General features: G+C 33.6%; 2 protein-coding genes and 1 non-coding gene across 3 annotated transcripts; 2 read left to right on the top strand and 1 right to left on the bottom strand.

Moving 5' to 3' along the window:
• Positions 1-28,296: 28,296 nt before the first annotated feature.
• Positions 28,297-29,235, bottom strand: LOC126022141 (olfactory receptor 6C2-like). The gene has a single exon (XM_049782989.1). The coding sequence runs from the start codon at positions 29,233-29,235 to the stop codon at positions 28,297-28,299; it is 939 nt and encodes a 312-aa protein (XP_049638946.1).
• Positions 29,236-43,560: 14,325 nt separating this feature from the next.
• LOC126023351 (small nucleolar RNA U3) lies at positions 43,561-43,770 on the top strand. The gene has a single exon (XR_007500498.1). It is a non-coding gene; the product is annotated as a small nucleolar RNA U3 (small nucleolar RNA).
• A 16,027-nt stretch (positions 43,771-59,797) lies between these two features.
• Positions 59,798-60,733, top strand: LOC126023008 (olfactory receptor 6C2-like). Its single transcript, XM_049784051.1, has one exon. The coding sequence runs from the start codon at positions 59,798-59,800 to the stop codon at positions 60,731-60,733; it is 936 nt and encodes a 311-aa protein (XP_049640008.1).
• The last annotated feature ends 11,356 nt before the right edge of the window (positions 60,734-72,089 follow it).

The following is a 72,089-nucleotide window of genomic DNA, read 5'->3' as shown; positions in this document are numbered from 1 at the left end:
GAGCAAGATGATTCAAGTTCTGTCGTTCTGTTGAGAAAAAAAAGAGTGCTGTGAGGAGTCTGTCTAGGAGCTATCAATATCAATTTAAATGAAGAAATGGAAAAGGAAAGATAAAAAGACACAAACAACGACAAAAAGCAGAACATCAAGGGCTGGAGTGTGGTGCAGTGGTAGGGCATTTACCTTCCATGCGTCTGACCTGGCATGATTCATATACTCTGTTATAAGTAAACTTTAGTTGATAGAAAAAAGTGAATTCTATTTTTTGTGCTTTCAGTGAGCAGATGGTGAATGCATCTACTGATATAATCTTCTTAACTTGAATAGTTCTTGACCATTACTCAATTTTTACCAAACAAGTACACATTTTCCTGCTAGACATACTCTTCCCAAATTCAGAGGTACTACTTATACCAATCCTCTCTCTCTGTCATGAACACATATACATTCTTACAAGCTTTGATTCAGGTAATTAAGGGGTTTTCTTTTATTAATATTTTATTTAAGCACCTTGAATACAAACATGATTGTGGTTGGGATTCAGTCATGTAAGAGGACACCCCCCCATCACCAGTGCACACCTATATTCATCGCAGTACTATTTACCATAGCAAGACTCTGGAAATAACCAAGATGCTCTTCAATGGAAGAATGGCTAAAGAAACTGTGGTACATATACACAATGGAGTATTATGCAGCCGTCAGGAGAAATGAAGTCATGAAATTTTCCTATACATGGATGAACATGGAATCTATTATACTGAGTGAAATAAGTCAGAGGGAGAGAGATAAATGCAGAATGGCCTCACTCATCTATGGGTTTTAAGAAAAGTGAAAGACATTCTTGCAAGAGTTATAGCATATGGTCCTGTCACCTGTTGCAATACTGTAGAAGAACCTAGGAATACAGCCAGAAGTAAATGCAATTTCTAAGAAGGAAATCTTTGCAGAAAATAATACATTGCAGTTTGAAGGTGGGAATCAATGATTGTCAGAATGATGATGGCAAGGTTTCCTACAATACTCAACATGTAGGTGATAAATAGAAATATAAAAATAAGAAATAAAAAAAGATTAGTTTGTGCTGTTTTTCTTTTCCTGCATAGGCATAGTAAATATTGGGGACATTAGAGAGGAAAGTCCCTTGGCCTAAGAGCTACAGGGTTTCTCCACCTTTGAAGTATACTGTCATGGGAATAACTATCGACTCCTTCCTGCATTGCTCTTTAATTGTGACTTGAAATTAGATGCTGCTCTGCACCATCCTGACTTCAATGTAGGATACAGAGATTCCAGGACCTTCAGTACAGAAACATGATACCAACAACAGAGACTGTGGAAAATATAACTGTATGGGCACTATAGACAATGACCGGGGTTGGACAAACTAGTTTGCCTGGAGCCTAGAAATGCTCTTTTGTCAGGAAACTTCAGGGGTAGGGTCTCCTTGTACTGAGGCCAGAGTTTTTCCTTTCCATGACCCCCATACTTTGGTGGACCCATGCAAATGATAATTGCCACTCTAACATTGTTTTTACAGTCCTCCTTTGATTCTAAAACTTTAAGAAACCACTAGTAAAAATATCTGGAACTGCAAAAAAATGGTTTACATTGGTGTTAACATATATGCTTTTAGTTACACTAGTATTCTGGGGGATAAAGGAGGGTAATAAGGGATATATGCTTGGGAACAGGGAGAAAGGGAGGACAACACTGGTGGTGGAAAGGCCCTCATTTATTGTCACTGTGTACCTTAAATATCACCGTGTAAGATTTGTAATTTACTTTGGCCACAATAAAAATAAAAAAAGAATATTTATTTTTGGATCATCTGTCAATCCTAAGAGGATAAATACAGTTACTGGTGTATGATTTCTCATTCCTGGCTTGTAACTTATTGATGTCTGTGTAAAATGGTTAGAGATTAGAGTAGGGAAAAGAATATTATTTTTCTTTGAATTTTACTTAGAAATGTCAATTAATATGCATATTCTTTGACTTGAAGACTACTTTTGAATATTAGAATAATTTAATGATTTGAGTGGGTTTATTTTTAAATTATGTATAAACAATTGAGAGATATTAACTTGAGAATCAGATATATGCATGTGTTTAAATATGTATAAAATGTACAAATTTGCATATCTGGTCAAGAATTATTTTGTTTTAGTTAACCAATAAATTAACCTATAAAAACAAATGAAGTAATTAAGTGCTTTGTATTTATCTTTCATTGGCCAACTGAAGGCTTTCCCTCGGTACTTCATATAGTCCATTGGGCCATGCCAATAGTGATAAACTAAGTTTATTTGACCACCCTATTGAATTTACTTTAGATAGTTTATAATTTTGTTGATGTTTTGCTATAAACTTTTATATACTTTACACATAACTTACACATTTGAAAAATGTTTCTAATATAATTCATCTCTATAACATTATTGCTTTATTATGCATAATAATCTCTTTAGATATTTACTTTGTTTTTTTTTTCTGTGTAGATTCAATGGTGCTGAGAGGGGATTCCTGGCTATGATCTCAGATATCTCTCCTAGCAGGCTTATGAGAACAGGTGGGTAACCATGGATCTAGCCAAGGGTGACTCATGCAAGACACTTGCCCTACCTGCTGTGCTATAACTTTGACACCCTCTTTAGATATTTTTCTATGGTTCACTTGAATTATTATACTCATTCTATTTTCACAAAATGATCATTGTGTTTGTTTTGTGAAAAACTTAAATTATTTAATATATGATACACACAGAAAATATAAACTTATGTGGCAGCTGAATATATTATGCTCACTTCAATAAAATATTCTCCTTTGGCCTGTGTAAAGTATATTCAGTCATTTTCGTAATTAAATCATTGTCATTTTAGGGGCCGGATCTATAGTACAGTGACAGAGTATTTGCCTTGCATGCAGCTGACCTGGTACGAACCTGGGTTTCATCCCCAGGATCCCATATGATCTCCCGAGCTTTCGAGGAGCGATTTCTGAGTGAAAAGCCAGGAGTAACCCCTGAGCACCCTTGGGTATGATGCCCCCCCATATCAAAACAAACCAAACCAAAAATAATAAAATTATATTAAGTTAAAGTAAAATGAAGCTTATATTACTTTAAAATATAAATATATACAAATATATTAAGTTATCTCATTACTGAAATGATATTTAGTACAATTTATTTCTAATGTATTTCATGTTTTAATACCTCTACATTTTACTGCCTTTAAATTCCATATGATAGGAGCAGTAAAGATAACTCAGCGGTAGGTCATTTATCTTGCATATGTCCAACCAAGGATTGACCCCAATTCATCGTGACATCCCTGTCTTCTGAGCATGCCAGGAGTGATTCCTGGGCACAGAAACAGGAGTAACCCCTTAGCACTGCAGGGTTTGACCCAACAATCAAACAAACAAAAATTTCATGTGATAATTATCTCTTTTTCTAATTTGTATTTACCATTGATTCATTGTACCATTGCACCATTTACATTACACTAAAGAATTTGATCACTAGCTTCATAATTGCTATAGTCATTGAACTTGTTTATATTTTTTGGAGTTATACCCAGCTGTGCTTACTCCTGATAGGATCGAGAGGTGCTGGGGTAAAAACTGAGTCAGTAATATAAAATAAGGGATCAACAACTAAAGTATATCTCAGGTCAAAAATTAATTTTCTTTATCACCAAAATTAGAATTGCCATAGTTCCATATATAACTAAAATTTATACTATACCTTTCTTTTTTCTTTGTAATTTGCCATCTCACCTTTATTTTTCCCTTTAATTTGATAATTTTTTACATTTTATCATCTCAGTTATTACAAATATGCCTGATATCTAGGTTATTAGCTTTTATTTTTTATATCTTAGTTATTTTCATAAATAATATGACTTAAGTAGATCAAAAGTACCAAAATATATATTGGAAGAAACACTTCGCAATATTCTAACTACCACATTCAGGTATGCCATATTATCTAAAGAAGTCTTAAAGATTTGTTTAAATCTCTGATTTATTTGCTACTCAATGTATTTTTTATTTCATCTAACTTCTAAATGTGTAATCAGAATCATTTTCTAGTATTCAATTATGAATGATGCTCTCATGTTTATAGAGAGAAATGAAAGGCTAAAGTACACATACTTGATTATTTCTTCGTATAAGATACATATAATATTGTTTCCTCTAATTTTGGGATAAGTTAAATTTCAGGTATCAAGGGATATAAAATTTTGAGGATAAATAATTTCATTAGCATTGACAAGAGGCTAAGCCAAGGGTTGGGATTAATACAATGTTTTTAATAATTCCACATTATGTTTTACTTTACTGACAACTGATGATAAACATTGCACTTTATGAGATATTAGAAATGTTATTAGGCAGAGAATAATTGGTTTAGGAAACATATAATGACTTGTGGATCTAAAGAATGGTACTATTATGGGAGTCTTGGGTCAAATTTCAACACTGCAAAAAATAGGATCTGAGTTTTCTTTGCCTTGAGTATATGAATTGGAATAAAAATATGTCTGGGGAACATTCTCTGAGTATTCAAGCATATTCCACTGATCTGAGGGCCTGTCCTTATTCCAATACCATGCTGTTTTGATAACTATTGCTTTGTTGTAAAGTTTAAAGTTGGGGAAAGTAATTCCTCCCATATTCCTTTTCCCAATGATTGCTTTAGCTATTCGAGGGTGTTTATTGTTCCAAATAAATTTCAAAAGTACCTGATCCACTTCTTTGAAGAATGTCATGGGTATCTTTAGGGGGATCGCATTAAATCTGCACAGTGCTTTGGGGAGTATTGCCATTTTAATGATGTTAATCCTGCCAATCCATGACCACGGTATGTGCTTCCATTTCTGCGTGTCCTCTCTTATTTCTTGGAGCAGAGTTTTAAAGTTTTCTTTGTATCGGTCCTTTACATTTTTAGTCAAGTTGATTCCAAGATATTTGAGTTTGTGTGGCACTATAGTGAATGGGGTTGTTTTCTTAATGTTCATTTCTTCCTTATTAGTATTGGTGTATAGAAAGGCCATTGATTTTTGTGTGTTAATATTGTAGCCTGCCACCTTGCTAAATGAGTCTATTGTTTCTAGAAGCTTTTTGGTAGAGTCTTTGGGGTTTTCTAAGTAGAGTATCATGTCATCTGCAAACAGTGAGAGCTTGACTTCTTCCTTTCCTATCTGGATTCCCTTGATATCTTTTTCTTGCCTAATTGCTATAGCAAGTACTTCCAGTGCTATGTTGAATAGGAGTGGTGAGAGAGGACAGCCTTGCCTTGTGCCAGAATTTAGAGGAAAGGCTTTCAGTTTTTCTCCATTGAGGACAATATTTGCCTCTGGCTTGTGGTAGATGGCCTTAACTATATTGAGAAAGGTTCCTTCCATTCCCATCTTGCTGAGAGTTTTGATCAAGAATGGGTGTTGGACCTTGTCAAATGCTTTCTCTGCATCGATTGATATGATCATGTGATTTTTATTTTTCTTGCTGTTGATGTTGTGTATTATGTTGATAGATTTACAGATGTTAAACCAGCCTTTCATTCCTGGGATGAAACCTACTTGATCATAGTGGATGATCTTCTTAATGAGGCATTGAATCCTATTTGCCAGGATTTTGTTGAGGATCTTTGCATCTGCATTCATCAGCGATATTGGTCTGTAATTTTCTTTTTTTGTAGCATCTCTGTCTGGTTTAGGTATCAAGGTGATGTTGGCTTCATAAAAGCTATTTGGAAGTTTTCCTGTTTTTTCAATTTCATGAAAGAGTCTTGCCAGGATTGGTAGTAGTTTGAAAAGAATTCATTAGTAAATCCATCTGGGCCTGGGCTTTTGTTTTTGGGTAGACATTTGATTACTGTCTTAATTTCCTCAATAGTAATGGGTGTGTTTAGATATGCTACATCCTCTTCATTCAATCGTGGAAGATTATAAGATTCCAAGAATTTATCCATTTCTTCCAGGTTTTCATTTTTAGTGGCATAGAGTTTCTCAAAGTAGTACCAGTTGTGCCAACTGGTACAAAGGGTACCAGTTTGAATCTTTGAATCTCTACCATATCAAAGGAGCAAAAAATCCTAAATGGAACAAAGAAAGCCTCTTCAACAAGTGGTGTTGGCACAACTGGGTAGCCACTTGCAAAAAATTCAACTTAGACCCCCAGCTAACATCATGTAATAAGGTAAAATCCAAATGGATTAAAGACCTCGATATCAGACCCAAAACCATAAGATATATAGAACAACACGTAAGTAAAACACTCCAGGACATTGAGACTAAAGGCATCTTCAAGGAAGAAACTGCACTCTCCAAGCAAGTGAAAGCAGAGATTAACAGGTGGGAATATATTAAGCTGAGAAGCTTCTGCACCTCCAAGGAAATAGTGCCCAGGATACAAAAGCCACCCACTGAGTGGGAGAAACTATTCACCCAATACCCATCAGATAAGGGGCTAATCTCCAAAATATACAAGGCACTGACAGAACTTTACAAGAAAAAAAAAACATCTAATCCCATCAAAAAATGGGGAGAAGAAATGAACAGACACTTTGACAAAGAAGAAATACAAATGGCCAAAAGACACATGAAAAAATGCTCCACATCACTAATCATCAGGGAGATGCAAATCAAAACAATGATGAGATACCACCTCACACCACAGAGAATGGCGCACATCAAAAAGAATGAAAATAAACACTGTTGGCGGGGATATGGAGAGAAAGGAACTCTTATCCACTGCTGGTGGGATTGCCGTCTAGTGCAACCTTTATGGAAAGCGATATGGAGATTCCTCCAAAAACTGGAAATTGAGCTCCAATAAGATCCAGCTATACCACTCCTAGGAATATACCCTAGGAACACAAAAAATACAATACAAAAACCCCTTCCTTACACCTATATTCATTGCAGCACTATTTACCATAGCAAGACTCTGGAAACAACCAAGATGCCCTTCAACAGATGAATGGCTAAAGCAACTGTGGTACATATACACAATGGAATATTATGCAGCTGTCAGGAGACATGAAGTCATGAAATTTTCCTATACATGGATGTACACGGAATCTATTATGCTGAGTGAAATAAGTCAGAGAGAGAGAGCAAAACGCAGAATGGTCTCACTCATCTATGGGTTCTAAGAAAAATGAAAGACATTCTTGCAATAATAATTTTCAGACACAAAAGAGAAAAGAGCTGGAAGTTCCAGCTCACCTCAGGAAGCTCACCACAAAAAATGATGAGTTTAGTTAGAGAAATAACTACATTTTGAACTGTCCCAATAATGAGAATGTATGAGGGAAATGTAGAGCCTGTTTAGAGTACAGGCGGGGTTCGGGTGGGGAGGAGGGAGACTTGGGACATTGGTGATGGGAATGTTGCACTGGTGATGGGTGGTGTTCTTTACATGACTGAAACCCAAACACAATCATGTATGTAATCAAGGTGTTTAAATAAAAAAATAAGCAAAATTTGCATCCTAATTTTATAAAAAAAAAACTATAGGCTTCTAATTGAATTTTCCTACTCTCAAAATTAGCATGAAATAATAAATTACTTATCAACCTATAGATTTTATCCAAATGAACTACAAAGAATTTTCTGAGGGAAATTTCCTTTAGTAGACTATGATGCCTAAATGATAAATCCTCTTAGATTGTTTTCCTGCAATGATTTCTTTTTAAAGAGTTTCTTGTTTCTGTGCTTATTTTGGCAATGTAAACCGTGTGCCTGTTTTACTACAAGCTCTGCTTTCAGGCATTACTCCTAGTAGGTATGGGAGGTCAAGTAAAGTGGCTGAGATTGAAGTCCAGTAATGTAATAACACTTGTATGGAAAGTGCTTTGTCCTCTATAATATTGCCTTGCCCACACACTTTCATATTTTTAATTTCATTTAGGTCATATTGTGGTAATTAGGAGAGATTACTGGCTCCATGCTCAGTGATGACACCTTGGAGGATCCTGTGGGATAATAAACAGTGTCCCTTGACTTTGATATTGTTTCACTTGATATGATTTTTCTCAGTATTAAATTGGTGACTTTATTTCAGCTCTATAATTTTCAAACACTTATTTTTAAAACTGGTACAAATCTCATTACTAAACTTAAAACTCTATTACAGAGTAATAGTGATAAAAAAAAAACATGGCATTGGAACAAAGACAGACTTTCAGAACAAGGGGTCCTAATAGAATATCCAGTGACAAACTCCCAAGTATATGCTCATTTAGTATTTAACAAAGAGTCAAAGAACTTAAAATGAAATAAGGATAGTCTCTTCAACAAATGGTGTTGTAAAATTGGATAACCACATGTAAGAAATTAAAGATCAATTCATATATCACACCTTACAAAAGAAGTCAATTCGAAGTCCACTAAAACCTTGGGAATCTTCCAAAATTCATAAAGTTCATTAAGAAAACAAAAGCAGACATTCCAATTTAGACTACACACAAAAAAAACCTTTCAATAGGATGCCAATGACAAGGATTTTGCATCAAATCTAAATAAATGGGACTACATCAAACCAAAAAGGTTTTGTTTGGGAAAAAAAAAACAGGGGCTATGATTATCAAACAGAAATTGAAAGAGAGAAAAACTTTACACTCTAAATCAGATAGAGGTTTGATATCTAGGATATGAAAAGAATTCACAAATGTTAACTCCATAAAACCTAAAAGCTCTATCCAGAAATGTGGAGAAGAAATGAATAGACATTTCACTGGGGAAAACCAACAGATGGCAAACAAGCACATGAAAAAATGCTCATCAACTCTTATCTTTAAGGAAATCCAAATCAAGATGACAATGAGATATAATCTTACACTAGTAATGATGGCACATATCAAAATAATGGGAACAATCTCTGTTGGTGGGATTGTAGTGAGAAAGGAACGCTCATCCACTGCTGGTGAGAATGCTTCCTGGTACAATTCCTATAGAAAATAATATGGAGGGTTCTCTGTAAACTCAAAATTGAACTGCCATCTAACTCAGAAATCCCTCTTTGGGGTATCTATCCTCAGGACAGAAAAAAATTTCATCCAAAAGTTATATTCAAAACACTATTCATTGCAGCACTCAGTATAATAGCTAAGACTTGGAATGATAATTGATGTTGAATAACAGATGAGTAGATTATTAAGATGTGGCAAATATATACAATGGAATACTCCATAACTACTAGGAGTGATTCAATAATGAAATTTGCAGCAACATGTATGAAACTGGAAATAGCTATGTTAAATTAAGTAAACCAGAATAAGAATGAATACAGAAATATATCACTTATATTTGGTATTTAGAATAATGGCTTGAAGAACTTCAATGGTCCAAATGGGAATTATATAGTAAGGAGAAATAAAGAGTGGTGAAGAAACACAAATATAAAATTATTGAATTCAGGAGACAAGTGGTCTCAGGTGCATTAGTGGAATTAAAAAAATAGACATAATAAATATCCAAGCCAAAGTCAACATCAATGAAATAAAGAGATCCAAACAATAACAACCTAAATTTTAAATGTACCTTTTATATTGACAGAGTGGGGAGTAAATGGAGGGGTTGATGCACACTGAGATGATTGAAAATGATCAACACTGTTGATAGGATTGTTCCTGACTCATTGTATGTTACAATGTACGTTGTGTATGAAACACAACTATGAGGGACTTTGTAAATCAAAATGACTTCAATTAAATAAAAACAATATAAAAATTATGATTGAACACTTTTTTCAACAGCAATTTTATACTCAATAAAATATTTATTGTTTCTAAAAATTTCTGGAAATATTAAACATATATAACAAATTCTATATCGAGCACAATATTTTCCTTATACAACTGCCTTTAGTGACACCTGTAAATAATTTTCTATTTGATTCTAAAATAGGGGCCAGGCGGTGGAGCTAGAGGTAAGATGTCTGCCTTGCCTGAGCTAGACTTGGATGGACCTAGGTTCGATCCCCCGTCCCATATGGTCTCCCAAGCCAGGAGCAACTTCTGAGCTCATAGCCAAGAGTAAGCCCTGAGTGTCACCGGGTGTGGCCCCCCAAAAAGTATTATTCTAAAATATTACTGTAATTAGAAACTTGCTTTAGACATTTGTTTATTTGTTTGTTTGTTTGTTTTTGGTTCACATTGGAAGCACTCAGTTTACTCCTGTCTCTAAGCTCAGAAATCGCTCCTGGCATGCACGAGGGACCATATGGGATGCTGGGATTTGAACCACCATTCATCCTGGATTGGCTGCATGGCAGGCAAATGCCCTCTAGCTGTGCTATCTCTCCAGCTCCTAGACATTTTATATATGTGATCTCAAATATAAAATATGCTTTAATAAAAATGAAAGTCTTAACCAAGTACTAATCTGCAGTTTTCTGTAATTGCCTATTCATTTTGGTCAGTTTCACCAGTAAAATAAAAGCCTGTTATTAAAAATTATGAGTATTTACTGCAGTAATATACACAGAATGTCTTGGCATAAAGAAAATGTTAATACCTTGATTCCTAATTTTTCTTTCTCGTTTGTCATACTCTTTAATCATTAATTTCTATATGTTTATTATAAAATTTATGCTACATTTGAACATTAAGTAGAATTGTGACCAGTGCATTTCATTTTCTATATTATCTATAAAGCAGCTAAACTTTAGAGACTATATATATTTAAGTTGTTTGTTAGTAATTAAAGACAAAGTCTCTGCAATATTATTGTGAGGAGTTAGTTTCACATTTCTTCTCAAACATCACTATGGAATAGATGATATGAAAAATACATATAGTAGTTAAAAATTCAAATATATCAATTTTTCATGCTACTCTTGAAAGCAGCATGTTGAGATTAAACTTGATGATAACATAAGCTAACACTACTATGATTCTGGGCACTTAAATAAATCTGTATACTATCTTTTTAGTGTTTTATCATTAATCTTACATTGGATTAACTCAGAAAATTGGAGAAGTGATATTGTAGACATTTTATAAGTTTATTAGGTGCTACAAGTTCAAACAAATTATTTAAACATTACATTACATTTTATTATTGTTTGTGGGCCACACCCAGTGGTGCTAAAAAATAACTCTTAGCTTTGTTCAGAGTTCATTCCAAACTGTTCTCAGGGGACATTATGAGATGCCAGACAGTGATCCGAGTTCAGCCACTTGGTGGGCAAATGCCCTAACCTCCATGCTATCACTCTGGCACTATATTATATTATGAAGCAAGTACCATCTAAATATTCAAAAAGCAATATATTCTACTTATTAACTTAATTTAAAAACATGTTTGATAACTATGTATGATCATACTAATGTTATTTACAAAGAAAAAATAAACAGAATATATTATTTTAACTTTAAAATTGCATGTAATCAAAATTTATATTTTAACAGATCAGTTTATATATCAAAACTCCAGAACAGGGACCGGAGTGATAACACAGTGGCATTTGCCTTGCAAGCAGCCTATCCAGGACCTAAGGTGGTTGGTTTGAATTCTGGCATCCCATATGTTTCCCCATGCCTGCCAGAAGCTATTTCTGAGCAGATAGACAGGAGTAACCCCTGAGCACTGCCAGGTGTGGCCCAAAATATCAAAAAACATATAACATCATTGAATTATGTTTTTGTGTACACAGAATGTCCAATTTGTACTCTGCCCTTTCTCATACCCTTACAAAAGATCATTTTTCTCTTAACACTCTCACTCCCTATCATCATTACTTCACATTTACCCTTTTTAACATAAGTACTGTAGAATCCTAAATCACAGACCATAGTGGTGCCCTGGAGTTAACACCCCCCCCAACTATTCCAAAAGGCATAGAATGTGCACGTATGTCTTTTCAACACTTTATGTGTGTTTTCTTTGACGGCTATAACTCTTGCTGAATATTTTCTTATACACTTTTTTTTTTTATCTTTTCTTCTCTTTGTGAACTGTTAATAGAGAATTTGGTGAAAGAGTCCCTCAGTTTAATGCTTATGTTTGAACCAAGTCATGGGTATTGTTGGACGTGTTCTTACGCCCCCATATACTCTGATAACACCATGTGGCTTTATTTCTTGTTTGCTTAGGCATATTAAAATGGGAAAATACTATACATACAAATAAGTTCTTTATATCTAATAGAGATGGGAACACACAAATCTTGTAGTGCAATGGGACCTTACAACCTGAACATTGACATAATGACTTAGCACAGGCCTCAGAAGAATGGGCATTCTCCATTCACCCCTGATCTAAGGAAGACATCTACGAAACATCCAAGGTTGCCTATAACATCACCTGAAGGCAATTCTCTACCAGGGAAAACCCTACCACTGCTCTGACATTGACCTACTAAAAAGAGACTTCCCTTAACACTGAGAAGACTTAACAACAACAATGACCTGCTTACTGGACAGGGCTTTCTGTATTGACCCTTAATTGTGAGGTGAAACTAGAGGATACTCCACACCAGCCTGACTTCAATGTAGGATGTGCAGATTCCAGGATCTTTAATACAGAAACCTGATGTCAACAATAGAGACTGCATGAAAAATAAAACTGTATTGGCACTACAGACAATGACTTGGATTGAACAAACTAGTTTGCCTGGAATCTAGAGTTGGTCTTATGCCAGGAAACTTCAGGGGTAGAGTCTCCTTGTATTTACACCAAGGCTTTTCCTTTCCATGTCCCCCATATTTTGGTGGGCCTATGAAAACAATATTTGCCACCTAACACCGTTTTTACTGTGCTCCTTTGACTCTAACCCTTAAACTTTTGATGTTAACTTAAACCAATTTGCATGTGCATGAAAATATAAAAAAATACTATGCCTTCAATGTTTAAGGAGTCACATAAATTTCATGGATTTAGATTGCTTTGTGTACTGCTAAGAAATGTTATAATGTACTACAATCTGGGGACTTGTGGACAAAGTAGTTGTACATGGGTTCTGCCTTATTTTTCTTAATGTTCTTTGACTGTAAGTTCAATATTTAGGCGTCATCAAGGGGATTTCTTCTGAGAACTCTGTTTATGGGCAATCGTCCTTCCACTGTAACTTTACCTTGTCCTTTTTGCATCATTGTTCTCATAATTAAAAATTAAAAAATTAAAAAAATAAAACAACAACAAAAAAACTTCAGAGCAAAATAATGGCAACAATGAACTGTATTGAAAATTTCTGAGTTGTTATTACTATTTTAATATAAAATAATATTAAATTAAATAACATTAAATAATCATTTAATTCAGACCAGTGGACTAGAAAGTAAAATAAATATATACACCAGTAGTACAAAATTTAAGTATATTTACACAAAGAATGGATGATAATATTATTTTTAGTTATGTATATAACCCTGAGAGTTCCAATATATTCGTGTGTTCCAAGTTATTACAGCATTTTTAGGAGATTGATGTGCTCTCAGAATTTTTAATTATTGCAATGAGCAGTTACTGTTGGAAAGTATATTGAAACTAAATAAACATTTATAACTCACCATGTAAGTGAAAATATTTCTTTAAAAATTTAAAGATATAAGGCAACCGGAGCTCCGAGCAACCAGGCCCCAGACCCTGGTGGTGCCCAGACATCAGGTGCTGGGGGGAGGAGAGCAAGCAACCGGAGCTTGGAGTGACCAATCTCTGGAACCCAGTGGCGCCCAGCACTCAGGTGCTGGGGGGAGGGGAAACAGGCAAACTGCTCTCAGAGCAATCAGGTCTTGGAACCCAGCATTGCTGGCTGTCAGGTACCAGGGTGAAGGGTGAGCGATCTATATACACAGCTTGGCCCTCCACCATTGTGGCCAGGAGCGGAACTGCACCGATGGCTGATCAAGCTTGACTAGAGGATATGGGAAGGGCCAAACCTCAGGGACCTCAGTCAGCATACACACCTAGAGCCACACTCCAGAGAAAGACCCAGCCCCACGCCATAGGTAGCAAAAGTGGGCTGAAATCTGAATAAACTACACTCCAACCAAAACAATAAATGCAAAGCAATATGGGTAAACTAAGGAAGACTCTAACATCTGGGGACATGGAGAGAAATTCAAACAAATTTCTAAGTCCACCAAACTGCGCAGACCCAATCAGGAAGATCTAAAAGCAGCCATGAGAAAAGAAATGCAAGCCATGGTAAGAGAAATGAAAGAATCACTAAAGGAAATAAAAAACACTGTAAAAAGCAATACAAGCAGAATCACACAGTTGGAGAAGCACATAGAAAAACTCGAAGATAAATTGCAAACAAAAAATGACCAAGAAGCCAACAAGGAAATTAAAGGAAAAGCACTGGAAGAAATATTTAATATTTAATGAACAAAGACAAAAGAAATAATATGTAGGTAGATCAGAGGGGAAGAAAACAGGGAAAAAGGAAGAACAAATGGTCAGGGAACTAATAGCAGAAAACTTTCCCACCCTCTAGAAAGAGAATTCAGTGCAAATCCAGGAGGTGAGAAGAGTTCCTTACATACCAAAACCAAGGCATACAGTAATACAAATAGCAAAAAAAAAAAAAAAAAATATAACAGAGAAAGATGAACTCCTTAAAGCAATAAGGGAGAAAAAATCCTCAAATACAAAGGAAGGCACATAAGAATCAAGACAGATCACCCATTTGAAATAATTCAAGCAAGAAGACAGTGGAATGATATTTAAATGACTGAATAAAAGAAATTTCCAACTTAGAGTCTAATACCCAGCAAAATTCTCATTCATATGTGAGGGAAGACTAAAATCATTCTCAAACTAAAATAAACATATTATTTGTGAAAAAAAAACTGGTTTTAAATGACCTACTTAGAGATGAATTACACAATCAAAACCTCGATTGTAATAACAATCACTCTACAAAACACAACTGCACGACAGCCCTTTCTGTCAATAATCTCACTAAGTGTTAATAGACTAAACTTTCCCATTAAAAGACACATAATAGAGAACTGGATTAGAAAACATAAACCAGACTTCTGCTGCCTACAAGAAACACACATATAAGTACAGGATAGGCACAGGCTTAGAATAAAAGGATGGAAATCAATTATTCAGGCCAATGGAAAACAAAAAGAGCAGGGATGGCCATTCTTATATTAGATCAAATTGCATCCAACCTCAAGAAAGTGATCAGAGACAAAGAGGAATCAGGGGAACACTAGGTCAAGAAGTACTAACCCTGGTCAATATTTATGCACCTAATGTAGAGTCAGCAAAATATGTGAGGCAATTGCTCACAAACCTGGAGAAATATATGAAGGGAAAGGTGATAATAGTAGAAGATCTCAATACTCCACTATCACCACTGGACAGATTCACAAGACAGAAAAATAGCAAAGAAATAATAGCCCTAAATAAAAAATTAGAAGATCTAGGACTAATAGACTTATATAGGGCCTTTCACCCCCAGAAAGCAGAATACACATTCTTCTCAGGCCCACATAAAACCTTTTCCAGAATAGACCATGCCTTAGGATATAAGCTAGCTTGATATAATCACAAATGTAAGGATCATTAGAAGCACCCTATCAGATCACTATGCAACAGAGGTCGAACTTGAGTGTAAGCAGAAACAATGAAGAAAATCTAACACCTGGAGATTAGTAACATGCTGCTCAACAACAGCTGGATCAAAGATCAAATCAAGGAAGAAATAAAAAGATTCCTTGAGACAAATAAAAATGAAGAGACAATTTGTCAAAACTTTTGGTGCACAGCAAAAGCACTAGTTAGGGGGAAACTCATAGCAATACAAGCCTATGTCAGGAAAGAGGAAAATGACAAAATCAACAGTTTAAACTCAGGGTCACCTTAAGGAGCTGGAACAACAGCAGCAAAGAAATCCAACCACAACCAGAGACAAGAAGTAAAACCAGAGCAGAAATAAACAACATAAAAACTAAGAAAACAAGACAAAAAATCAATGAGACCAGGAGTTGGTTTTTCAAAAGAATAAACAAGATAGACAAACCACTGGCAAGATACACCAAAAAAAGAGAAAAAACACCCAAATTAGTAGGATCACAAATGAAAGGGGGAGAGTTTACAGCAGAACTCCGAGAAATATAACTTATTATAAGGTCATATTATGAACAACTATACTCTGTTAGCCTAGAGAATCCAGTAGAAATCAACAGATTCCTGGAAAAATATCTTCCAAGACTGGAAAAGGAGTATATAGAAAGCCTAAACAGGCCAATCACTTCAGAATAAATTGAAGCAGTAATTAAGAAACTCCCTAAGAACAAAAGTCTAGGTCCAGATGGCTTTTCAGATGAATTCTATTAAACATACCAAGAAGACTTACTACCATTGATCTTCCAAATCATTGAAAAGACAGGAATCCTCCCCAACTCCTTTTATGAGGCTAATATCACACTCATTCCCAAAGATGGTAAAGACAATGCCAAGAAAGAAAACTACAGACCAATCTCTCTAGTGAACATAGATGCAAAAATATTAAACAAAATCTTAGCAAACTGAATCCAGCACTACATCAAAAAGATTATATACCATGACCAAGTGAGTTTCATCCCAGGGATTCAAGTTTGGTTCAGCATATGCAAAGCAATCAACATCATACACCATATCAACACAAGAAAGACAAAAAACACATGATCATATCAATTGATGCTGAGAAGGAGTTAGAATTAACCAATACAGCAAAGTTGGCTATAAAGTCAATACACAAAAGAAAGTAGCATTCCTCTATACAAATAACAAAGTAGAGGAGAGAGTAAGAACACAAACCCATTTAAAATAGTATCAAAAATATTAAGTACCTAGGAATCAATCTAACAAGGGAAATGACAAAACTATACCAGGGAAACTTCAAAACACTTCAGCAAGATATTGAAGAGGTTCTAAGGAGATGCTCTTGTGTAGGTAGAACCAACATAGTTAAAGTGACTATCCTACCTAAACTCCTATATAGTTTTAATGCAATCCCTATCCAAATTCAGACATCATTTTTAAAGACTTAGAACAATCAATCATAAAATTCACCTGGAATCTCAAAAGAACCAGGATAGCCAAATACATACTGAAAAACAAGAGACTGGGTGGCATCTTTTTACCTAACTTGAAGCTATACTATATATACATAGTAATCAAAACAGCATGGTACTGGAAGAAAGACAGAGCATCCGATTAGTGGGTTAGAAGAGAATTTCCAGACATAAAACCCCAGTATACAGTCAACTAATATTTGACAAAAGAGCCAAGAACTTGAAATGGAACAAAGAAAGTCTCTTCAACAAAAGCTGTTGGTACAACTGAATAACAACCAGTAAGAGACTGAAAATTGACCCATACCTCACTCCTTACACAAAAGTCAATTCACAGTATATAAAATACCTTTAAATCAGACCAAAATCTATAAAGTTTTGTGAGAAAAAATAGGCAGAACACTCGAAGTCCTATATATCAAAAAGGTCTTCCATGATGGAGCACCAATGGCAAGAATATTAGCATGAAACATAAACAAATGGGACTACATCAAACTAAAAAGCTTCTGCATGGTGAAAGAAACCCTATTTAATACAAGAAGACAGTAACTGAATGGAAAAAAATCTTTGCACTTAACATGTCAGATAAAGGAATGATATCTAGAATATACAAAGCACTCAAAAAGCTGAGTCCCCCAAAATCTAATAAAGTCATAGAAAAATGGGGCGATGAAAACAAGGAAATGGGAACAACTTGATCTAAGAGCAGGTTGTCTTACCTCACCATCTAACAATAAGACAAAATTAGAAAACTAGTCAAAGAGTGCAAAAGCCAAGATCGCTATCTACAGATGACTGACTGTGACAACCATGACTGGGCAGAACCTATCCTGGACCAATAAAAAAAGCCCTAATCTAGGGTTCGGTCTATGATCTGTACAACAACCAAGTTCTCTAATTGCAGAGGTCTGACTGACAATTGCAACCGAACGATTCTTCTGAAAATGTAACGAAAGAGTCTATTCCAGGCTCCATACAGGATCATCGCAATGAGATGATCGCAAGACCGTCAAGTAGAGAAGATGGATTAAAACGACAGTGAAGGAACAGAACTTCTAGAAACACAAAGAAAGACTTCATCATAAGCTCCATCCCTTAACATGTGCAGATACCAAGATCTCTAGATACAGAGGTCTGATTTTATCACTCATGATGGAGCAGAAGTCTTCCATAAACCACAAAGGCACCGAGGGGAGAGTAAATCAACATGCAAGGAGTCTAGTTATTCCCATGACAGTATGCTTCAAAAGTGGAGAAACCCTGTATCTCTTAGACCAAGCGAATTCCCTTTCTAATGTCCCCAATATTTACTGTGCCTATGCAGGAAAAAAACGACATAAAATAATCTTATTTATTTATCTTTTTTGATTTCTTTGTTTTGGTTTGGATATTGGAGTTGTTGTTGTCTCCATTTTTTTTTCTTTTTTCTTTTTTCTGCTCTATTATGGTTTTATTTCAGGATCATGGTTATTAAGTGGTGCTTGTCTTTATTGCTGTAGTGCTCACTGGATTTTTTATTTGATATTTACTTTTGTATCATTGTTTTTCTTTTCTTCAAACAAAGCCACATAACTTGAACTATCTAGTCTTGCCTTTCAAATAGAGGTGGAAATAATGGAGGGTACCAAAACCAAACAGTTGTATGATCACTAAGTAGCAAGCTAGACAGAGAGGGGACCACTTCTACTGGTGGCCTGGTGGGTGAGGAGGGATATGGGGTGCAGGATAAAATCACTTTTAAAAGGAACAAAAATAGAAGCAATATGACAGCTCTATTTCAATAGTCTTTTTTATTTATTTAGGAGATGGCACACCTTGTGGTTTCAGTGAGTTATCTTTGCTCTGCCCTCAGGAGTCACTCATTCTAGGCTGGAGATCCAACCTTGTAAGTTGCATGCAAGGCACATGTTCATTCTGTTGTATCTGATAAGCACAAGGATAAAATCAAAAGAAAGAATTAAGAAATTAACATAAATGCTTTACTACCAGAGTTTCTTTTTTTTTTTTTTCTTTTGTATTTTTGGGCCACACCCAGTGATGCTCAGGGTTTACTCCTTGCTCCTATTCCACTGCTCTGAGGGTGCTATGTGCTCAGAAATCGCTCCTGGCTTGGGGGACCATATGGGAAATATGGTACTGAGTCTACCCCATGGAGTGTTATATATCACGTCTCAATCATCCTAGCTCCTTATCTGAAAGTAAATAATATAAGCATTATGATATAATAGTAAATTATATTGAATTAAATATAACATTGCAAAAATAAACTTAATGAATGGGTTCTCTAACAAAATTCCATAGTATGCAGTTGTCAATTTCATTGGTCTCTTTGGACATAAGTATTAGATTATAATAGCTGGTGTAATAAAATGAAAATAGATTGATTAGCTTATTTTTGTCAAGACATTTCCATATTGAACATTGCAGTTGGAGATAATATGTTAGAATTGAAATGCAAAATTAGGGTAACCAACCTATATCAACATAAATCACTGTAGATAAAAAAAATTTAAAGAGTTGTTTTAGACAAAATAAAATCAAGATACTAAAACATTCTAATAGTAAGCACTGTAGTGGCAGTCCCTGGATTACATCTGTTTATGTGTATAAAAGTGTTAAGACATTATTTACAGACCTCTATCATGATGAGTTGATTGAACTCCTGTTCAATCCAGCTGTTCTTGTTGCTGCAAGTCTTTGAGTATAAAATAGAAAAAAGGCTTTTATATTTCTCTTTAATTTGCTTCCTTCTCCTCATTATACCTTGGTGCCTAGTGTTAAAAATATCTAGACATTTATTTATATTTATATTTAGAACATCATGTTTGTTCATGTAGTTATTCTAAATACCACATATAAGTGATATCATTCTGTATTTATCCTTATTCTGGCTTAATTAATTTAATATAATATCTTTTAGTTCCATCCACATTGCTGCAGATTGCATGATTGTATTATTTCTTGCTGATATGTAGTATATTCCACTGTGTATATGTACTACATCTTCATGATCTACTCCTATGTTGTTGGACATCAAAGTTGATTCTGAGTCTAGGTGCTGTACTGAGTGCTACAATGAATGACACTGTGCATACATACTTTTATCTAAGTGTTTTTTCTGCCCTGGGGATTAATATCTAAAAGAGGGGTTTCTGGATCATATGGCAGCTCAATTTTGAGTTTAGTGAAAACCCTCCAATATGTTTCTATAGGGGTTGGACCAGACATCATTTCCACCTCTAGTGAGTGGAAGTTCTTTTCTCAGCACACCCAGCCAACACAAAATTTTACCAGTATTTTTGATATGTGCCATCCTTACTGGTGTATGATGATATCTAATAGTTGTCTTGATTTGAATTTCTTTAAAGATAACTGATGATGAACATGTTTTCATACATCTGTTGGTCATCAGATGGTCTTCCTCAGAGAAGCGTCTGTTTATTTTATCTCTTCATTATTTTTAATTTGATTTTATGTTTAATAGAGCTAATTTTTGTGAGTACTTTGTATATCCTACATATCAAACCCTTATATGATGTGTTGAGTGCAAAAAAGATTTCCCAATATGTCTTCTCTTTTTAGCCTGTGTTTCTTTTACCATACAGAAACATTTTAGATTGATATAGTCCCATTTATTTAGATTTGATATGTAGTTCTTACCATTGGATTCCTTACCATATGATATCCTATTTTCATCCTTACCATATGGCATCCTCTTACCTACGGCATCCTATCAAAGACATTTTCCATATTTAAGTCTTAAAGTGTTCTTCCTGTGTTTTCATCAATAAACTTTAAGGCTTTGGATATAACCTCAAGGTCTTCAATCCAATTTTAATTGACTTTTGTGTAAGGTTTAAGGTCTGATCAATCTTTGATTTCTTACTATTATTTATTCAATTATTCCAAAAATATATATAATAATAAGCAGAGTTTTGCTGTTATTTATAATTTGTATTTGTCTATATTTTCTATATTATTTAAGTCACTGTTTTATTAGCTCTTCTTTAGTAATGTTAGCTTCTGCTTTAACTTCAAATTATTGATAATTTTTGTGATGCTGTATTCTGTTCTTTGAATACTAATCATTTTTCTCTTTCAATTCCATTTTGATAAAAAATTTAATATAAGTAATATATACTTATATATAATATAAGTAATATATAAAATGTAATATAAGTTTCTGAGATGATTCTATTTTTCTTCATAGATAATTTATTTCTTCTATCATCCTGAAGAATATTTCATTTAAATAACATTAACATTCTTTTTTTGTTTATTTGTTTTTTGGGCCACACCTGGCGGTGCTCAGGGGTTACTCCTGGCTGTCTGCTCAGAAATATCTCCTGGCAGGCACTGGGGACCATATGGGACACTGGGATTCAAACCAACCACCTTTGGTCCTGGATCGGCTGCTTGCAAGGCAAACGCCACTGTGCTATCTCTCCAGGCCCCAACATTAACATTCTTGATGAGATGGAAGATTTTTCTAGATTTTTATTCCCTCATGCTTTTGAATCACTAGAAAGCTAGGGTGAGTTGAGCCTGCTACAATGGTAAACACTGAAGGAGTGCTATATTCCTTGAATGTAGCCAATTGTGTTTAATCCTGTAATGGTGTATGGTCTCAACCACACTGAGGAGTGGTCTCTGAACACAAGACCTGGAGTAAGCCCTGGAAACAGTTAGGTATGGGTCAAATACAAAGAGAAATAAATAAATTAAATTAAATTTTATTAAAAGAAAGACTAGGGTTTAGGGCTGAAGTTGAAAGTTCATATAATCTTTGTTTTTGGGTTTGACTAAGGACACTCAGTATTTCATTTGACATGATGTAGTGCTTTCCTTTAATGGAATTCTTGTTTTGATTTTGTGACTCCCAGTGGAGGCTACTGAAGTTGAAAACTTAGTGTTGAATTAATTACATATCCTATTAAGAACTTAACAGGCTTTGCCTTTAACGTGTAGTATAACAGAGGTTTTTCTGCCACAGGGATTGCTTTATGAAAAGTACCTGTGTTATGCATGAGACCATTAATAAAGTGATACTCACCACTGGTACTTTCTCCTCTATTCAGAGCCTAAAGCACAGAATGTCGCTTAGAGGAGAAGTAGTTTTGAATGCGAACACCTATCTCTAGGTTTTAGACTCATCTTCAATGTATCTGCCTGTGTCTATTATTGCAATGCAACATATTCAGTCTAAATCCATTGCAAGTGATTGGAGCTCTTCAGCAACTGTAAACAAAGGTGTGGTGGAATTTTTGTGCTCCTTTACCTTTTGTAATCTCAAGTTACTTCTTTCCTATGCCACTATCATGCTACTTCCACTGCACGGGAGGTCTCACTGGAGATTTATGTTTCTTTTTTTTACTTTTCTTTTCTTTTCTTTTCTTTTTTTTTTTTTTTTTTTTTTTGGTAACACTGGCAGTGCTCAGGTACTACTCCTGGCTCTATGCTCAGAAATCACCCGCAGGCCTGGGGGAGCATATGGGATGCTGGAATTCAAACCACTGTCCTTCTGCATGCAAGGCAAACACCCTATTGCTGTGCTATCTCTCCAGCCTCAGATTTATGTGTCTTGAAGTATATCTTTTGGCCTCGTGAGTACTCTCACACTTGTGAAAGTATGCCTGAGAGCATTGTTTTTGACATTTGTGAGTGTGCCAACAGTTAGTTCTATTGGGCATTTCACTTACCTCCTTTATTTGGATTTTTCATATTTAAATTTATTTAAAATTTATAACTGACTTTCCTTAAAGTCTCCTCCATATTTCATGTATTGTATTAATATTACTTACAAAGTTAAGGATTTAAATGTAGCTGAAGGGCCGGGCGGTGGCGCTGAAGGTAAGGTGCCTGCCTTGCCTGCGCTAGCCTTGGACGGACCGCGGTTCGATCCCCCGGTGTCCCATATGGTCCCCCAAGCCAGGAGCAACTTCTGAGCACATAGCCAGGAGTAACCCCTGAGCGTTACCGGGTGTGGCCCAAACCCCCCCCAAAATAAATAAATAAATAAATAAATAAATAAATAAATAAATAAATAAATAAATAAATAAATGTAGCTGAAGCCCTTCAATGACAGAATGGACCCCACTGAGATTGCAGTGTAGTAGGGCAGACTCTCATGACTGCCTAGCAAAGCCCCTGAGAGAGGCCATCTATAGGCCAAGGCAGTCCCACTCCGGCTGGGGGACAGGGAGATGAGCACCTGTTAGAGAAAACATCTGGCATGCCTTAATAGAGCACAACCTCTATGCTTCCCCACGGTCACATTGATCATATGTTCCCTAGCCATAAAGGTCACATTCCCCCTGACATATAGGTCGCAAGTCCCTTGCCCTAATAAACATGTTCTCCCAGCGACATAGGTCATGTCCATAGACATGATATGCTGCACATACACATGCCTCTTTAGTTTGTTAAATTTTTCTTTGTGAAGGTAAATCTCATTTTCTTATTGGTTGTATAACTGTTTAAATACCCCTGCCCCTCCTGTAATAAAGTGTTCTTTCATTGCAGTCACTCCTGGAGGTTTTATTCCATAGATTGTTCTCAATTTTCTTAACTCACCTTAATCCAATCTGAATGAAGTCGCAAAATCAACTGGGACCAGACATCACAGTCATCATTAACATTTTAAGAAATATAAAGAAAAAAATGCTCAAATAAATGTTAAGAATGATTATCTTTTCAATAGTGTTTACTTAATTTCCAAAATATCTTAGTAACTTATGAATATAACTTTTTAAGTATAAGTTTCTTATATCATTTTATATCAAATAAATACAACTATTTAATAGTAATTGGTCATATGTTCTATTTCATAGCATAACATTTAATTTTGATCTACTCCTTTAATGTGCTCAGTGGGTCTACTTTATCTATTGAGACAATTTGCTACCACATAATTTAGAACATCTCTTTGCATGTAATAAAATATTTACATTTTCCAGTCTCTTTAATGTTCTGCTAAATAAAATATATATTATTATTATTTTGATAGCATATTCTACTATTAAACTAAGATTTAATTTTGTGCTAATAAAAATTATAATTTATAGTTGACATTTGCCCTTAATGAAAATTAGCTTTGAACTGTATTCTTGAAAATTTAGTAGTTCACACCTAGCAATACTTATGTGCCATGCATTGCTGAATATACAAATCAAATTTTTGAAATGTGAAAGTCATAAATGGCCCCTAATTAAGCTAAATACATTACCCTACATCAATTTTATTATCGTTGTTGTTGAGTCATACCCAGTATACTCAGAGTAAAAGATTTAATTTTTCTCTTTCTGCTCAAGGATCACTTTTGGCAGGAATTAGAGGACAATATAGGGTTTTTATGTTGATTGTTTTTCCTAACAATTATATCTTTTAGTTATAGAATAAAATAAATGAAAAAGTAATACTTTATTAAAATATATAATTATCAATTGCATTTTTCATTGTCCTTTGAAAAACATGTTAAAATTTTAGTATGACATATTTTTTATTTTGTATTATTTTTCTCAATTTTATAAATGTTAAAACATTACTTTTATGGGGCTGGAGAGATAGCATGGAGGTAAGGCGTTTGCCTTTCATGCAAGAAGTCATCGGTTCGAATCCCAGCGTCCCATATGGTCCCCGTGCCTGCCAGGAGCAATTTCTGAGCATGGAGCCAGGAGTAACCCCTGAGCACTGCCGGGTGTGACCCAAAAACCACAAAAAAAAAAAAAAAAACATTACTTTTATAATTTATAACATGTAAAAATATTAGAAATTTATTATTTTTGTCATAGAAACTCAGTAACTAGTTTTTAATACATAATCTTAAATAACAAAAATTCCAAATTGCATGCAGGGATGCAGCTAACATATTAGAGAATTTTCAGAAACCAGGAATAGATACATCATATTTTTACAATTGTCACCTTAAATACTATTTTTGCTACCTTGCAAGCGCTAGCGTAGGACGGACCACGGTTCAATCCCCCAGCGTCCCATATGGTCCCCCCAAGCCAGGGGCGATTTCTGAGTGCATAGCCAGAAGTAACCCCTGAGCGTCAAACGGGTGTGGCCCAAAAACAAAAAAACAAAACAAACAAACAAAAATACTATTTTTGATTTTTATTCAAATAAAATGCAAAACTGTACTGAGTTTACTTAATATCACTCTAATACCTTTTTCTTATTTTATACATAATGAAAGAAAATAGAAAAACGTCATTCTATCCATAAATGTTTTGTAATTTCACTCTCTTCCTAAAGGTTAAATATAGCAACTGTTGAGAGAGTTAAACTCAGTTCTTTGGACTATATATTTTTTAATTTTGTACTATACTCAGTAATGCTCAGGGATTTCTTCTGACTCTGTGCTCAGGAACCAGACCTGTTAAAAATGGTGCTGGATATTGAACTGGGAGTGACAGTGTGTAAGGGATGTGCATTATTTTCCTGCATTATCTCTCCACCCTAACTATTTTATTTTTACCTTATGATTACTCATTATTGTAGGGAAAGAGTTCAGCAGAAAACCACTGTGGTTGGAAAAACCACCAGTCAGGAGAATAGAAGTCCAGGTCCTTGTCACTTTCTTGATTTATGAATACCAGCAAATGAGCTTTCTCTGTAAATAACTGGAATTTTAACTTTTTTTTTTTTTTTTGGTTTTTGGTTTTTGGGCCACACCCGGCGGTGCTCATGAGTTACTCCTGGCTGTCTGCTCAGAAATAGCTCCTGGCAGGCACGGGGGACCATAGGGGACATCGGGATTCGAACCAACCACCTTTGGTCCTGGATCGGCTGCTTGCAAGGCAAACGCCGCTGTGCTATCTCTCCGGGCCCGAATTTTATCTTTTTTATAATATTGAATATATATGCTTGCTTACACATGCGTTTAATCCCCAGTGCCTGGAAGAAACTCATCAATAAATCAGGTTCCATTTTTGTGTTCGATCAAAAATTTCTTGCTCGTGTATCCTATTTCCTTCATCACAGGTGTGGGGGGTTGAATTGGCCATCACAAGTGGAATGGAAATCTAGGATTGTGCTGAATTGATCCTTGATTGTAAAAGCAAAGTAAACTCCTGAGAGTCGTGCATATTAAGGGAAATCTTAGCTACTGGAGTTACCAACCATGAATTTAGGAAACTAAATAGGGAATTCCTCTAGGAATTATCATCATGGTGACTTATTACATAGTGTACACAAACAAGAGGGTAGACCAATGACAATGGAGGACTTAAAGAGTGTGTAAGTCATATTTTGAAGTACAATCCCTGGTACCCAAAGAAGGGTATGATAGAATTGATACACAATTTTTCAAAAATCCAGGAAGCTCATGGGAGAGAAAATCTGTTACCTAGGAGGCCTTTCAGTTTACTGGCAGTCCTATCTCATGTTTTGTAGCCATTTAAGGACCCTGATAATGAAGAGGATTCTTTTGTGATACAGAGATTGGAACCTCTGGAGACCAGAACTACCTTATTCCTTCACTTTCAAGTCCATATCCTCTTCAGCCCCATCCGCAGTCTCTTTGGGACATGAAACACCATATAAATTAAACACATTTGGTTCTTGACCTTACCAGCATTTGTAGTTTAAATATCTTGCATACAACCACATATAAGGCAGGTTCTCTCTCTGAAAATGGCTCTGGCTCAAGCAAACCTGTCTCCAGAAGAGCAGCTTTGTTCTTTCTGCTTCACGTGCAGTGAGAGGGGACAGTGGTTAATGCTATCACAAGGGAATGGGAGCACTGTAGCAAGGAATGCCCAGCCCAACTTTGATTATCCAAGGATGGTCTCCTTTAGGGTTAGATTTAAAAGATTGTTTCACATTCCCTATGTTCCATCACAAAGAAAAAGACACCTCCAAAGCTAGACTCAGAGGTGACCACTCATACTAGCAGCCCGGGGGGGAAGGGGCAAAGAAGGGGGATAGGGATGCATGCTGGCAACAGGGGTGGAGGGAAGACAACATTGGTGGTGGAAATGCCCCTGATTTAATGTCAATATGTACCTAAAATACTACTGTGAAAAAATTTTAATTCACTTTGATCAATATAAAAAATACTATTAAAAGGAAAAAAGAAAGAAAAAATATATTTTCCTTAACACTGTTAGCTAATGTTGCATCAACAGACACATGTAGCACCACCCATAATCACATGAGAGATACTGTAAACAGCATGTTAGAAAGCTACGGAAATCTGTGGGGGGTAAAAAGGATGGACCCTCATGGGAAGGAGTCATGTTTGAGCTGGTTATTTTTAACTATTACCTTTGTGATTTATGACTCTGGGATCCTTTCAACTAAAAATCTATGGACTGAAGGAATAAACCAGAATATTTATTTAAAGCTAGCCAAGATTGTTAATGTTTTTCATTTGTGGTTATCTAAAGAGTTTATGATGAAGGAATTACTGTAATCTGCCTCAAAATGTTTTGCAAGGCTCCTGAAACGCTAAGAATATGATACCATTTTTATCTACTTATAACATTGCTGTTAATTATGCTAGATTGTATAATTGGGGAAAATCTACTAGGGTATATACAAGGTTTCTTATTCATGTTCATTATCCCCTTTTTAAAAGGGACTGGGTAGTGATATGACCTTCACACATAAAAGAGAAAAATCACTAAACAGTTCTTAGAAAATGCATCCAAAAAAGAAATATACAAAACAAATTCATTCTATGTGAATGTTAATAATACTTCTATATATAAAAATTAATATAAATTCTATATATACTGCTTATTTCTAAATATTTTGATAGTTAAAATTGTTATATATTATTGGAAATATTTGTTTGTTACCTTTTACATATTTATTATTTATATATGTACATAGGAATTAGATTACAGATATAGAACACATATATGTAATAATTTGCATAGAAATATTTGACATTCAGCATATGAAAAATTTATAACTGGTTCTTCAAATAATTTACATGCAATTTTTTTTATTTTCAAAATTGGAGGAGCTAATATTTATGGAAAAGATTGAATTAATCACAATTGGAATCAAATGTAGTTAGATAATAAAGGAAAATCTTATGAAAGGTAGGAGCCTAAGCTTATTGCATGTTTAACTGAGCATATTATTAAGTTGATAGCAGTAGTTATTTGGGGAGTTATTTTTCTGGCGGAAGCAAACACATATATTCCCAGGGCTTTTGTGGTCTCTCCTCAGGATTCATTTCCAGCTGTGCTCCTCCAGACTATGTTCATTATTAAGGACTGAAACCTGTTCAGTTACATGCAAGTAAAACATTACCTATGTGGCTTCAAGATGACGAGCTTTTTCACCAATTCATCCACAGCATTTTTTACTTGTTTGTTCCTTAGAGTATAAATAAATGGGTTTAACATGGGTGAGATTGAAGTAGCCAATATTGATACTCCCTTGTTAGTGGCCATTTCATTTTTTGCAGAAGGCTTAATATAGATAAATATACAGCTCCCATAAGTTACGGAAACCACAATAAAGTGGGAGGAACAGGTAGAAAATGCCTTTTTCTTTTGTTGAGCAGAGGGGAACCTAAGAATCGTGCGAATGATGCTTCCATAAGACCAAACCACAAAAGTGAGAGTCACTAGTAAGATAAATACAGAGCAGAAAAGAACCAGTTTCTCTAAGAACTCTGTATCAGAACATGAAATCTTCAGAAGAGGATTAACATCACAGGCAAAGTGGTCAATTTCAGAGTCACAGAATTCAAGTGTCACATCAAATCCAATTGGTGGAAGCATGAGCAACAGTGTAATTATCCAACAGCCAGAGATAAGTCTTTTGCAGAAATTGTGGTTCATGATAGTTGTGTAATGAAGCGGTTTGCATATGGCTACATAACGATCATAGGACATAGTTGCCAGAAGAAAAAATTCCACGATTCCAAATAGGTCTGCAAAAAACATTTGGCATATGCAAGAGTTATAGGATATGGTCTTGTCACCTGTTGCAATACTGTACAAGAACCTAGGAATACAGGAAGAAGTGAATGCAATTTCTAAGAAGGAGAAGTTTTGCAGAAAATAGTACATTGCAGTTTGAAGATGGGAATCAACAATAGTGACAATGATGATGGTCAGGTTTCCTACAATACTCAACATGTAGGTGATAAGTAGAAATGTAAAAATAAGAATATTCAGTTTTGGATCATCTGTCAATCCTAAGAGGATAAATGAGGTTACTGGTGTATGATTTCTCATTTCTGGTTTGTAACTTCTTGATATCTATGTAAAATGAAGAGAGATGAGAGTAGAGAAAAGAACATTACTTTGACTTGAATTTTGCTTAGAAATGTCAACTAATATGCATATTCTTTGACTCGACTTCTTTTTAATATTGCATACTTGGAGATAGTTTCATGGCATTCAATAGGCTTAATTTCAAAATTATGTAAAAACTAATATAGAAATTTTGGAATCAGATACATGCATGTGTTTAAATATGTATATCTGGTCAAGAAATATTTTGGTTATCTTAATCAATCAATTAACCAATTCACAAAAAACAAATTAAGCATTGAGGTGCCTTGTGCTTTACTTTTATTGGCCAACTGAATTTCTTCCCTCAGCACTACATATAGTCCATTGGGCCATGTCAGTAGAGATAAACTGAGTTTTCTTGATCTCCCTAAATAATTATTTTAGATGATTTATGATGATGTTTTGCTATGAAATATTTTTATTTTCACATAATTTACACATTTGAATAATATTTCCAATATAATTCAAATCTATAACATTATATCTTTATACAGCATAATATCTTTATTTTATTTTGTTTTGTGCCACATCTAGTGGTTCTGAGGGGTGATTCCTTGCTCTGATCTAAGATATCGCTCCTAGCAGGCTTATGGAATCATGTGGGATGCCATGGGCAACTGCATGCAAGGCAACAGCCCTACCTGCTGTGCAACTCTGGCTCCCTCTTTATGTATTTTCTATGGTTGAATTATTATACCTTGTTCTAGTTTTACTAAATAATAATTGTGTTTCTCTTGTGCAAAACATTTCTTTAGTTTATTTAATGTATGATCATAAAAATGTAAACTTATATGAACAACTGAATATATTATCCTCACTTCAGTAAATTGTTCTCTGGCCTGGGTAAAGTATATTCAGTCCTTTTTCTAATTAAATCATTGTCATTTTAGGTGCTGGACTATAACACAGTAGGAGGGCATTACATGCAGCTGACATAGAATGGACTTGCGTTTAATCCCATACATCCTATATGGTCTCCTGAGCTTTCCAGATATTATATATGGGATATTTGCTGGAAAACTGCTGAAATAACATGCCTGAATAAATTGAAAATTCAATAGACACTGTTATGTGCTTCACTTACCTCTTTCATTATATCTAATATATATATAAATGAAATTATATTATTATGCATATTATGTTCATTTTCACTAATTAGGTGTATCTCTCTGTACAAAACATAATCACATTTTTCTTACAGTCAGCTCCCTGTATTAACTAATGATATAATCTCCTATTATTATCTTTATGTTCCATATCAATGTCTCCCATCAATTTTGTTATAAATGCAGTGAACTTGAATTTGTACTTACTTAATTTTGATAAATAAAAATGGATGATTTGGAAAATAATAAAAATATTCAAAGTAAAAATTAGTATTATTGACATATAGTGTGCCTTTCAACATTGTGTAATACTATCAGAGATTATTTAAATGATAATGCATTCTTGACTATTTTAATGTTTAACACAGTGAATAGCAATATGCTTACAGAAATATGTATATAAATATCCAGTCATCATTTATGTACACTTATAAATCTCAAAGCTCACAAATGGCATTCTTTTACATATAATTTTCTTTGTAGAACATGGTTTCATCATTTTACCATGCTATTTTTATGATTCCACAAGATCAAATTAATATTTATCACTATTTAATATGAAAATTTTTAAACATATATTTTGAATAAAATGACATTTTTGCAATGCAGAGATTATCATTTTTATAAAAAATGTTAACAATAAGTTAGATCATAGTATTTGGCAATAAGTTTGGTTTAAATATACCTAAAATATTCACTAAACAGATTAAGAAAGCAGGCTGTCAAAATATTGCTGAAATGACAGAATAGAGAAGTAGACATAAATATGCTGTCAGTTTCATAAAGTTAACACATATCACTAACATCATAGACATATAAATCAAAACACTGATAAAGTATAAGATCACAATGATGAGAATGGTCCTGACCAGTAAAAGCAGTTTCAGCAGGTCATGGAGATAAAAAACCTTAAGCACTATAGAAAGAAATATATAATAATATGAAAGTTTTCTGCTACTATAAAAATGATTAAATATATACCACATGCCATAGTGTTTAGTGACGTTCTAAATTTGAAAAAGTCTTTTTTCTTCCTTTTATGTACACTATAGATTTATTTTCACTGATACTGAATTTAGCCTGCTAATTTACTGTATTGGTTCATAATTTCTAAGAGTTTTTAATGAAATATCTGAAGTTATCTGTATAATATGTTATCTCATCTGTGAATAGTGGTAGAAAACTTTCTTTATCAATTCAGGTTAATATGCAATTTCTGAATTTTCTTTGTCATGTTAATAAACCTCAAATATATATATATATATATGAATCAATATAACAATGAAAGGGGAAGTCCATTTGAAATTAAAAAATGAAACAATAAGTATGAATGAGATGTGTTAAAAATAAACATGTACTTATTGTTAGCTAGACTGCTGTAAGCATCAGTCACTTTGTAAAAGTTTGGAAACTTCTCAAAAGAACCAACTGAAAGCGTTTCAATATGAAAAACCAATGTCATTCCAGGGAAATTATTTCAAGAACAGAATAATGTTAACCTGAAAATACCTATCTATATGTTCAGTGCACCCGTATTTATGTAATCGACACCAAGAAACAGTATAGTATTTGACAAAATTAATGGGTAACCAATGAAATGCTATTCAATTGTGAGAAAAGATAATATTTTAGTTTGTTATAACATGGAAGAGATTAGAAGAAATGCCATATGAGATGAATTTAATACATTAAAAATGATTATTTTGTGCAGGCATAAATTGCAAAGAAATACAAAAAAGGGATTAGAGTGTCAGTCCCCAGTGCACAAAAATCCTGAGTTATGATCAAGAGAAACTGGAATTGAGGAGATTAAGGAAAAAGTGAGGAAGAATTGTGGGATAATAGTGGGATAATTGGGGTAGGAAAGATAGCACACTGGTAGGGTATTTGCCTTGCACATGGCCTACTCAGAAGAGATGGTGGTTTGATTTTCAGTATCCCATATAGTCCCCTGAACTTGCCAGGAGTGATTTCTGAGTACAGAACCAGGAGTAACCCCTAAGAACCATCAGGTGTGACCCAAAGACCAACCAACCAAATAAACAAACAAACAAACAAAAAGTGTGATAATTCAAAGCACTGTGACAGGACTTCAATAGTATTATAAATTATAATACTTTATTAAAAATAACTAAATAAAATAGTATAAACATTAAAATACTTTAAATATATTAATAATAAAATTAAAATAAAGTTATAGTAAAATGAAATTAATATTACTTTAAAATGTAAATACATTAAGTTATCATATTACTGATAGTGACATTTAGTACCATTTATTTATAATGTATTTCATGTTTAAACACATCTATTATTTACTGCCTTTAAATTCTATATAATAGTTGTATTTTTTTCTAATTCATATTTACCATTCATTCATTTTATCATTTCACCATTTACATTACACTGGGGAATTTTATCATTAGCTTCATCCTTGCTTTACTCATTGAACTTGTTTATTTTTTTTTAAGCTATACCTAGTTGTGCTTACTCCTGAAAGACTCAGAGTGGTGAATATGGTCTAAACTCAGTCAGTAATATAAAGCAAGGGCTCAACCACTAAACTATATCTCAGGTCAAAAATTAACTCTCTTCATCTTTAAAAATAGGATTGCTATGGTTTCATATATAACTAAACTTTATACTATACCTTTTTTTACTTTTTAATTTGCTCTGCTCTCACCCTTTTTATTTGATAATTTTTTCCATTTTGTCATCTCAATTATTGCCAACATAACTGACATCTAGGCATTATTTGCTTTCATTATTTATATCTTAGATATTTCCATAAATAATATGACAAATAAATCAATAATTTCAAAATATGTATTGAAAGTAATACATCACAATGTTGTAACTCAGAACAATCAGATATGCCATCTTATCTAAATAAGTCTTAAAGGGAACAAATTTACATATATCATGTCCTTTTGGAGTGCTCATAGTCAATTTGCTTAAATCTCTGAGTGATTTATTTCCAGATCAATATACTTTTTATTTTATGTAACTTCTAAATGTGTAATCAGAATCATTTTATAGTATTTCAATATGAATGTTGCTTTCATGTTTATAGAGAGGAATAAAAGACTTAATATACATACTTGACTATCTTTTCATATGAGATACATCTCTAGGATCTTTGTTTCCTCTAACATTTAGGCTAAGTTAAATTTCAGGTATCAAGGGATATGAAATTTTGAGGATAAAGAAAATCATTACCCTTGACTTTAAGATAAGTCAAGCATTGGGATTAATGAAATGTTTTTAATAATTCCACATTATGTTTGACTTTAGTGACAACTGATGATAAACATTGCCACTTTTGGGGATATTAGAAATTTTATAGGTGGAGTGTAACAGATTTTGAAAAAAATATAGAGATTTATGGTTCTAAATAATGTTAGTATTAATGGAGACCAGGGTCGAATACAAAAAATGCAAAGAATGGGATCTATTTCTGAGTTTTCTTTGCCTTGAATATTCAATCAGAATAAACATAGAAAAAATTAAATCCTAATTTTACACAATATCTATAGGTACCTAATTGAATTTTCCTACTCTCAAAACTGGCAGAAAATAATAATTTATTTATCAACCTGTAGATTTTTCCCAAATGAACTATTAAGAAATTCCTGCGGGAAAATTTCTTTACTATGCATGCCTAAATAATATGTCTTCTAAGAACATTTACTTGCAATGATATCTTTTTAGATTTTCTTGTTTCTGTGCTGATTTTGGTTAACCAAAGCTATGTATATATTTTACTATTAGTTCTGCTCTCAAGTATTATTCCTGGTAGATATGGGATATCATGTGGAGTGGCTGAGATTGAAGCCCAGTAGTGTAAGAACTCGTGTAAAGAAAGTGCTTTGTCCTCTATAATATTTCCTTATCCCCACCCTTTTTATATATTTTTAATTTCCTTTTTAGTCACACATCATGGTAAGCAAGAAAGACTTCAGGCTCTGTGCACAGAGATGACACCTTGGGGGATCCTGTGGGACAATAAATAATTATCCCTAAAAATTTGATATTAGGTTTCACCTGGTCTACCTTTCCCAATATTATATTGGTGACTTTGTTGTAGCTCTATAATTTTCAAACACTGATTTGAAAACTGGGAGAATCTCATGACTTAATTTGAAACTCTACTACAAAGCAATAAGGAAAAAACATGGTATTGAAACAAAAACAGAATTTCAGATCAAGGGGTTTTAATAGAATATCCAATGACAAATTCCCATATATATGGTCAATTAATTTTTAACAAAGGAGCCAATAACTTAAATGGAATAAAGACAGTCTCTTCAACTAAGGAAGTTGGAAAATTGGATAACTACATGTAAGAAATTAAAGATCCACTTACATAACACACCTTGCAAAAAAGTCAATTCAAAGTTGAATAAAGCCTTGAGAACATGTCAGTATCAATAAAGTGAAAATAAAGGCACTTCAAAATTTGGATCACAACAAAATCTTCCATAGGATGCCAATGACAAGGACTATAGCATCAAATCTGAATAAATGGGACTACTAAACTAAAAACTAAACTAAACTAAAAAGTTTCTGTTTGGCAAAAAAAACAGGAGCTAAGATTAAAATGCAAATAATTCAATGGGCAAAAGTCTTTGCAGTCAAACAGCAGATAAATTTTTGATTTCAGGATGTGCAAAGTACTCACAAATGTTAACTCCACAAAACCTAAAATCTCTATACAAAAATGGGGAGAGAAAATGAGTAGACATTTCTCTGAGGAAAACCAACAATGGCAAACAGGCACATTAAAAAATGTTCATCATCCCTTATCTAAGTAAATTCAAATCAAAATGACAATGAGATATCATCTTACACCAGTAAGGATGGCATATATCAGAATAATGGGAACAATCTCTCTTGGCAGAGTTGTAGTGAGAAAGCAACATTCACCCACTGCTGGTGAGAATGAATGCTTCGGGCCCGGAGAGATAGCACAGCGGCGTTTGCCTTGCAACCAGCCGATCCAGGACCAAAGGTGGTTGGTTCAAATCCCGGTGTCCCATATGGTCCCCCGTGCCTGCCAGGAGCTATTTCTGAGCAGACAGCCAGGAGTAACCCCTGAGCATCGCCGGGTGTGGCCCAAAAACCAAAAAAAAAAAAAAAAAAAAAAAAAAAGAGAATGAATGCTTCTTGGTCCAACTCCTATAGAAAAAAGTATGGAGGTTTTTCACTAAAGTCAAGATTGAGCTGCCATATGACCCAGCAATCCCTCTTTTAGGTATCTCTTCTTAGAACAAACAAAACAAAACAAAACAAAAACATTAACCCAAAAGCATGTTTTCACACCACAATCTGTTGCAGCACTCAGTATAATAGGTAAGACTTGGAATTATCATTGATGTTGAACAAAAGATCAGTGGATCATGGAGATGTGGTACAGATATACAATGAAATACTACATAGCTGCTAGGAATGATTAAATAATGCAATTTGCTGTAACATGGATGAAACTGGAAAATATTATGTTAAATGGAGTAAGCTGGAAAAAGGATAAATACAGAAATATATCACTTATATTTGGTATTTAGAATAACTGCATGAAGAAATTCAATGGTGCAAATGGGATTTGTTAAAATACCCTTGGACCTAGATTATAGCAAGGAGGAAAAATATGATTGGAGGAGAAACACGAATATGAAATTATTGGAGTCAGGAGACAAGTGGTCTCAGGTGCATTGGTGGATATTTAAAAAAAAGACATAACTAAATATCCAATTCAAAGTCAACAACAATGAAATTAAGAGACCCAAACTGTAACAATATAAACTTTAAATAAGCCTGTAATACTGACAGGCTGGGGAGCAATAGGTGGGGTTAATAAACTCTGGGAACATGGTGGAAGAAAGTAGACACTGGTAATGGGGTTGTTTCTGATTCATTGTATGTCTGAATCCCAACTACTAAGGACTTTGTTGACTTCAATAAGGACACGTTGACTTCAATAAAATAAAAAACAATTAAATATTATAATAGAACACTTTTTCAACAGCAAGTGTATATCCAATAAAAGTATTGTCTTAAAATTTACGGAAATACTAGAAATATTTTATAAATTGTCTATTGAGCAAAATATTTTCCTTATACAACTGCCTTAAGTGAACCTGGAAATAATTTTCTACATGAATCTATTAACATTAACACTGCAATTAGAAACTTCCTTAGACATTTTTATATGTGATCTCAAATGAATCTATTAACATTAATTAACATTAATACTGCAACTAGAAACTTCCTTGGACATTTTTATATGTGATCTCAAATCTCAAAATTGATTTAATAAAACAAAAGACTTAACAATTACTTTTCTGCAGCTCTCTGTAATTGACTGCCTAAGTTTACTTTTTCACATTCACCAGTAACAAACAAACTTTTATTAAAAATTCTGAGTACTTACTGCAATAATATACATAGAATATCTTGGCATATGTTAATATGTTAATATATTGATATATTGATCCCTAATTATCTCTCTCCTTTTTTATCATTGACTTCATTGATATATAATTTCCATATGATTCTAAAATTTTTGCTACTACATTTGTGCATTAAGAATCTATGAGCAGTGCATTCCATTTCTTTTATTATATATAAAGCAAATGAACATTAGAGAAAACAAATGTTTGATTTTATGTTAGTAATTAAGTAATCAAGAACAAAGGCTCTTCAATGTCATTGTGAAGGCTTAATGTTTTACATTTGTTCTTAAGCATCACTATGTAACAAATAACATGAAAAATATTTCTAGTAGTTAAAAATTCAAATATATTCTTTTTTCCATACTACTGTTGAAAGAACTCAAAATTGAGGATATCATTAGCTAACCCTTCTATGTTTTTGGACACTTAAGTAAATCTGCATGCTTTTGTCTTAGTGTGTTATTTAGTATTGCATTGAATTAACTAAGCAAATTGGAGATGTGACATTATAGTCATTTTAGAACTAATAAGATGCTACAAGTTTAAACAAATTGTGGAACATTGCATTATGTTATTGTTTTAGGGCCACACTAAGCTGTGTTAAGGAGTTATTCCTGACTCAGAGGACATTCTGACTGTTCTCAAGGGACATTATGGATGCCAGAGATTGTACCTAGGTCAGCCACTTGGAAGGCAAATATCCTAACTTTTGTTCTATCGCTCTGGCCCTATTTTGCATTATTAAGTGCGTACCATTTAAATATTCAAAAAATATATATTTTACTGATTAACTTAAATTCATTTGAAAACATATTTAACAACTATATAATACTAATATTATTAACAAAGAAAACATATACAGGAAATATTTTAACTTTAAAGACGCATGTAATAAGGATTTTTATTTAAACAGATCAGTTTAAATTTCAAAATTTTAGAACAAAATAATGGCAACAGAGAATTGTTTTGAAAATTTCTGAGTTGCTATTACTCTTTTAATAAATGAAATAGCATTAAATTAAATAACATTAAAATAATCATTAATTCAGACCAATGATCTAGGAAGGTAAATAAATATATACACAAATGATACAAAATTTAAGTATACTTACACATAGAATAGATGATAAAAAATTAGTTAAACGTATAATTCTGAGAGTTTCAAACATTTATGTGTTCAAAGTTATTACACCATTTTTAGGAGATAGATGTGCTCTCAAAATTTTCAGTTGTTGCGATGAACTGTTACTTTTGTAAAGTCTATTGAAACTTTAAAAACATTTATAATTCAGTACACATGTGAAAATATTTCTTTAAAAGCTTAAAGATATAATATCACTTTTAAAAGAAACAAAATTAGATGCAATATGACAGTTCCATCTTAGACCTTTTAAAATTTATTTCAGTGGTATCATACCTTGTGGTGCTTAATGCATATACTTGCTCTGCCCTCAGGAGTCACTCATACTAGGATGGAGATGCAAGGCACATGCCCTTTCTGCTGTATCTGATCAGCACAATGATAAAATCTTAAAGAAAGTATTAATGTAAATGCTTTACTACCAGAGTCTCTTATGAGATATAGAGCCCTCTGTGAATAAATGAATGGCCCTTTGTGACCAAAATTCAGATATCACTAATTAAACTAACAGAACTGGAATTTGGCAGGGTCTAAGACAAAGCTTTCACTGGGAATCATTCTTTGGGGACAAGATATATAATTTTCCTAGACACTTACGAAGGGTTCTCTGATGAATAATCATACATCTGGAATCTCTTAAACTTAGATACTAAAGTATAAATAAAATATATTTTTTCAGTATAAAATTTATACATACATAAAATTGGTATCCAATGTTACCATGAAAACAGTTATAGGGTGTTGGAGAGATAGCACAGCTCTACAGCATTTGCCTTGCATGAGGCTGACCTGGGAGGGACCCGGTTTGATTCCCAGCACCCATATGGTCCCCCATATGGGGTGATTTCTGAGTGCAGATCCAGGAGTAATCCCTGAGTGCCGCTGGGTGTGGCCCCCAAACCAATCAATCAATAAATAAAATTTAAAAAAGAAAACAGTTATAGTTTTATATATACCTAAACATAGATTCAACAGAACAGTACATATACTACAGTGGGTATAAAGATTGCCTTGTGTATGTCTGATCTGGTATTGATGAACATACACTGAGCCTGCTTGGACTGAACTCTTGGATGCAGAGCCAAGAGGTGTCCCTCAGTACAATTAGGTGCAGCTCCTCTCCAAAGTATTTTAAAAAGAAGAGAAAAATAATTTTCTGACATGAAGCTGCATGTCCAAAATACACGTGGCAAACTGAATAACCTAGCCCTATTTCTGCATCATTCTGCCTTGCTACTTGACCAAAAATTTGTCAGATAAGACATTCATCTTCCCTTTCAACCCCAGACTGCATAGAAACTATTGTATCCATTCAAAAAAAATTGCTAAGTATATCACTTACTCACAGGTAGCTGGGAAGTGATATTCCTATTTTTCAGATAATATATTGTCTCAACATTTAGTTATCTCAATTGAGCATCCAAGTTGACAATTTTCTCAAAAAACTCAAACAAATCTTCCTGGTAAGGAAATTAACTTGCAAAGAAGATGCATTATTGGTCTCTATTTGGTTGAAATAATAGAAAAGGTCACTTCTCAAGAAACTGGTAATCTAAAACCTCACTCATAATGATGAACAAAATTCAAAGAACAATGAAGAAACTAAGAAGTTCAACTGCAATCTCAGGGAGAAAAACCTAGATAAGTTTTCAATCCCATAAAAATGCGTTTGTTTGTTTGTTTGTTTGGTCACACCCAGTGGTGCTCAAGGGTTACTGCTGGAAATCTGCTTAGAAATCACTTCTAGCAGGTTTGGTGGTCCATATGTGATGCCAGGGATCAAATTCCAGTCTATCACAGGTTGGCCATGTGCAAGAAAATGCCCTACCACTGTGCTATTGCTCTGGACTTCTCATCAAAATGTTTGAGTGTGGTCATGAAGTTTAAAATCAATGATCCATACATTAGCAAAAAAAGCACTTGTCAGGAACATTCAGCAATCAATAGATAATAAATCAATAAAGAAGTTAGAGAATGATAATCATACAATAGTTATTGAAGGAACTAAAGCACATGCTAACAAATTCTCACAAAGTATAATCCTATAAATGATCGTAAATAACAAATAATGAGAAAAAGGGGGAAAGACAAGTGGTGGGAGATATAATAGCATAGAAAGTACTGTTAGCGTGTGTATTGGGTAATTCAATAATTACTGTATGACTATCATTCTCTAAGTTCTTTTTAATTTTTTTTAATGTATCATCTATTTATTGCTGAATTTTCCTGGCGAGTGCCTTCTTAATTTCTGTTGCTAAAGTATAGAGCATTGATTTTCATCTTCATGAAAACACTCAAGCATTTTTATGAGAGGGTTGAAACAATAGCACAGTGGTAGGGTATTTGTCTTGCGTGTAGCAACAGGGGATGGATCAGAGTGATAGCACAGTGGTAGTGCATTTGCCTTGCATGTGGCTGATCCAGGACAAACCTGGTTCAATCCCCGGCATCCCATATGGTTCCCTGAGCCATGAAGGATTTCAGAGGGCAGAGCCAGGGGTAACTCCTGAGAGCCAATGGTTTTGTCCCCAAAACAAAACAACAACAACAACAACAAAAACAAGTTAAAAACTAAATTGCTGAGAATTTCACAGAGCTGGAGAACTTATACTGCCATTTCTTGGATGACTGAACAGTATCAAATAACAGAAACCTAAATAAAAGCACCCCAAAAGATATCCTAATCACAATGATGAAAATCATAGAAAAGAAGTTTTAAAAGCTGCACTGTCACAAATTGAAATATTTACAAAGGAGCATCTTTATGATTTTCACTAGACTTACAAAAGGGAACTGTCTAGGCTCAAAGATATTGGTGCTATAGTGGAACAAGCTTAATGAAACAAACATCACCGAGAATCATTTACCTGATAAACCATCATTTATATTTGAAGGAATGATATCCACTTCGTGGATAAACTTCATGGATAACCAAGAGCTCAGGAATTTTATTGATGCAAAACCTCCTTAGATAAGGAGTTTAAGGGACTACTTTAAGACAAACACACCCAACTTCTTTAGAAGCATGGCAAATAAGAGTCATGCCAATAATATTCTTAAATGTCAATGTACAAAACACACCACCAGTTAAAAGACACAGAGCAGTCGAATGACTTAGAAAGTTGAACCCAGGGGCCGGGCGGTGGCGCTGGAGGTAAGGTGCCTGCCTTGCCTGCGCTAGCCTAGGACGGACTGCGGTTCGATCCCCCGGCATCCCATATGGTCCCCCAAGAAGCCAGGAGCAACTTCTGAGCGCATAGCCAGGAGTAACCCCTGATCGTCACAGGGTGTGGCCCAAAAACCAAAAAAAAAAAAAAAAAAAGAAAGAAAGTTGAACCCAACATTCTACAGCTTGAAAAAAAACATATGTAGACAGTCAGATCAAACAAAGACTCAAAGTTAGTTAAAGTTTGGAAGAAAATTATTAAAACAAACAATCTCCTCAAAAAGGCTGCAGGGGCCATACTGGTATCAGATGACATAGACTTCAGGTTCAAAAGACTTTAAGAGAAAGATAAAGTCATTCGTTAGTGATCTAAGGGCATGTATACTATAAAGAACTAAAAAATCAAAAATATATCTGAAAGCAAAAGTTATTTTATTAAAAAGTATAATTTAGGGGCCGAAGAGATAGCATGGAGGTAAGGTGTTTGCCTTTCATACAGAAGGATGGTGGTTCGAATCCTGGCATCCCATATGGTCTCCTGTGCCTGCCAGGGGTGATTTCTGAGCATAAAGCCAGGAGTAACCTCTGAGCACTGCTGGGTGTGACCCCAAAACAAAAAAAAAAGTATAATTTATCAGTGAATCACTATCAAAATTTACAAAGAAAAAGTGAATGAGAAAGAAAACCCTGATAAACAAAACCAAGAAATGAAAGGGGGAAATCAAAGCAGAAATACAAAGGACTGTAATAATTTAATTTGATAACCTCTGTGCAATAAATCAAGAGATCATAGAAAAAAATAAATAAGTTCTTGGACTCCAGTAGTAACTTCCAAAGTCTGAAAAAGTATTAGTTAAAATATCCAAAAATATTTATGGTTATTGAAGAAATTAAAATGGTAATCAAAGTTCTCCCAAACAAAAGTCCATGTAGAATGATTAACTTGTAAATCTTTCAAACCTTAAGAGGACCTACTGCCAATCACTTTTCAGGCTGTTTAAGAAAAATGAGGAAACATAAACTTCCCTAATAGTTTATATGATGCAAACACCAACATGATAGCAAAAGCACAGGTACAACACAATAAAATATAATTAAAGGCCAATATCCTTGATGAACACAGATGCAAGCATCCTTAATTATTAACAAAAATCAACCTAGGAGCCAGAGAGATAACACTAGTAGGGCACTTGCCTTTATGCAGTCCATCCGGGTTTGACCAGATTAGATTCATGGTCCCACATGGTCCCCCAAGCTTGCCAGTTCTGATTTCTGAGCACAGATCCAGGAATAATCTCTGAGCATTGCCAGGTGTGATCCCAAAACCAATAATAAATAAATAAATAAATAAACAAATAAAACACAATAAGTTGAAATAGTTTCAGTATTCAAGATTGAGTTACCACCCTAAAATAATTCAACATAATATACTAGATAAATATAATAAATAATAAATATCTGTGATAATAATAATGATGCAGAGAAAACATTTATTAAGATCTATTATCCACTTATTATAAAATTGCTAAAAAAAAAGGAATTAAATAACTGCTCAAAGAGACAAAGCCATTTACCCCAAATCCATGGCAAATATTATAGCCATTTTGAAAATGCTAAAAGACTTCTCTAATATCAAACAGAAAACAAAATTTCTGCCATCACCAAATGAATCACAAAAAGACTCAAAGTATCTTAAAGTAGAAATGAGAAAACTTCAAACTGAAATATAATGGCTAACATAACTTTGTAGGCGAAATGAAAAACTCACTGGAAAGCCTCATTTGTAAAATAATAACTGCTGAGAACTGAATCAGTGAGCTGGAAGATGAGCAATATAACATCTGCATACAACAGAACAGGTTGGAAAGGAGCCTCAAAAAAAAAAAAAGCCAACAGAAAACAGTATAACTCTGCTATAAATTCAATAGAAACAACATAACAATCAAGGAAGTCCCAGAAACCCAGAAATAAAACCCCTATGGAGAATCAACAGTCATGAACATAATTGCCAAAAAGTTCCCGTAGCTAAAGAGTACATGCAAATACCTCTTGGTTGCCCAAAGAGCACTAAGTAAAAGAGATTTAAAAAAAATCACCCCAAGGCACATCAGTCATAGTAATTAAACCCACAGATAGGAATAGAATACTGAACGCAGCAAGATAAAAAAGGGAAATTGCATAAAAATAAACTTAAATTTTCAGATTTATCACAAGCAACCAACAGGCCCGAAGGCAATGATGGGAAGTAGTGACAAAACTCAATGAAATGAATGCTTCACCAGAATACTTTACCCAGCCTAACTTTCGTTCAGGTTTCTAGGAAGGATACACTACTTCACAAATAAACAATAGCTAAAAAAATTTACAGACACAAAGTTATCTTAAAATAAGAGCTAATATAAGACTATACTTTCAGGGATCATTTCTATAGTTTGTGACTAGAGAAGTTTCTTTGATTACACCAGAAAAAGCCACGAGGAGGAGCCAGAGCATCCTCTCCTAAGTTTGAAGCCTGCTCTAGGTGTCGCTTCTGCGACTCCCTTTGGCTTTTGATGATCATTCTTCCTTTTCTCTGGAGAGGGTAAAGAGAGAGGATGTAGTCTGAGTGGTAAAAAAAAAAGTTAAAAAAATCAGAGCCAATAAGACTCAGTAAATGATATAACATGGGATAGACTTCTTTTACCAATCCACTCTCATATTTTTAGTACCGTTGATGAGAAAAAGTATGAATTTTCTAAGAATGCTCCATGTACAATCTAACCCTAGAAGTTTTTATCTAGCAAAGTTTATCCCATCATCAATGAATTGCCTAGATACTAGAACCTCCCCACCATTTAAAAGAGCCTCATTTTTTGGTTTTCAGTTGGGAGGGCACACATAATGACGCTCAAAGGTTACTCCTGGTATGTGCTCAGAAATTGCTCCAGGCTTGGGGAACCATATGGGATAATGGGGTATCAGACTACGGTAAATCCTAGGTTAGTGCCAGCAAGGCAGACGCCTTATTCCTCCACTCCACTGCTCCGGCCCTGAGCCTCATTTTATTCTTTTAAGAGCTTTGACCATTTCATGAGGATCAGCCTTCAACTCTAATCTAAGAATAGATCTCCAGTATGTGTGTGTGTGTGTGTGTGTGTGTGTGTGTGTGTGTGTGATCCCAGAGTTATATAATGAGTGTGTACGTGGTAGACTCCTCTATACTTGTCTAATCTGTCTTATATATAACCCTGCCTATATTGTATATAATTCATATTGTATTATATCCCTCTTCCCCACGCTCTTCTACCACCTTACAAATCCTCTTCTATCCTCTCATCCCCTGATCCTTGATTTTTTTCCTGTTTAAACCTATTCACCCTCTTTCTTAACTCTTCAGAGATTGGAAACTTCACCCTACCCCATCAAGCTTCCAGCAGGCTCCCAAATGAAAATATACCCTACCAGCACACTATGTTTCACCCAGAGAAGAACCTGCAGACACTTCTTCCACATATCCACTCTGTGTGGCCCTTTTTCTCTTACCTCCCCTACTGTTGACTATTTCTTGCAATGAGATTACGTTCCTGTGAGACCCTCAGATCGAGAACACTACCTGATGCATTATGTCTGCAAACCATTTCTCAGACTCAACAAGACAACAAAACAGGATAAAACTTTGTTCTGATTTCTATATTCCCCAACTTCTCAAAACATTTAAAGGAGATAGCTGTATTTCTTTGGTGTGTTTCTGTAGATGAATTTCCTTAATAGTTATAATTTTTAGTGTCTATTTCCATATGTTGAGCTAGTTTTCCTCATCCCTGTTTTGGATCTGCTTATTAGGAAATTGTTCTAGAAAAGTCTCTGGTGGGATACAGGCTCAGGTTACAATCAGGTTATAGAGATTCTTTAGCTTGTTATTTTTATCCCCGTATACACCACGAGTATTATGTGGCATTGTTTCTTTTTTAAATAGGCACACTAGAATGAGGAAAATCTTATATAGAGAAATAAGTTCTTATCTAATAGGGATAGGAACTTATACATTTTAAAATGCAGGGCTTCCTGAGAATTTGTCATGGAGACTTGACTTAGGCCTCAATGCATCAGACATTAACCATCCAAACTCAAACCTCAGATCTTAATATTGGTACCGGCAGATTACAGTAGCAGCACCAGAATTCAAAATCCAGTTGGGACATGTCTGAATGCTGCCCTGGCACCAATTTGTTCCAGAGTAGGCCCATAAAACACCCTGATAATGAGTAAACAGCAACAACTTGATTTAAGGGCAAGTTTCCCTGCCTCACCACCTAATGGTGAGATGAAATCAGAAGATGCTCTGTCCTAAGGATTTGTACAAGAATCAATATCTCTATTTATAAAAGCCTGTCTACAACAACTGTGACTAAGCCACACTTTTCCTGGGTCCACAAAGAAAGACTATACTAGGCTTCGTCCTAGAACCTGTGCAAAACAAATATCTCTTAACTACAGAAGACTGACGTTGTCAAGTGGGACTAAACAGAACTTTTTCTGGGACCATAAAGAGAGACACTGGGGTTGGACAACCAACATTCCTGGAGCCTGTAGTTGGTCTTTTGGCAGTATGCTTTATGAGTGGAGGCACCCTGTATCTCGTTAGTCCAATGGAATTTTCTTTCTAATTTCTCCAACATTTTATGTGCCTATGAAAAAATTCACAAAAAACAAAACGAAAAAGCCAAAGCCATAGCAACCCTCCCTTTATTTCTTTTCTCTTTTAATTTTACTTAATTTCTAGATAGGGGCTCCTGCTTTTTTATATAATCAGAACAGTAAACACTTTGTTCTGTCTTATATTTCTATGTATTTCTACAAATTGAGAATAAAATAAAGGAAACAATAATGAAAATGTTATATAATTCTTTGACCTAGTAGATCTGAAACTTATAGACGTACACAGGCCCTCCATCCTCCAAATGCTAAAAATACTTTCTTTTCTATTGTATAAGGAAAATTATCTAGGATGAATCACAGTTTTGAACATAGATACTGGTAGAACTTAGCAAGGATGAAACAAACATCTAATCCCATCTAAAAATGCATAGAAAAAAATGAACAGATTTTCCTTCAAATCGAAATAAAGATTACCAAAAGGCACAGAAAAAATTACATCTACTAATTATCAGGCAGATGCAAATCCAAACAACAATGAGATATCATATCACAGAGATACACACACAGAAAAATCCCAAAACAATCAGTGATGGTGCAGATGCATGGACAAAGGGATTCTTTTTCACTGTTGGCAGGAATGTCAACCAGTCCAGTCTTGTGGAAAAACAACATGAATTTTCCTCAAAAAATTCTAAATTGACCTTCCATATTATACAGCAATACCACTTTTAGAGATAAGCCCTAGCAACCCAAAAATACTATACAGGAAAACTCTCTATATTACTATGTTGTTAAATGACTGTTCAATGATGTGATGCAAATGGCAAAGGCTACTAAATCTATCTAAATATATAGGACTTAAAAAAAATCTGAAAAGTTTCTTTATGACAACGTAGACATGAGCTAAAACTGAATGACAGCTTACTAAGTGAAAGAAAATATTTAATTCAATATATTTGGTAGAGGGTTTTTTTTAAATCTAGGATGAACAATGTATTCACAAAGATTAATCCCTGAAATCTAAAAAATACATTAAAATATTGAAAAATAAAATGAATAGAAATTATCTGAGGAAGACAACTTTTGTCCAATAACCACAAAAAATGATGAATATCATCTTACACCACTGAGCATTGCACATATCAAAAATACTGGATAGTGATGATGAATACGATTTCCCAAGGGCGAGGTTCATCCATTGGATTCCAGATGTACTGACCCCTTTGATTTCCCCAAATGTGGAAAATTGTCTGCATAATTTGTGGAAGTGGGAGACTGTTTTTGCATTCACCCCTTAAAAAATTATAGGATATCACTGTGTAAGATTTGCCGTTGTGAACCTTAAATATCACTGTGTAAAATTTGCTATTATATGTTCTAATAAATGTCTGTCATTTAAATAAAAAATAAAAAAATACTAGGGATCAATCTATATTGTTCTAGATCAGGTGTAAAAAATTTTTGATTCATCCTAGTAGGACTATTTTGTGGTCTGACCCTAAGAAAACATTTTTGAGGGTCTTCAGTGCTCAGAATTGAGTTTTAATATGACTCAGTAATTCCACTTATTGCTATTTAACTTCAGAACAGAAAATCTTTTTTTCAAAAAGATGTATACTCAACATTCTTCATTGCCACAATTGATACAAAGGTTCGTATTTGAAATCAAACTAGGTGTCCAACAACAAATGAATAAATCATGAATATGTGAAAAAATATATATGTAGACATATGTATATATAACAGAATAATATATAAATATTAAGAATGATGCATTCATGCAATTTGAAACAACATTAATAAAACAGGAATATAGTTTTTAAATGAAGTAAACCAGATAAAGAACAAAAATGCAGCATGATATTACTTATATTTAGTATTTAGAATAATGCATAAAAGAATACAGTGATTCAAAGAGGGGTTGTCTTGATCACTCTTGGACCCAAAGTATAATGAAAAAAAGGAAGAAATAAATAGTAGGAAGGTGAGAAAGACAGATGCGAAATAACAGGAGGCAGGTTTCAAGGAAATTTAGTTACATTGGTGGTAATAAAGAGTTAACTATAAATACCATAGACAAAAAAAAAACAAACAACTTTCTGTATAGTATAATTAGCACTTGTAATGATAGAGATAAAAGTGTTATAGTGGATAATGGCATTATTTGATAATTGCATGCCTTACGAATAAGTCAGTAAAATGCTTGCAGTTTTTGAAGGTGATACTTCATATAAGTTTTCAGAGGGACTGTATGAGTTTAATCCAACCATGACAATGTTTATGTGACATTCAATATAAAGGCCAGAGGATTCAATAATGCTCTATCCATGTCGCAACAAGGATTACTCAGTTCACCTTTGCAATAATGAGGGTATCTGGGATACCACTTAGAAAACCAATATTCATATAATCTGTGAACCTTGTGGTGTCTGAGATTAAACCAGGATTCAATATCTGATTCAATATCTGAATCCTTGTGGTGTCTGAGATTAAACCAATATTCAATGTCATCTGTGAACCTTGCGGTGTCTAAGATTAAACCAGGATCTGTGCATGAACAGGATGTTCCTTAAAACTTCCATCTTTCCAGCTCATTATTTTATAATTGTATGTTTTAAAAATATTTAAAGAAAACATGCTACATAGTTGACACAATAATAAAACATTTGTTTCCAGATAATTGAAAGCAAGTCTACTGATAAAATCATAAATAAAAATAAAAAATTAAAAGTAAGAGAAGAAAGTAAAACAAGAATAAAAATAGAATACCAAGCATCATTTGTGAAAATTATTTTATCTATAATAAAGTCATTAATATTATAGCAGAAGATTTAGTAAGCTCTTGTTTAGCTGTCCATTGGCTAGATTCATAAAGAATAAAACAAATTGTTCAAAAAGGCTCCTTTATATTTCACAGAAGGGGGAAATGTAACTCCACCCTGGATTTAGGTGTAGCTACCCGAGACCCACCCATTTCTGGGAGGGGTCTTGAGAACCAGATATTATGTGTGACCTTACCTGAAAGATCCCGCCCATTCCTGGGAGGGGTCTTGAAAAAGGTAGATAAGCCTTTGAGCCAGGGGATTAGGTGGTTCTGCCCTGCTGGGCTCTTTGGCTTTTGGGTCGTTGCCTCTTTTGGTCTTTGACCAGCATGGAGGTCAAAGGAAAGATGGCTGAAAGGAGTGAAGCTGCAGGGCTAAGAATAGCAATGCTTGAAAGGTTAAAAGATAGGCCACACACATGTGGTGAATAGGGCATGAATAAAGTTGATGCTTCCTGATGCCTGCCTGTGAGTGAGTCTTGATTCCACCATTCACCTAACCTGGGACCCGCCGGCTGAATGAGGGTTGCGGAGCCACGTGGCCTGGGATGCCATCCTTCACCATCCATCGCCATCCAGCCCCATCATTAATTATTTGATTCTACAGAACCTACAAGAAATGAATAGATTCTGAGAAATATGCGATCTTGTAAAAGTGAACAAAAGAGGGGTAGAAAAATTGAACAAGCCAATCACAAGCAATAAAAGTTAAACAGTAATTAATAATGTCCTCAAGAATTGAAATCCTGGCCCTGAAAGTTTATGAGGAAGTTTTATTATATCTTGAGAAGAATATCTGCCATCGTTCCTTCAACTCTTCTATAATGTCTAGAAAATAAGAAACCTTCCAAACATTTTCTAAAAATTTAACTTTACACTGATACACAAATCTGACAGAGATTCAATGAGAAAATAAAATTTTAGACTAATCTTCTTAATTAATATTAATGCAAAATTCTCAAAAAATCTTAGCAAAAAAAAAACAACAACATATCAGAAAATTTATATACCATAAACACGTAGTAATCATCCAAGTAGGACTGTTAAGTATTTTCAAATTAATTAATATAATACACCAATCAAATCAGTAAAAAACAAATATAAAAGTAATTTGATCACCCATTCATGATAAACGAAACTCTCTATAAAATTGGCATAAAAGGAAATGTTCTCAATGTGGTAACAACTGCTTATAACATTTACATAGGCAAAATATTATTTTGACGCCAGAGTGATTAGCATAGTGATATGGCATTTACCTTGCATGCTGCTGACCTGGGAGGGACACTGGTTTGATCCTCGGCATCCCATATGGTCCTTTGAGCCTGCCAGGAGTGACTTCTGAGAGCAGAGCTTGGAGTAACTCCAGAGTGCCACGGGGTGTAGCCTAGGAACAACAACAAAAAACACAACTGTACCCTACAAAGTTGTTCATAATACAGTTATTTCTGGCATTTAATTTCCCCCACCATTGTGACTTATCCACGACCATTGTTATCAGTTTCTCAGCCTCCCTGAAATCGGCTCCTTAGCAGTTACAAATAATTGAATAAATGTTACTTGGTAAAACTAAATGGTATGAAATTATAGAAAAAAAGTAATTAAAGAAAATTTGTAAAAATTGTCATATCTTGACATTGGATTTTATGCCATTGTCTAAAGGTTTACTAAGCTCTATGTTACTAGTTGGTTGGTTTTATTTATTAAGCTTACATGGCTCCTAGAAAATTTAACATATAATTTGGTATATTAATACTGGGAAAATAAGTATTATTATTATGGGGGGGCTGTGTAACCACTTAGTGGACACATGGTCCATGAATTTTGAGCTCTGTGGAATTGTGTTAAATGGGCTCATATGGCAACAGCAGTTATTGACAGTGGTCATCAAAGGGACTTAGTGTGACCAGTAGTGAAACTGGTATATGTATGAGGTCTTCATGCTAGTTGAGCCTCTCTTTGAAGAGTTGTCTGCTTGAAAAAATATGGTGGTAGGTTCTGAAATTATAGAGGCTTGGGGGGATGTAGATGACTTGGCCTGATTCCAAACCATGACCAGAGATGTCAGGCACAAAAATGATACTCCTGGAGTTTGTTGGCTACTAGAAATTTTTGTAAAATCTAGTGTAAAAACAGTGACGCTGGGCAATTGGCATGGTGGCAAATGTAGAGAGGGCCTGAGTGTGCAGTCCTTAGGACCTAAGCAGGGGAGGACAGAGTCCTGTGCCACCTTTTGTGAAGGGACCCAGTTCAATAATCAGGGGTGTGTGTGTTCATAATTATTTCCTGCTATTTTCTGAAAGTTAGATGAATCTATTGTCAATATTACTCATGATGAAAAAAATTGTTACCATTTCTGCTGAAATAAGGGAAAGGATACCCACTGTTTTTACTTTTACTTAACATTGTATTAAACATACTAGCAAAATTATTCAGAAAAAAGAAAGAAATAAAGGGATGCAAGTTGGAAAAGAGGAAGTAAAATTATATTTATTTTCAGATGACCTTATGATGTACATTGAAGACTCTACAGAAGTTACAAAACCTCCTAAAAGCAAAAAATCAATTTAGCAACTTGGCAGGCTACGAAGTCAATAGCCTCAAATTGATTGCATCTCTCTATATAAGTAATGTATTAGGGGAGAGAGAGTTCCAGAGGCTTATCACATTTAAAATAGTGTCAAAATGTACTAACTTAACAAACTTTACTTAAGTAATTTAATGAAAGAATTGAAATACCTATACTACAAATATTTCAAAACACATAGAAAAAAGTTTAAGGAGGCCTTAGGAAATTATGAAATATTGCATGCTCAGTTATTAGAAGAACCAATATTTTTAAATAATAAACATCCTTCCTAAATAGTATATAGAGTCAGTAAAATCCCTACCGAAACTCAGACAACATTCTTCATAATGTTAGAACTGTCAATGATAAAATTTGCATGAAATCACAAAAGACTCTTTTTAGCCAAAATCATACTAAAAAGTAATTCAGAGGCATCTCACTATCTAACTTCAAGCTGTAGTTAACAAAAATAATTTAGTGATCAAAACAGCATGGTACTAAAATAAATTCAGATTTTTTTGGAAGGGGGACCACACCCAGAGGCGCTCAGGGGTTACTCCTGGCTGTCTGCTCAGAAATAGCTCCTGGCAGGCAAGGGGAATCATATAGGATGCTGGGATTCAAACCAACCACCTTAGGTCCTGGATCGGCTGCTTGCAAGGCAAACTCCACTGTGCTATCTCTCCAGCCCCAAATTGAGATTTTTTTGACCAGTATGTCAGAATAAAAGATCCAAGATCTTATATATGATCTGAAAGCTTCAATAGGATAAAAAAAAAGTATAATGAACAAATTTTCCTGGGAGAATTGCATAACCACATATAATAAATTAAAGTTGGATCCATATCTTACACCTTACAGAATAGTTGTCTCAAAGTGCATGAAAAAACATTAAGTAAGACCTAAGTGTATAAAATACATTGATGAAAATATAAGCAGAATGCTCCAATAGCTAGATACCAAAATGAATCTTCAATTACATGGTGCCAATGAAAGTGTCTAAAGATTCAAAATTAAGCACTTGGAACTACTTCCAAGTAAAATATTTTATATTAAAATTATACAGGGGCTAAAGCCAAAACAAAATAGATGAAAATAATTGCACTCAAAACAACAGATAAAGTTTAATATCCAGGAGAATGTACTCCCAACAATAACTAAAACAATTTAAATCCCATCAAAAATGGAGAGAGAAAATTAACAGACACTTCTCTGAAGAAAATCAGTGAATGACCTCTGTAATTCATAATATTAGGGAAACCAAAATCAAGACAATTATATCACCATATAACACTAAGAATGACACACAATGAAAACTCTGGGAATAAACCATGTTATCAGGGCTATGGTGAAAAATAACGTTTGTGCACTGCTGCTGGTTCTTTAGTCCAACCCTGAGGGGAACAATATTGATAGTGTTCAGTAAACTCAGATTCGAGCTTCCATTTGATCCAGCCATTTTTATCTCAAGGACAGAAATTCGTTAATTCGAAAGGGCCATTCTTCATTGCAGCACAGAGTACAACAGCTAGGAATTGAAATAAAGTTAGATGTCCAAGAACAGATGAGTGGATTATAAAGATGTGATATAGATAAGCAATTATGTTAATGTTATGTGGCTTTATGAAAGAATGCAATTCATTACAACATATATGGAGCTGGAAGATATCATGCAAAATGATGTTTAGCAGAAGGTTAATAAAGGGAAACATCAATTGTGCATTATTTTTTTATAATAATGAATAAGGGAATACAACAATTTAAAAGAGAATGCCTAGATTACACTTGCTATCTGGCTGTTTGGATACAGATGTATGTTTATGTGTGTCGAAAAGTTAAAAGTATATTTTCATGTTAAATATTTATAGTGTGTTTATATATACTTTTCTTATGAAAACATTAGTAATCATTATCTTCTTACTTTTTTTGCTTTAAAAATTATTTACTCAACAAATAGAAATAATAAATTGCATTTTGTCTCTTGTTTTTTTTTAATTAAATAGTATATTTATTTAAGCACCTTGATTACAAACAATTTTTAGCTGGGTTTGAGTTATAATAAAGAAAATCCCCTTCACCAGTGCAACATTCTTTTGGAAGTGAGAGGAGGACACCATATTTGGTGGAGTTAAGGTTTTATTTCTGACTCTAAATCCAGAAATCATTCTGTTGGTGCTCTGTGGATTATATGGAGATCCAGGGATGGAAACCAGATAGGCCACGTGAATAGCAAGTGGCTCCCTGCTTTACTGGCACTCTGACCAAATACTCAATTTTTATATGGTTTTAAGAGTTTTCAGATTTGTGTTTTTTTCAGCAGCAAACTCTCAACACTTGGTAAGAGACTAGTCAAATTATTACTTTTGTCCCCATAGATATGACTACCAATGACACTCTGTTGGGCTTTCCCTAATTTCAGCTGTTAGTTTCATTAGTAATGTTGAACTTTGGCCACAAAGGACCATTAGTTCATCCATAGAGAGCCCAACACATCAATAAAAGCCTATGGTAATAAAACAATCATCCATTTCATTATTTGAAATTCTTTGTCCAGAGACATCCGAACGTACCGGTTTCTGATTCATTTTAAAATCAACTTACATTTTTAAAAAACTATTTATTTTGGAAATGTCCAAATAGAAATTATTTCTAGGTTTAAATTGGAAATAAATCTTTAGAGTGACTGTGTACTTTAACAGTTATTGGAAATTTTGATAACACATTAATCTTCCCATATTAATGTGGTAGCATGTAGGCTACATATGTCAGGCTACTTACAAGTACATTGCATCTATCAGATTATACATTTAACAAAAATTGAATTGCCTGTCATAATTGTAAGTATGATTATAGTTTATTTTCCTTTTATTCTTTATTTAACATTTATTTTCTCAGTCTGCATTATATTTCAATATTTAAAAATAAAATTGGAATACATCATATATTAATAAAATAATTTTTCTTTTAACTAATTCTAGAATATTAAAATATTGTATTAGTAAGCATTTGTGTTAGTTTATATTAGTCTTTTTATTTCATAGATTACATTTTAAAGAAAATATAAAATGTGTGGCATTATTTTATGAACTTAAGAAAAATCACAAAAGAGAATGATTTGATGGATATTCAGAAGTGATCTGCTTTATTTCATTTTTATTGATTACAATTTATTTATAACAAGCTCTACATCTAGTATCCTTAAACAGAATAAAAATGAACTACAGTATTCTTATTAGAGATGAATGATTAATGAAATGTAAATATTAATAGAAATACATTGGGTAAAATACACACATGAATGGATTTACATTATCAATATCAATATCCATTAACATCTGAGTATCATGGAGGAAAGTGATATGTCATAAATAATGCAGAATCTAAGACACAGACTTATTGCATAAGAATGTCCTCAATATTATAGAATGTTCAATTCTAATGGGGATATATTAAAGAGCTCTTTACATCTAAGAGCTCCTGGTTATAAGATGGATAATTTTCCTTTAATTGAAGAATTAGTGATCATTTTGATAGACTTCCCTTTTCAGCAACAGTGATAATTTTTAATTTATTTTAATAAACTTTAAAGGAATCACTATGAGGTACAGTTACAAAATTGTTCATGACAATCATACAATAACCAACACCCACCCATTCACTTGTTTACATTCCCCACCAACAATATGCCCAGATTTTGTCCCACGCTCCCTCCTGCCTGCCTCTGTGGCAGATATTTTTTGCTCTCTCTCTTTCTCTCTCTTTCTCTATCTCTCAATATATATATATATATATATATATATATATATATATCTGATAATTTTTATATACTTAAAATCACTGCTGTCAACTGTTACTCTCTTCATAGAAAATAAATGAGCCTTGAATATGCATGCATTACAAAGGCTATTTTCTTTTCTGGTGAGTATTATATAGAGTAACTGTATATAGTACTAGGAAAACAGAACAACCTGTTCCTTGTGGTAGAACCATTATAAGCCAGCATGAAAAATATAATTTTCATTGTTATTCAGCATCATAATATCTTTATTATTATGCATAGCATAGTAATGATTGAAAAGTAATACAGAAACCTCTTGAGTCATAGAAAATTGTGAAGCTTCTGGTATAATGACTTAATTTTAACAGAAACAGATTCTGTAGTACTCAAAATAAACCTGCTCTGTAAGGTATGAAAGAAAGTAAACTTACTGAGAGAATTTGCTTTTGCATTTCATTAGCATGTGTTTTAGAATAATTTATGGAAAAATAGAAAAATATGTGGGTTAAAAGAAAATGATAAATAATATGATTAGTGACAGAAAATTTAACTTACTATGCCAAAAATTCTGTGTGCATTATTAATCCAATCAGTCTTAAGAGTTGTGCAAATTAGTTGTTGAGGAAACTGCCAAAATAAACATAGGAAATAACTATTAGGCTTTTGAAATGCATTTGATTATATTCATATTTTCTACAAAATTCCTAGAACTGCAATGTCAAAGTTTGTAATTAAAGTTAATTTTATAGTATATTTTATATTAAAGTCTAATCCAGATTTTTGTTGGAAAATTATCTTGTTTGATTTTTCACATCAAACTTGACACCTTAATCATGGTAATTATAGAGCATATTTTGTGAAGAGCCTTTATTATTGGAAGTTCAGCAAAGGTAAAATTATCCACAAAATTCTAAAAATGTTCGTTGTGTGTAAATATGAAAATTGATAAATTCTAATTATTTATCAGTTTTATAAAAGAAAAATGCTATGATAATTTAAGTATGTTTTCTATATGTTTAAGAAACCGTTTTTCCTGTTTTAATTTGCTAAAATACATACAAAAGGAATAAATCCAGAAACTTGTTTTTTTCATGGTTCTTTATTTCATCACCATTTAAGTAGAAGTTGACAGAGGTCTTCCTTGTACTAGAAACACTAAAAACTTCAATACTTCAAATTATTTATCTGCTGATAAAAATATTTCCTAATGTCTCTGAGAATGGGAATTTGTCCTCAGGTACCAGTTTTACTTAAATATTTTATTATTTAATAACTTATTTAAAATCAAACACATGAGTATTATGTTTCATCTCCTCATCACAGTGATTACTTTTGTGAAATTCATTTAATCTAAATGTGAGATTGAACAAAGGTTTCAGAGACTTAAAAAACAGAAAATCAGTAAAAGCTCAAAGACTTCTCCTCAATAATATTTATGGAGACAATTATGTCTGGAGTGATAAAATGATTTTCATATTTTAGGGAATTGAATCGCATCATAAAGACATGTTCAGAGTATCTCAATATTGTTTTCTGTACTTAAGTAAAATATAGATACCCAAAATGTGTTTGTGTGTGTATATATATATATATATGTATATATATATATTATAGAAGCCAGTCATGTTACTTCTTTCCCCTTGTTTCACTTTTCTGTATCCGTGTGTGTGTGTGTGTGTGTGTGTGTGTGTGTGTGTGTTTTAATGGGCTACATCAAGCAGTTCTATACTAAGCTAGAGATTGCCCTTCAGACCATCAGGGACCTATCAGAATCTGTTGCATGTAAATCAAGTTGCATATGATTTTCTTTACTATCTCTTTGGACTCACAGGTAAATTCAGATACAATTAGTATCAAACAAAATTTCACACTAAATTTTAAAGGGAGTTAGTCAGGGAATTTTCAAATAAAATTTTAGAAATTTCAAATTCAAGCTTGACAATCAAACATTATATTTCAGTTTAAGGTGCTTGTCTCCACTATATAAAGGCTGCTTATTTTCCAGCATATTAGTCCCTAGATCACTTTAATAGAAATTAGCCCTGAACAATACGTCAGGTAGCCCCCAAACCCAAAATCAAACAAACAAATAAGAAATAGAATTTTATATTATCTAATAATAGTTGATATCAATACTTAACTTTTTCTCTCTTTATGTCTGTGAACATGCAATAAATAAGATATAATATTAAACTTTATTTGTTCTCATAATATAAGGATATGATAAAATATTTGGGAAGATGCCCAATGCCATGAAAATTATTCACAAAGACACCGATGAAGAATCTAGAAGAAAATCTGCAAAGACAATTAGAATCGTCAACATCCATGAGACTGAAAAATGGGATGAAGAAAGAAAGCAGCAAATACACAATGAGAGGAGGTAAGTCTTGTCAAGTAGATAGCTCATATTTATATATTTAATAAAATATTTTGCTTTAAGTGTCTCTCTCTACAATACCCTATCCCCTAATTTAATACATTGCCATGGTGCAACATAAGTAAATGAACTATCCAAATTAAACAAATGAAAATAACAAATCAAATAAGAATAGTACTTATTAAAAATTTATTCAAAGTACAGATAATTAAAGGATCAATATAGATTGCTCTCAATTATGACTGTACATCAACAGATGTTGGCTTTGGACTTTTCTATAATAAACAAGAAGGAGAAATAATATTGGTGTGAAAACAGAACATTTGCATTTTACCATGTCCAATTGGAGTCACTTATGAAATTTACAGGTGCTTATTTAATTGTTACAATAATTGCTAGATTAGATATTCATTAAATTCTAAAATAAATATTGAATTTATGATTTTTTTGAATTTTCTTTAAGAGTGATATGTAAGAAGAGAAAAGAAAATAGAGATGAAGACTGAGGAATATAAATGCCATAAAGATTATTCTAAGAAAGAGAAACTATAATGAATAAATAAGAATGTCATGTAAAAACAAATTACTGAATGTTATAGTGGAGTTGGTAAATCTGATCAAGAAAAGGACCAAATAAAATGACTTCCTTTAATAATCAAGATATCACCTAGTAATGTCTATAAATTTATATATATATATATATATATATATATATATATATATATATATATATATATATATATATATATATTTGGGGATCACACTCAGTAGAATTCAGGGCTTACTCCTCGATCTGTCCTTAGTGATCTCTGTGAGCCGTGTTCAGGGAACCAACCATATATGATTGAATGACTACTTGATAACAGAGTATACTTGATAAATTGAAGCCAATCTCTTTCAACTGGTCAAAAACAGACTGAAAAATAAGAAATAAGTTTAATATTTCCAGTTCTTTGTCTTATCTAGATTTGATTTACTCTATGCTTGTTTTACTTAGGAAAAACAAAGTGAACTAATAAAAAAGTTATAAATATTTCAAATTTAATAGAAAATTTAAGACCTTATTTTGATGGAGTATATGGGTACTATAAGAAAATTGTTCTACTAAAGAAATAAAACTCCCAAATAATAGAAAATCTTTCTGCTAAGATCTTACAGTAGGTTGCCACAACTTCAAAACTGAACATTAAAGATGCTATCATATTGTTTATTATATTATGGCACCCATTCATACATATGTATATTATGTATGTAATATATATTTAATTTGTGAATGATGATGATGCAGGTGGCAAGAGCCAGGGGTCAAGTGATGCTGTACCAATAAAAAGTTAAACAGCCCGTTACTAAGATGTTGTTCAGACCACTTGGTTGTATGGACAGCCACTATGTTTCTCTCTCTTAGTTACTAACTCTGAGGGAAGGAGACAAGGGTATCAGTTTACTGGTTCAAAGGTGGATATTGTCTGTAGTATACCTTGATAGATGAATTGTAGCAAAACATAGTCCTGAAAAAAAAATCTCTTAATCCTGAAGAAACATCCTGAGGTAATAAATTTTTCTAGAAAAATCTCAATATTTGATATGATGCCAAAGAAACAAAATAAAAAAATTTTAATGCAAAATATTTCTGTGAAGAAAATAGACATTTTATGTCATTTCATTTGCAGAAAATTATTTTATGTGAATGCACTTATTAAAAATTATAAAGTAAAAGTTAAACTAAATTTTTGAAAACGTGAAAAAGTATTTCTTAAAACATTTGTTTTTATTGATCAGTGAACTAAAAACTAATTGTTTTTGAATTACATTTTTAAACTAGATATTATAGCACTAATTTTATTGTTTTATGTATTTTATATGTATCTTAATGAAAAAAAGGAATTTGGGGCCAGAGGGATAGCACAGCTAATAGGATGTTTATCTTGCACAGTCCCTACCTAGATTCAATCCCAAGCATCCCATTTGGTGCCCCATAGCCTACCAAGAGTGATTTTTGAGTTTCGAATCAGGAGTAATCCCTTAATGCTATTGAGTGTGGCCAAAAAAAAAAAAAAAAAAGAAAGAAATCATGAAACTGAATGTTAAAAATTAGATTTTTAAATTTAAAAATAAAATGAAAATGCAACAAAACCAAGATAAATGTTTTGTGATGATCTTTAATAATTAAACAATTAATTATGTACCTCACATATTTATTCATTTTATGCATATGATATTCATAACTAAAACTGTACTTGTTATTTTAAAACCAAGATTTTCAACCCTGTGAATTGCATGAAAAGAGCAAAAATATGTATGGTTTGAAAATACTTATCAAAAATTTAAAGAAGTGACACTTGAATTTAAATTTCCTATTAACAACTCATCTAAAAGGAAGAACATTTTATCCTTCTCCATCTCATTACTTTCATCAGGTTTACTGATAGACTGAGAAGTCAAAAGGCAGGAATGAGAAATCACACAGCAATAACCACTTTCATCCTTCTGGGGCTTACAGATGACCCAAATCTGCAGATTCTGCTTTTTGTATTTCTACTTATCACCTACATGCTGAGCATTATCGGAAACCTAATAATCCTGCTCCTCACATCAGTGGATTCTCGCCTTAAAACTCCAATGTACTATTTTCTTCAAAATTTTTCCATCTTAGAAATTTTGTTTACCTCTGTTACTATTCCTAGATTCATATACAGTCTAGCAACCGGTGACCAAACAATTGCCTATTATACTTGTGCATTTCAATTATTTTTTGGATATCTCTTTGGTGTAACAGAATTTTTCCTCCTGGCTACTATGTCTTATGATCGCTATGTAGCCATTTGTAAGCCTCTTCACTACATGACCATCATGAGTCACCGTGTGTGCAAAAGACTTTATTCCTTCTGTTGGTTTATAACATTGTTAATCTTAATTCCACTTTTTATCTTGGTAATGGGACTAGAATTCTGTGATTGTAATGCCCTTGATCACTTCATTTGCGATGCTAATGCTTTTATAAGTATCTCGTGTTCCAATACACAGTTTCTAGAGAAGTTGGTTATGATCTGTGCTGCATTTATACTCATTGCCACTCTCATGTTTGTGGTTTGGTCGTACACTTGTATCATTCAAACGATTCTTCGATTCCCCTCTGCACAGCAAAGGAAAAAGGCATTTTCTACCTGTTCCTCCCACATGATTGTAGTTTCCATAACTTATGGCAGCCTTTTCTTTATCTATATCAAACCTACGGCAAAAGATGAAATGAGCATTAATAAGGGGGTTACATTGTTAGCTACTTCTATATCCCCTATGATAAACCCTTTTATTTACTCCTTGAGGAACAAACAAGTAATACAAGCCTTTAATGATTTAGTTAAAAAACTTCTGTTCTCAAGGCATTAGGCATATAATGTAGTGACAGATATGCTTGCTTTATTTTTTTCTCTTCTTAATTTGCCTACATTGATAGTAACTTTGATCAGTCATCTGTAAACTTTCTCATAAATTAGACTCAAATTTTGATAAAAGAAAATGCACACGAAGAAAAAATATTTGAGAAACTTATTTTGCCTACACATGTTTGTGTCTATCATCTATTTACATATAATTATTCATTTGAAGTCTTTATATTATTTTACACATTTCCATACATATACTAACTATCTATATAAATAGGTTTTCAGTAATAAAGTGAGGAAACATTTTAAAAGAGTAAATTATACATGGATATAATTCATTACATGATATTAAATATGTGATACCAAAATTAAATCATATGTGTCAAAAGATTTTGAATTTGTTTCATGTAATTGTTTTACTGTGTATGTTTTATTTATACCTAGTGCACTCAGTGGTTATGTTTTTGTGCTTAATGATTACTTCCTAGAAGGCTCAGGGAACTATATGTGATGCCAGGAATCAAATCCAGTTTATCCCCATGCAAGGCAAATATGCTACTTACTGTGCTATCACTCCAGTCAAAACTTTGATAAATTTAGATATCAATATTTCTTTTAAAAACAATTTTGGGCTATAGATTTGCTTCAGGGTTTATTCAAGACAGTGCTTAAGATCATTACTGTAGGAATTCAGGGAAACATGAGATCTGGGACAAAACCAACATAAATTTATACCATATTTATACCATAAATTATATTTATGCCATAAATTAACTTAAAAATTCTGACAATTGGGGACCGGAGAGATAGCACAGCGGTCGGGTGTTTGCCTTTCGTGCATCCGACCTAGGACAGACGGTGGTTTGAATCCCGGCATACCATATGGTCCCCCGTGCCTTCCAGGGCGATTTCTGAGCGCAGAGCCAAGTGTAACCCCTGAGTGTAGCTGGGTATGACCCCAAAACAAACAAAAGAAACCAAATTATTTTGACAATTATATATAAAGAATAGTTAACATTTATCCAAGGGTTTTAAAAACAAGCTGCTTTAAAAAGAACTATATCAAGATATTCTATAAGAGTGTTCTTAGAAAACTTGTACTTTCTTTCTTGGTGAACATATTCCTTATACAAAATAAAGATTTATTGTGCAAAAAGTTTTTTCACACTAAACTCATTTTTCACATTTACAACTGCTGTGAATAATGTTTCTGCATTCCAAATTTCAGATGCTTTCAAAATTTGTTTCCTTTGCATGCTACCAAACCCTGTTCAACTTGTCTAAAAATAAAAACAAAATAAAATTTGTTTACAATTAATTTTTCATTTTATTTTTATAAAAATTTCTAGGAAGAAAATAGACATTACTATTTTATGTCATTTTATTAGCAGAAAATTATACTATGTGAATGAATTTCCCAGCACTTGACACTGTATGCCTAAAAGGAACAAAAGTTATTAATAAATTATTTGGGGCTGAATTGGTAACACAGTGATAGTGCTTTTGCCTTGAACATTGCTGATTAGGATGGATAAGGGTTCTATTCTCAGCATCCCATATAGTCCTCTGTGCCAGGAGTGATTTCTGAGTGCAGAGCCAGGAGTAACCCCTGAGCACTGACCTAGGATGGACCCAAGTTTGATCCCTGGCATCCCTTATGGTACAAAGCCTTTCAGAAGCAATTTCTGAGTGTAGAATTAATTAGGAGTGACCCCTGAGCTCCATGCATGTGCCCACCCAAAAAAGTAAAATTGAATAAAATAAACTTGCCCTAAAATAATTCAAAGCCGAAAACACTCATAATTCTTTTAAAAGTAAGCTACTTACTGTCTCTTCAGTATGTACAGAATACAATAGCATCAATATTGTTTATACTGTACTAGAAAAGAATTCTTTTTTTTTTTTTTTTGGTTTCTGGGCCACACCCATTTGACACTCAGGGGTTACTCCTGGCTATGCGCTCAGAAATCGCCCCTGGTTTGGGGGACCATATGGGACACCGGGGGATCGAACCGCGGTCCGTCCTATGCTAGCGCTTGCAAGGCAGACACCTTACCTCTAGCACCACCTTCCCGGCCCCTAGAAAAGAATTCTTATTCAGATTTTTGATGATGGAGAATCCTGTCTATGTCAAACCATTTTACTCTTACTAATTTTTCATGCAAGGTACTTATATCAATGCTGATATATGTCCAATTAATATTATATTCAAAATTGAAGGAAATGGGATGTTGAAGTCTCCCATTACTATTGAGTTTCTATCAATAAGTCTATTTAAGTTTGTGAGTAGAAACATTGCTGCCAATTAATTTGATACAGATACATTGATAACATTTATGCAATTTTCATCACCATGTCTAATTACTTTCCTATATCGAATAATTTTGCTGTGACATAAGTAAATTCTTTTTTGTGTTTTTGTTTGTTTCTTTCTTTTTGTTTGTTTTGTTTTGTTTTTGGGTCACAGCTGATGACACTTGGGGGTTCTCTTGGCTCTGTGCTCAGAAATCGCTATGGCTTGGGGGACCATATGTGGTGCTGGGGATCAAAATCAGTTCCCACCTGGGTCAGCTAATTTAAAGGCAAACACCCTACCTCAGTGCTATCACTCTGAAACCATTTTCTTATGTTTGTCAACCTTACGTTTGTATGGTCGCTCTTTTTCCCTTTATCACTGATTCTGTATCATGTGTGTATATTCAGGTGTATCCCATAGAAACACCAAGAAGATGCATTTTGTTTACTGATCCATCCAGCCACATGATGGGGGGGGGGTTTATTCCATTTACTAGATAGATAAATTCTTCAGATTCAAATTAGAATTGATAGAAATGAATTCGCATCATTTTTCTATGGACACTTTAGCTGTTTTTGCCTTTAGACATGTTTTTGTGATAGGGCATCAATAACTGTTGCAGGGGTGATTGTAAAGGAGAAACTATCTAGAAAACTTGTTTCTGTGAATGATAACATCCAGGGGAGATGACCCTAAAATGAAATTTTTTTGCAGTGTTTTACATATTTTATTACATTTTCTATTTCTTGTTTTCGTATTTTGTATATATTGTGAATTTAATGGTCTTTTTCTTCTAGTTTAGATTTTTCTTTTAATTTGCCACTTTATGTAATCTGTATTTTACTTTGGTTCTTGCATTTGATCATGAAGTTTGTTTGTGTTAAATTTGAACATGATTTTTTAACTCCAGACTTGAGATCCGACCCACAAAGACTAGTGGAGAAGGCAGTAATGCAGTAAGCAAAAGAGTTTATTCAATTACCAGTATGCTGGGGCCTCTCCTCTCGTGAGTTGCAACCACAAAGTGACTTGCAATCCTGTTCACAGGGCTGATGGGGCTTTATAGGAGGGGTAAAACAATAAGCTCTTAGTATATGTTGTGCCGGCAAGTATAAACAATTGGCTGATGTAGAAGAAAAGAGGCTTGGGCACCTGCTCGGCATCCACCACTTTGCACCTACCACCTTGGTGTGCAGTTACATAAGGTTTATTGCCCGCAGGCTCCTTGTTGTTGCTAATTGATCTAATTATCATGGTATGTGTCCTTCAAGTTCCTGGAATAGGATATTCTTGGCATTACAACATATCTGAGGCCTTCCATGGCTAATGTTTTGTTTATAGTAAAATTAGGTTACAGAAGAGAAGCAAGCAGTTAGTTCAAAACAAAGCTTAGTTCTAAACTTATATTTTAACACTTTCATACTCCTTGGGACTTTCTTTTTTCTTGTCACTTGAGGAAATGTCAGGGCCCCTCTCCTGGCTCTTTGTTCAGGGATCACACTTTGTGGGTTTGGGGACAGATAACATTCTGGGTATCTCATGTAGGTGTGCAAACCAAGTTTCCTACTCACTGTACATTATCTACACCCAATTTTGGGCATCCTGCACAAATCTGCAACCAAAGTTGGCAATAATAATAGTTGTCAGCTATTATTTTTATAATACTATTTTAATCTTTCTCACTTTACTTCAGACATTCCTATGATGACTAGATTTTAAAATGCATGAAAGAAAGATATAGCAAAAGGATTCTTGCTATTATTAATTTATATTTTACATTCTACCCTATTTTATATTAAGTCATTGCTCTAATGCCTCTTCTTTAATGGTGCTAAATTCTGTTTTACTTCAAGATTAATGATAGTTTTATAGATTATGAATTGTGTTGCTGTGATTAACTACTTTACTATTAATATATTTCAATTCCATTTGAAATTATTTAACATTTTGTATCAGATTTTGTTTAATTAATTGAATTTCTCTAAAAAATTTCCTCACTCTTCTACTTTACTGAAGACAACTGCTCTGAGATCCTCTTCAAATGCCATTAAGGTTCTTGATGAGATAATATACTCTTCTTGGCTTCTGTCTACTTGTGCTTAAAAAGCATTTCAAAAGCTAGAATGGCTATGGAAACTGTGCACAGTGGTAATGCATTTACCTTGTATATAGCCAATCGCATTTTATCATGCCACAACATAAGGATTCTCAATCATTGTGAGGTGTTATCTCTGAACACAAAGCCAGGAGAAATCCTTGAAACATTCAAGTATGGGGAAAAAAAAATAAGACAATAAAATGCGGGGCCGGAGAGGTGGCGCTAGAGGTAAGGTATCTGCCTTGCAAGCACTAGTGTAGAACGGACCCGGTTTGATCCCCCAGCATCCCATATGTCCCCCCAAACCCGGAGCGATTTCTGAGCGCATAGCCAGGAGTAACCCCTGAGCATCAAATTGGTGTGGCCCAAAAATCAAACAAACACACAAACAAACAAACAAACAAAAAATAAGACAATAAAATGCTAGGGTAAATTTAAGAATTCAGGAATGAAGTTTATTATCTGAATCCCTGCATTTGAGCTGCAATACTGCCTTATTGAGTTCTTAGAACTGGTGATATGTTACTTTACTGTGAAGAAAACTTATATTTTGAGTCTGTTACTCCCAGGTTAGACAGTTATATTTGAAAACTTGAAGTGGTGGACTAGTTGTGTATCCTGTTGTGAAATAAATAGGCTTTACTTGTGACCTTAGGAAATATATCTGTTAACAAGCAATCCTCTAAACTCAAATTCCCTATAGATGATGGATCTGGCTTTCCTCATTCTTAAACCCCATGCATCAGAAAAGATATGATTCAATCCCCCCATACTCTGCACTGTCCACCTGAGTCCAGCAGTTTGCTCATTCAAACAGATGTCTATACTCTAAAACCAAGTTCCTGAGAAACTATTGTGAACTTATATGTCTCATATATGTTAAACTCCATGTGTCCGCATCACTGTAGATCCCCTAAGTCTCTTTACAGAGCTCAAAGCCAGAAGAGAATACTGAGTACTTTCAGGGGTACCCAACATTTCCCCAAATAAAAATATACTAAAAGAAGACCAACAAAATTTATCACAAGAGAACAAGTGCATTCTATTCAAAACATCAACGAACCAAAGGATTCTTTGCTTATTAAATCAAATAATTACTAAAATGTCAAGAGAGAAGCAAATCCTAAAATACCAGGGTAAAAAACAGCAAACAGAAACATCTCTGGTAAGGTTTAGAGACATAGTATGGTAGGTATATCATGGATTGAACATGTATTCATAAACATGCAAGTAGAACAGCCTATTCACAGTGCTATGTTATTTTTAATATCTCTTTTCTTTTTTACTTTTGGTTTTGGGGCTATAGTGAAAATGCTTAAGAGTTTCTACTAGGTCTTTGCTTTGAAATTTTCCCCAGCTGTTTGGGAGGTCTATCCATAATTGATGCTGGGAATGAACTTAAGTCAGTTATGTTCAAGGCAATTGATTTATTTTTATAAGTTTAATATATTTCTGTCCCCATTAGAAAAGCTACATTTTGAGGTGCAGTACCCTCACTTGCACTAAAAACATACTCATGGCTCTAATCTTGGGATTAGATTTGGCTATAATTTGTGGCTTTTATATAGTGCTGGGAATCATATCTGGGTTTGCTCTGTGCAAGGCTAAAAAGAACCTTATTCACTCTACTATCTCTTTGCCCCTTTTCAAGTATATTAAATAATCATAGCTTTAACATTCATAATAAAATTTTATTCATAATGCACTTAAATATGTGACTCTTGCAACTGAAAATTAAGAAGATAAAGGGGGAAAGTTCTGGTGACTAGAAGGATGATATATTTATTAATGTGATTTTGCAATATCACCTGAGTACATCTTGTTCCTTATCAAATTGTAGCATGTATTACTACATATAACAATATAAAGGATTTAAGGTTAATATTTATATTGACTAAAAAGAAACAAAAAAATAATATTCCTTATTTTTATTTTGGCCAACAAGTGACAAAGAAGACTGAACAAAAGTACATCAGAATTACTGTGATTTTTTTATACTTTATTTTAGAAATCATTGTCATACTCAGAAAATATTGCAGAAAAACTAAGATTACTTAATTGAATTTGCAAGAAACTATAAATCAACTAATTGCTATTCTCCTCAGATGCATATTGTTAAAATTTGGAAATTAGAAAATATAATAAAATACACAAAATATTGATAAAATGCATTTTATAGAACCTGAAAAAGTTCAATATTGAAAAGTCAACATCAGTACTTGCAGATTTATAATGTTTAATATGAGAAGCTAAAAATAAAATTTCTATAGGTATATGAAAAATTAAAAAAATTTCTATAGGAAATGTTCATACAAAAATAAGTTGCTTCTGTATATAGTTTTACTAAGAAACATTTGTACAAATTTAGTAGATTTTGTTTTATTTCTAAAATACACACAATAAAATTTCTGAATTATTTTACTTAAAAAATCTTGTTATTTTCTTTAATTTTATATCACATATTTAATATAATTAATAATGTCTATATGTGGACATATGGGATGATTATTCTTATTGGTTTTATTCAAGCAAATATTTATTGATTGATGTTAATAATATAAATATAGGTAGACAAGAAGATACACAGGTAGATAGATTAGATAGATACATAGATATTTATTTATAGGTAGATAGGTAGATAAAGATTAAGTATATTTAGATATACTTATAGAGATATACTTATATACTTATAGAGATAGAGATGAAAAGTATACATCTGTAAAGGAGAAATTACTGATTTTCAAATATTTGTTGTTTATGTGCATTTTGTTTTAGATATATCTGAGGATACCCTATGAGAAAGTGAACAAATGAATTCATTGAAGTTGTAATAATGCAGACACACCAAGAGTAGGCAAAACAATAAAACAAAATAGAAATATTTTTTATGAAAATTACCTCAACATATGCTTAATTTCTTTAGAGTAGCATTTCATTTTCATTAAATCAATCAAAGCTTGTATTACTTGTGTGTTCCTCAAGGAATACAGGGATTTCATTGACTACATGAAGGTAAATAACAATGAAACCTCTTTATTGATATCAATATTATTTTTGCATAGATTTGATATAGATGAACATAAGACTGCCATAACTTATGGGAACCACAATAATGTGAAAGTAACAGGTAGAAAATGTCTTTTTCCTTTGCTTAACAGAGAAGAATAAAAGAATATTTCGAATGATACAAACACAGGAACATAGAGGTCAGAATGATAAAACAGTGGTAGGGTATTTGCCTTGGATGCAGGTGAACCAGGGTTTGATCCTGTATGGTCCAATAAGTTTTCCAGAGTGTATTCTGAGAGCAGAGACAGGAATAAACCCTGAGTGCCCAAAACAAAAGAAAACTCATAAAAGGAATATATTAGGCAATTGTTTGATCACCAGTTGCTAGATTTTATAAGACTCTAGGAATATGAACAGTAGTGAAAAAATTTTCTAAGAGGAAAAATTTCTGCATAATATAGTACATGGGACATTTTTATCTAAAATAATTTTTATTTATTTTTATTAGTTAATATTTTATTATTTATTTATTTAATATATTTATTTGAGCTCCATGATTACAAACGTATTTATAGATGGTTTTAACTTATAAAAAAGACACCCCACTTCACCAGTGCAACATTCCCACCACAAATACCCTCTATCTTCCTCCTCCCTCAACCCTTGCCTGTATTTGAGACAGTTTCTCTCATTGACTACCATTGTCAAGATAGTTGTCAGTGTGGTAATTTCTCTAACTGAACAAATCACTTTTTGTGGTAAGCTTCATATCATGAGCTGGTCCTACCAGCCCTCATCTCTGTTCTCTCTGTTTATTATTACAATAATGTTCTTTATTTTTCTTAAAATCTATAGATGAGTGAGACTATTCTGTGTCTATCTCTCTTTCTCTCATGTATTTCATTCAGCATAATAGTTTCCATGTCCATCATGTATAGGAAAATTTCATGACTTTATCTTTTCTGACAATTGCCTAGTATTTCATTGTATATATACATATATATACATATATATATAATATATATATATTATATATATAATATATATATATATTATATATATATATATATAGTTTCTTTAGCCACTCATCTGTTGTCAAGCATCTGGGATGTTTCCAGATTCTGGCTATTGTTAAAAGCACTGCTGAATATAGGTGTAAGGAAGGCATTTTTGTGTGGTGTTTCTGTGTTCCTAGCTTATAAACCTAGGAGTGATATTACTGGATCACATGGAAGATCAATTTCCAGTTTTTTGAGAAATTTCCATATTGTGTTTCATAAAAGCTGGATTAGACAGCATTGTCACCAATAGTGAATGAGAGTTCCATTCTCCCCACAATCCAGCCAGCACTGGGGATTCTTGTTCTTTGTGATGTGTGCCAATCTCTGTGGTGTAAAATGGTACCTTGTTGTTCTTGATTTGCATCTCCCTGATGATTAGTGCTGTGCTATTATTGCTCCAGCTCCAATATTTTCTAAATATTTTCTTCAATTTTACTTCACACTTTACAACTAACTTATCACTTCCTTGAGTTAATAACATAAAAAACATTAAGGACTACTTATTCCTAAAATTTTTCATACTAAAAACCTACATTTTATTTTAGTTTCACTGCAAAGTATTGAAATAGTTTTCTTCTTTTATGTGTAAGTTTTATCATCAATGGTTTTTCTTTTAGAAAAATCTTTTCTGCAATTTATGATAAATATATACAAGAGGCACAGATGACTTTTAACCAATCAGTTTAATACCCTCATCTCATTCTCTAGGAATTTATTAAAAATTATTAGCCAATGGGAGCCATAGAGATATTATGGAGGTAGTGATTTTGCCTTGCATGCAGAAGGATGGTGGTTCGAATCCCAGTATCCCATAAGGTCCCCCGAGCCTGCCAAAAGCAATTTTAATATAATTTTTATTTTAATCATAGTGGCTTACATATCATTGACAATAATATTTTAGGTACATATTAACATAAAATCAGGGGAATTCTCATCACCGAATTGTCTTCCCTCCTCCTCTGTTCCCATCATACCTCTCATATCCTCTTCCCTCACCCCCGGGGCTGCTAGAATAAGTAATAAGCTAGAAGCTATTTCTGAGCAAAGACCCAGGAATAACCATTGAGCTCTGCAGGGTGTGACAAAAAAAACCCCAAAAAATTAATAGCCAAAAAGTGCCTCTCTAAAAACAGAATGACCCAATACATATCAAATAAGGGGCTAATATCTAAGATAGCGAGGTACTGACAGATTTTTACAAGAAAGAAATTTAACCTCATGAAAGAATAGGGAGAAAAAATAAAGATGGTTAAAAAAACCCTGAAAAATGTTCCACATCAATAATCATCAAAGAAAGAGAGAGAGAGAGAAATCTGATAATCATATTAGAAATGAAAAGTTTGAGATCACCACAGATATTGCAGAGATCCAAAGGGTAATCAGAAACTACTTTGAGAAACCTTATGCTACTAAACATGAGAACCTAGAAGAAATGGAAAAATTCTTGGACACTTATAACCTTCCACATTTAAGTAAGGAGGATGTAGCATATCTAAACACCCTCATCACTACTGAGGAAATTGAAACTGTAATCAAACATTGGCCCAAAAAGAAAAGCCCAGGCCCAGATGGATTTCCTAATGAATTTTTTCAAATCTTTCAAGAGGAGCGACTACCAATCCTAGCCAGGCTCTTTCATAAAATTGAAAGAACGGGAACACTCCCAAACAGCTTTTATGAAGCCAACATCACCTTGATACCAAAACCAGACAGAGATGCTGCCAAAAAAGAAAATCACAGACCAATATCCCTGATGAATGCTGATGCAAATATCTTCAACAAAATCTTGGCAAATAGGATCCAATGCATCATCAAGAAGATCATATGTTACTACCAAATAGGTTTCATTCCAGGAATGCAAGGATGGTTTAACATCCATAAATCTATCAACATCATACACAACATCAACAAGAAGAAAACTAAAAATCACATGATCATATCAATAGATGCAGAGAAAGCATTTGATAAGGTCCAACACCCATTCTCGATCAAAACTCTCAGCAAGATGGGAATGAAAGGAACCTTTCTCAATCTAGTTGAAGCCATCTACCACAGCCAATGCAAATATTATTCTCAATAGAGAAAAACTAAAAGCCTTTCCTCTAAATTCCGGTACAAGACAAGGCGGTCCACTCTCACCACTCCTCTTCAACATAGTACTGGAAGTTCTTGCTATAGAGATCATGCAAGAAAAAGATATCAAGGGAATCCAGATAGGAAAGGAAGAAGTCAAGCTCTCATTGTTTGCAGATGACATGATACTCTACTTAGAAAACCCTAAAGACTCTACCAAGAAGCTTCTAAAAACAATAGCAAGGTGACAGGCTACAAATATAACACAAAGAAATCAATGGTCTTTTTATATACCTATAATGATAGTGAAGAGAAGGAAGTCAAGAAGGCAATCCCATTCACATTAGTGCCACACAAACTCAAATATTTTGCAGTCAACTTGACCAAAGACATGAAGAACCTATATAAGAAAACTATAATAAGAGAGGAAACACGGAAATGGAAACACATACCCTGCTCATGGATTGGCAGGATTAACATCATTAAAATAGTAATACTCCCCAAAGCATTATACAGATTTAATGTGATCCCCTTAAAAATACCCATGACAATCTTCAAAGAAGTGGATCAAACACTTATGAAGTTCATCTGGAACAATAAACACCCTCAAATAGCTATAGCACTCCTATGAAAAAGAAAAATGGGAGGCATTGCTTTCCCCAACTTTAAACTTTACTACAAAGCAATAGTTATCAAAACAGCATGGTATTGGAATAAGGACAGGATCTAAGATCAGTGGAATAGGCTTGAATACTCAGAGAATGTTCCCCAGACATACAATCACCTAATTTTTGACAAAGGAGAAAGAAACCCTAAGTGGAGC

This window comes from Suncus etruscus, chromosome 11, assembly GCF_024139225.1.
Source record: "Suncus etruscus isolate mSunEtr1 chromosome 11, mSunEtr1.pri.cur, whole genome shotgun sequence".
In the NCBI taxonomy this organism is placed as follows: domain Eukaryota; kingdom Metazoa; phylum Chordata; class Mammalia; order Eulipotyphla; family Soricidae; genus Suncus; species Suncus etruscus.
This window is presented reverse-complemented; position numbering and strand designations above follow the sequence as displayed.

What these genes read in the sequence shown, in the direction of transcription:
- LOC126022141 (XM_049782989.1), bottom strand. Translation starts at nt 29,235, where the DNA reads ATGAGAAATCATACACCAGTAACCTCATTTATCCTCTTAGGATTGACA.
- LOC126023008 (XM_049784051.1), top strand. Translation starts at nt 59,798, where the DNA reads ATGAGAAATCACACAGCAATAACCACTTTCATCCTTCTGGGGCTTACA.